The sequence below is a fragment of the Euleptes europaea genome, chromosome 2, assembly GCF_029931775.1.
Source record: "Euleptes europaea isolate rEulEur1 chromosome 2, rEulEur1.hap1, whole genome shotgun sequence".
Taxonomy (NCBI): domain Eukaryota; kingdom Metazoa; phylum Chordata; class Lepidosauria; order Squamata; family Sphaerodactylidae; genus Euleptes; species Euleptes europaea.
Genome location: NC_079313.1, coordinates 47,686,662 through 47,758,750, shown reverse-complemented (window position 1 = coordinate 47,758,750; position 72,089 = coordinate 47,686,662). Strand labels below are relative to the sequence as shown.

The 72,089-nt window shown below is 42.2% G+C and overlaps 2 protein-coding genes across 2 annotated transcripts; one reads left to right on the top strand and one right to left on the bottom strand.

Moving 5' to 3' along the window:
- The first annotated feature begins 15,273 nt into the window (after nt 1-15,273).
- Nucleotides 15,274-34,274, top strand: FRRS1 (ferric chelate reductase 1). Its single transcript, XM_056845095.1, has 15 exons — nt 15,274-15,469; nt 17,702-17,838; nt 20,538-20,632; nt 21,691-21,829; nt 23,138-23,317; nt 23,731-23,832; nt 26,881-27,028; nt 28,049-28,165; nt 28,669-28,784; nt 29,012-29,098; nt 30,116-30,213; nt 30,908-30,966; nt 31,574-31,717; nt 33,267-33,328; nt 34,145-34,274. Exons 1-15 carry the CDS (start codon nt 15,274-15,276, stop codon nt 34,235-34,237), a joined length of 1,773 nt encoding a protein of 590 aa, XP_056701073.1. The 3' UTR covers nt 34,238-34,274.
- A 3,924-nt stretch (nt 34,275-38,198) lies between these two features.
- Nucleotides 38,199-67,606, bottom strand: PALMD (palmdelphin). Its single transcript, XM_056844600.1, is given in 9 exon segments — nt 38,199-38,287; nt 41,492-42,574; nt 48,105-48,218; nt 48,306-48,339; nt 54,129-54,243; nt 58,435-58,565; nt 59,655-59,735; nt 67,298-67,363; nt 67,365-67,606. Coding segments are annotated over 9 exon segments (1,710 nt in total). The 5' UTR covers nt 67,407-67,606; the 3' UTR covers nt 38,199-38,243.
- Nucleotides 67,607-72,089: the final 4,483 nt, after the last annotated feature.

Genomic DNA, 72,089 nt, shown 5'->3' with positions numbered 1-72,089 from the left:
CCTCTCACAGACTGACAGCTGTTGGTCGGCGAGAGGAGGGGGAGGGACGCTTCCCCCAAGGCTGCCCTCTATAGCCGCAGCATGCAGGAGCACCCGGGCACACTGTAAGCCCCTCTCGCTGCCTGTCGGCTGTTGAGCATCAAGGGGGGGGGGGGAAAGAGGCCTGCGGCTCCTGGCGGCAGAGCATGCGTGCAGGAACCGATCGGGCTTCGGGGGGCCTTTTGTGGACTCTGTGGGGGAAGGGCATGGATCCTGGGGCCAGGTCGCATGGGGCCGGCGGGTGTGTGTGTGTGGGGGAAGGCTTTTCTCTTTCTGTCTCTTTCTTTGTCTCTCTCCGTCCTTTTCTTTCTCTCCCTCTTTCCATTTCTTTCTCCCTCTCTCCCTTTTCCTCTTTCTCTGTTTTCCTTCCTTCCTCCCTTGCTGATCGACCGCGGGCTGCACCCCCCTGGTGCTTCGTTTGCTCGGGCCCACAGCTGGCTGCCCTCCCGCCCAGGAGGGGGGAGGACTGGGGGAGCGGGGGCGCCCTCCAGGCCTTCTCTGTGTGGCCTCCCCTGGGGTTGCCAACCTCCAGGTGGTGGCTGGAGACCTGGCAACCCTAGCCTCTCCTCCCCCACCGGGAGATCTATACCTGGTATGGCCCCCGAATGATGTTATAAATGTGCAAATGGCCCTTGGCAGGAAAAAGGTTCCCCACCCCTGGGCTACAGTTTGCCTATAGATTGTCATTGTCAATATTTTTTTTAAGTTCTTGCTGCGTTGTTCATTGTATGTATTTTACTGTTTTTTTAATTGGATTGTTCTCCTCTTTACTAATCTACCGTAGTGCATTCTCTAAATCTGTAATACAGTTTTATTGCATTGTTTGTTTTATGTATTATTTTTTCCTGAAAACTGGAATTTGCCTTGAGTCTCAGCAAGAAAGGCAGACTATAAATGAAGTAAATAAATAAGAGAAGAGCACATTGTCTTAGTGACTACATTGCATTGTACCAACTGTTCTGTCATTGTCTGGAGCTATACTTTTGTATATCCAACCAACAATAACATAAGAAGTGTAAGAACTTATACTACATTATGTTTTTGTAGAAGTCATTTGATAAATAGGATCTTAGTCCCGATGGAAGTTTCATAACTGATCTGAGTTCCATATTAGGAACCAGATGTGGTTTGTAGGATGGCCAACAGGACTGGAGAAAAATTTCCTTTGACAAAATCTTAATGCATGCAAATGGACAGCTGAAGCTTTTCATGGCGTAGAGGTAAATAATATCACCTCGTAAATAGCATCCTATTAAGCCTTCTCCAGGAAGCTGGCAACCCTAGCTGTTTGATATTACGGTATAGATGTCTAATTCCTACAGAATGAAACAGGTTATTACAAAGAATAATTACTGTTCTTTGTGCTGCTTAAGTCTTGAGCTTCTGGTTGATTTAATCATAACAAACAGGATTAAAATGAAATTCAATGGTATCAACTCTGCTTTATTATAATAGGCACCCTCCAACTTTCCTGCTTGGTAATTGTGATCCAGCAGCAATTAAGTCACTCCCAAGTGATGATGGTTAGTTCAATGTCATGCCCAAATAGCATCCAAACCCAGAAATGTTAGAGCAGGTGTTTAACTTTAATATTTTGGTCAGTCCCACTGCATTTAAGGCAAGAATAGAATGAAACCAACCAAAGCCTGTCTTGAAAAAAGATGGTCACTCTTGGTTTGCCTCCCCTGCTCTCAGTAATCATTGTGCTTTACACAAATGTAGGGAGAAATGTGACCCCACAAGTGGTGCTTTCCAGTCTGTATGAAAAATTTGTCTTGCACAGGGACAGAACTCCTATTACTCAGTTTGCTGGATGTAAAAGGTGGCTGATATGTAAGCAACTGGGCTCAGCAGAGTTTGATCAATATGCTTGTGCGCTAGAGCACAACTGAATTATTTTTAAATTGTACCAAATGTTTAATGGTTCCAATGCAGTGCACAGCAGCAGCACAATAACAAGCAGAAAATGAAATTTGACTATAAAGTGGCCACAGGGATGGTATCTAAAGGGAGTGGCGGCTACCCAGCAAAGAATGAAAGAGCCTCAGTCTGAAAGGTTTGCACACCGAGTCTTCAAGCCTCTGCTAGCAGCCACTAGAAGTGTTCAGCCAGCTGTGGAGAGCTACACCCGTGTATTAGAGTCCCACTTGACAAACAGCTATCTATATTATGGCCAGTATATGGGACTCACATGCCAAAGAAAGATCATTTCCAGCCATAACCCTATGATGACTGTCATGTTTTAACCCAATATAAGGATCGATGTACAGTCAGAAAAATGTTTACATATATAATTGTTGTGAGTTGAGTAAAGAAAAGTATTTCTAGATTTTGGCAGGGCGTGGTGCCCAATATGTGAGGCCAATTTCCCCTCTTTCTTTCCCCCTCGTTTTCTTTTTCTGTACCCCAATATATAAAAATAAAGATTATTTTTTAAAAATCATAACAAAACAAATCACTTAGCTGGCTGTTACCATGTATCTATAATAATAAAAGAATCTCCATGTCTATCCGTCTGTCCATTTGCAGCAGGCATAACGTATCAGAAAATAAAACCAGGAATCTCAAAAATCGCCACCAGCTTCAAGACAACAAAAGTTTAAATTTGGGTTTTTTTTGCTATAGCACACTAATAGGGCTGCCCCTTTACAAGATCTGGCTATGCAGGCAAAACTATGGAGCCGGGTGTAACTAAAGAGGGAAACCATAGACTGCTGGAGATAACAACTTTGTTAAGAGACTACATCCTGGAAATGACTGTAGCTTGTCCTGCCTTGCTCCAATGCTGGCTCGGCTGATGGGTGTAGCAGGATCTGAAAAGCAAGTGTTTTCCCCAGCCTCCTAGTAAATGTGCAGAAAGGCCCAGCTGACCTAGAGTCAGAGCAACTGCTGTTCAATGTGCTCTACCTTCCCTGCACCTCTAGTGGCTGCAGTGCAGAACTGCATCAAAACTGAAAAAATGCATGCCATTAATGCAGTACGACGCTGGCTACAGGGGCCCTCCAGTTGACTTAGGCTCCAGGATTTCCCTCCCAGTCCCCCCTCTCGGCAGGCCTGACTTTAAGAGCCAGAACAATTTTTAATTATGGCCAAAATCACAGGTGCATTTCAAAGTGTTTTAGTTATTGTGGGGTGGGGGTGGGGAGTTACCTCCCCAAGTATATGACCAATTTTACCTTACCTTCCCCCCAGTTTGCATATCCCCACACTCCTTACAGCTAGTACAGAAGACATCCACATCTGCCATCTGTGATGCTGCCCCATCTAGGTAAAGGTCCCCTGTGCAAGCACCGGGTCATTCTTGACCCATGGGGTGACGTCACATCCCGACGTTTACTAGGCAGGTGGTTTGCCAGTGCCTTCCCCAGTCATCTTCCCTTTCCCCCCAGCAAGCTGGGTCCTCATTTCACCGACCTCGGAAGGATGGAAGGCTGAGTCAACCTTGAGCCGGCTACCTGAAACCGACTTCCCCATACTGTCCTGGAAAACAGATTCAATACTTTTTCTAAAAAAAATCTAGAATAATGGAAGAGAGACTCAAAAGTGCCCTGCTCCCTATAAACAGCATGAAAGTAATCTATGAGTCTTGAACTGGAGAGAAAGAAAGGGCTTTTCTAAGAGCTCAAACGTCATCTGGGCTAAAGTGTACCCAAGGAATATTTGCTGAAGTAATGCCGATGCAAGGTGAGGGAGCATTTAGGAGGAGAAACAGAAGATATGCAGAAGTTATTCCCCTGTAGCCCCTGGGCAATTTTTACTGCATTTTAGCTTAATTGCTGGTCTTAAAGCAAAGCTGTGGGAAGGATTGCAGGGAGAGGGTGTGGCCACGCCTACCAGTTTTGCCCTGCAAACCCCCATCCCTGCATTAGTGTAACAAGGCAGATATAGGATTGGAATCTCCATGTTTACCTCAATGTGTGTAGTTTGACCCTTCAGGTGCCAAGAGAACAGACTATTTGGAAAACCTTGCGATTTGTAGTTTTATGTTATTTGCAGATTGGTAATTCTCCTTGCACTGGCTGCTTCCCTGTTCACCTTGCATTTTTGAAAATCAACAGATATTACAAGAAGTATTAGCATTTCTTCAGTCTCTTTCTCATCTACAAGGCAACTAAAGTCTGTTGTCCTAGTCCAAGAATGTTTTTCAACATGGAGAAACAAGGAATTGTAAAAGTGTCATTCTAATGTTGCAATTCCAAATGCATTCCAATCTGTAGATACTGTTAAATAAAATATGCTACATTAATATTAATAAAATTAATAATGTATTAGCATTAAAGATTATGTCTGAGTGCCTTGCAGCATTGTAAGGTCTACCTGTTCAGTCTGGTCTTGAGACTGAGGATTACCACTGCTTGGAGGGAAAAAAGTCCTGTCCCTTTAATAGAGGGTTAACAGGCTGTTATTTACCAGAAGCTATTATTTACCTCCATCCTGTGAAAAGCTTCAGCTGGCCATTTCTACACATTCAGCCTTCATTAAAGTCCCTCCCCTCCCCAAACCCCGCCCTCCTCAAACTCCGCCCCCAAAACCTCCCAACCCTTTTTACATCAGCAGCTGATGTGGAACTTCTTGTATGTTGGCAATTTATGGAGCAGTCCTAAGCAAGTCTACCCAGAAATCTCATCTTATTCAATGGGGCTCACCTCCAAGAAAGTACCCTTCAGATGGCACAGTTAATTTGCTGGAGGTTCTTCTGCTTTCATTACCCTCCCTAAGCGTGGGTAGTGGTACAAATCCACATAAATAATTTGCTTAGCATAAAGGCAGCCCACTTTTTTTTGGCCCCAGCAAGATGGTTGCTGATGTGGTGCAACTTAGGCAGAATCCTAAAGGTTAACAAAGTTATTGTGGGGTAAGCTTTCCCAATAAACCCCTTTGATTCCGGGTTTTTGTTTGGGTGCTGTAACTGACCGATATGGCTGCTCTTCAGAAAACATGCTCTTCCAACAGCAGAAAGCCAGTTCAGTTATAAAGTTGCAATAGTACACAAGGCATAAAGGGCTCCAGCTGCTCCCTTCAACACTAGTGTGGCACTGCCACTAATCATAGTGCCCCATCCAGTAGTGCGATTTAGTCAGCGCTGGACTACGAATCAGGAGACCTGTTTAAGTCCCCATCCTGCTCCAAAGCTTGCTGGGTGATCCTGGCTAGTCACCGAGCTGGAGAAGGGAGACCCATGTATTCTAATAAGAACATAAGAAAGGCCCTGCTGGATCAGACCAAGGCCCATCAAGTCCAGCAGTCTGTTCACACAGTGGCCAACTAGGAAGCCCACGACTGCAGCAGCACCATCCAGCCTGTGTTCCACAGCACCCAAGATAATAGGAATGCTCCTCTGATACTAGAGAGAATAGGTATGCAGCATGACCAGTATCCATTCTAACTAATAGCCATTAATACCCCTCTCCTCCATGAATATGTCCACTCCCCTCTTATAAAGCCTTCCAAGTTGGCAGCCATCACCACATCCTGGGGCAGGGAGTTCCACAATTTAACTATGCTTTGTGTGAAAAAATACTTCCTTTCTTCTGTTTTGAATCTCTCACCCTCCAGCTGTCCTGAGCTCCTTGAAGAAACAGTGAGATTTTAAAAATGCACTAAACAGACTGAGACAATGACACTGCAATGGCATGTTATATCATGGGCCAACCAGGTGACAGTGCTAACATGCCATCAACCATCTAGTTAGCCAGCAATCGGTGGCTATCGTAGCTTAATTGTCGAGCCAAGGGGAAATCATGTGGCAAACAGTATAACTATCTACCCACTAGATCTCTCTAGTCCAGTCATGTGGTTAATTTGCATACTATCTAACACTATCCATAAGAAAGATGCAATATCAAGACTCTGCTATCCCTAGACCTTTGTCTTATACAACACTGGCTAATAGTGCCATGTTTAGCTTGTCTGGGGACTCCAAAATGATTGTGGAATGGGCTAAATTGAAGAATCTAGTTAAGGTGATCAAGCTGGTTGACATAACCCTGGTACTGTAAGTCCTTACCAGCATGCTGCGAATGCAGCCTGCAAAGAGTAGTTAACAAGGTGAGCTTAAAGAATGGGTTGCATAAATGTTGGCCATATCATTAAATGCTTTGGATTTTCTTCCTTGAATATTGGACTGGATCTTAATGTGAATCAGTCTCAGTTCTTCTGTTTGTATATAAATTGGCCTGATGGATGTACACCACATGCATCTGATGAAGAGACTTCTGACTTTAGAAAGTTTACACTGGAATAAATCTTGTTAATCTTAAGTGCCAGCTAACTCCTATCTCATTCTGCTGCCACAGACTAACGAGGTTACCCATCTAGAAATATATTCCTTGAAGAATTTTTTTGGGGGAGGGGGGCTGGGTAAGGAATAAACCAGATGGTCTAACAAAGGAATTTAGTGGTATAATTGCCTTTAGAGTGGTTTAGCTGTATGCTTGTACAGGATTATCCCTTTACAACCCAAAAGTAAACAGCTGAAGCGATATTATAACAAGACTGGTCATCCAGTTGTTTTGGGTAAAAATGCATGGTATCTGGAAGTTAGCAGGCGCTACAGCACAATGTCATTCATATTTACTCAGAAATAAATCCCACCGGGCTCAATGGATTTTCCTATGGAGCAGGCGGAGCCAGCATTCATCCGTGTAGCCAGATCTTATGCATGGTTACTCGGACGTAAGTGCCAATGTGTTGAACCGAAGATTGCCTACGTGTACTTATAAAGTAACTGAGCAGGGGGGTTATACTGTTAGCAAAAGTATATACAATTTAACTATGGACAGACGAGAGTGAAGGGGAAGTCAATTATGTTTTATGTCGATACTTAACAATATAAAGTTGAATCTATAAAAATCTCTAAATTTTTACAGATTCAACTTTATATCGTTAAGTATCAATGGAAAATGATTTATGATGTATAAAATGAGAAAACAATAAAAACTTAATTAAAAAAAAGAAGTACGTGTAACCCGAGCCGGTACAGATTTACTCTAAAGGAAGCACCACCGAGTTCAGGAGCGTTACCTCCCGGGTCTGTTGGACTGCAGTCGAAAAGGATGCTATCTTAACCATGTCGCTGGGGAGTAAGTCCCCTTAGTTGTACTTACTTTACAGTGAGCGTGGACGTGATCCAAGCTCCTTTTAAAGAGGGGGGGGGTCGCTCCATCCACCGCTAGTTTCTCGCACTAACTCTCTCTCCCCCCCCCCCCCAAGGGCGTGTTTGCTTTCTCGGTTGAGTGCGCTTGGCTCCACCCAGATCGGAGATATGGTAGAGAGCTTGTCAGAAAGCAGGAAGTCTCTCCAGAGCCTCCTGCGTGCTCAGCTGCGAGGGGAGAGCGGCTCTGCCTGCGGTGCGGTCCGTGGGCGGCAGCGGGTTCGGAGCGGACTTTGCGGAGACTGCCCAGCGCTTAGCAAAGGGGAAAGCTGAGCCGTCGCAACTGCGTGGCCTAGGCTGCGACGAGACAAGTAAAGATCGGTGTCTTCCAATCCTAGGTGGGTTGGGTATATTTTGCACGGCATCCCCTTCCACGTTTCCCTTTGCCCGCCGTGACGCTTCTTGGATGGAAGGTTTTGTTCTGGCAGGGTTCCCCCAGGCAAAAGGACTTCGGGGTCTCCAGCCTCGTCAAACCTCTGACCTGGCTTCTTAAACCGTGCCTTGTTCGGGACGCCGAGAGCCTGCACGTAGGAGCTCTTTCTAAACTAGCTCCAGAGTTTATAGCAGTGGTTCCCAATCTTTTTTTGACCAGGGACCACTAGGACTTTTTTGGTTCGGTGCAGGGACCCCAAGGTTCAAAATAAAAATTCCGAGAATTTGAAAATAAACTTTAATCAGAACTGTTAGTTAAACATTAAACTTAGAATAATATTGGAATATATATATTTTATAATAGAGAACTTTTAATTGAAAATATTAATTTATTCTGGGTTTATAACTTTGTTTCGCGGACCTTAATTTAGTTCTCGCGGACCCCTGGGGGTCCACGGACCCCTGGTTGGGAACCAGTGGTTTATAGGCTTTGGTGCCATGAGTACTACAGAGGTTCAAAAGAGCGAGAGGGAGTGATCTGCCCTCTGGCTTTGAGGAGAGGTGATCGTGGAAGGCAGGAAACCTTTCCCTTGGCTCAGAACCCCTGGGGGTGTCTTCAAGAAATCCTGGTGCTTGGTTCCTTGCAGAATTGTGGGCAGTGTTCTAGGGTGCTTACTTAGTTTATACCACTGGTTCCCAACCAGGGGTCCAGGGGTCCGCGAGAACTAAATTAAGGTCCGCGAAACAAAGTTATAAACCCATAATAAATTAATATTTTCAATTAAAAGTTCTCTACTATAAAAATATATTCAACTATCATTCTAAGTTTAATGTTTAACTAACAGTTATGATTAAAGTGTATTTTCAAATTCTCTGAATGTTTATTTTGAACCTTGGGGTCCCTGCACCGAACAAAAAAATCCTAGTGGTCCCTGGTCAAAAAAGGTTGGGAACCCCTGGTTTATACAGTGGCTCACGAAAGCTCGTACCCTGCCAGAAAATATTGTTGTTCGTCTTTAAGGTGCTACTGGACTCTTGCCCTTTTCTACTACTGCAGACAGACTAACACGGCGACCCACTGGGAAGTTTATACAGGATACTGGCTGGGCCGTGGGTCTTGTTACAGCTCTCTGTGAGCCAGAAGTGCCCTTTAGGATGCACCCCTGCAATGGGGAGCGATAATGAACAACCGTGTGGTTCAGGGAAGCTTTCACTATCGCTGTCTTTGAGCAATGACAGTTCTGAACGTTCTCTCAACCGTGGTTTGAAAACCCCTCTGTGGGATCAACCTGTAAAGAACATGGTCATATACTTTGAGTTCCTGATGTTGAAAATTGCTCGCTGGGTATATCATGCTTCTGTCACTTTGCATGGTCTGTAAATATGTGATACACTATGGGTAGCTCCTTCAGCTGTTTTACCCTCTTGTTAATCTTAACTACCAAATTTTGCAGTAATGTTGATTCCAAACACGCTGGCAAAAAGTTTTTCTTCTTTGACAAGTCCGCCAAAGTTGAGAGGGAAACTGTAAGAATCTTTATTCTGAGTTAGGATACTTTACATGGGATGGAATGACATATTAAAATCTTCAGGTGACAAGCATAAAATAAGAAGCTTTTCTGCTTCTCTTTTCACTGTCCCAATTCTGGTTTGGTTTCTTATTCATGTTTTCTGATGCTGCCTGCCTGACTCATTGTCCAGGGGGAGGGGAACATGTGTTGGATCCATAACTTGTGTTCAGTTGTTGTGGCTCCCTTCTTGTCTTTTCCAGCCCCTTTCTTGCGAATTTGTGTGTGTGTGTGGGGGGGCACTATAGTGTCATGGATTTAGGAGGAGTCAAAGGTATTATCCAAGTTGATCCTTGTCCCAAGACAAGATGGCTTATATGCACAGCTCATCTGAAAAGAGCCTACTGTGGGGGTACTGGTAGCACATCTGCTTCGCATGCAGAAGGTCCTAGGTTTGAGCTCTGCTACCTCCAGCTGATCAGGTAGTGGATGAAAGCCCCTGGAGGACTGTTGCCGGTCTGCATAGACAGTATTGCCCATAATAGACCAATGATTTGATTCAGAATAAGGCAGCTTCGCGTATACTCCTAATAGTGAGATTTCATATTCTTAAGCTTATAGTCTCTGCTTAGCTCTTCTCACAGACAGGGAGCATATTGGACTGATCCTGTGTGGTGGTCCATAAAAGCCCATCCAACCTAGTGCCGTCTATATAGGAATTCAGCTGCATTTTGGGCACTGGGCTATAGAAATCGTTTCTCCGTTTGTTCTTTCTATGTAGTAATCTGGTGATATTTTTTTCTGAGCAGAATACTTCTAGTGACCAGTAATATGCCTAATTTGTCATTAAAAAAAACTGGTTTGTAACAATTCTATCATCTGCGGAAATTAATTTTTATAAAGTACGTATTGATACGGCATAATTTTGTTTATCTTGAACTTCCAGTATACAAATGTATTTAAAATTAGACTTCACCGCCCCCCCAAAAAATATGCTCAGTTTTTCAAACTGACCCTCTGTTATAAAATAGAACATCAACCCCTCTCTTTTAGTTATTTTGGCTATAACTGTAGAAAGAAAGATGCAGTTCTACCATGCGGTGACTATTTCTGTCCTGGGCTCTGCAGGCCAGCCCACTCAGGTCTCCTCTAGAGAAGGGCCCCCATGTCTAGATAGCAAGGCTTGAGAGCATTATAGATGCTGGCAGCCAGGAGCTGGGACTGAAGGCAAGGAACACAGGCTTCTGCCTCCTGGACCAAATGATCCAGCAAGGCAGCTTTCCCAAGTCTCAGCCTAAAAAGTCTAGGAGGTAATCAGGCATAGCTGCCCTGCTGGCAGGTGTTGAGCTGCTGTGGCTGCACTGTGCCTTGGCCAGGATCCTGCAAATAATTATTGTTCTCACTCTCTAGTTCTGGGATGGGGTGGTGTGCAGTCAGTTGAGCACTTCACTTCCTTTGGGCCATCTCGACCTGGGCCTTCTGCTGTTGCAGTTCCTGCAGATTGAGAGCATCCCTTGGGGGGCTGTGGGCCCAGGTTTGCATCCTACCCAGCGGAGGACAGGTGACTATTTCAGGGGTTGGTGATGGGGCCTCCCTTGCAGGCTCAGGCAGGATATCCTCTGGTGCTGCTGGACCATTGTCAGCAGGAGCCCTCAACAGCACCGGGCCCTACCTGATCCCCATGGGTCCTCCTCAGCCGCTGCCCTTGGCTCTGCAGGCTCCTCCCTTGAAGAGTCTGAATCACTGGACGGGTCCGAGGGGATCATGACGATTTCATATACTTCCAAAAACAGAATCGGAAATGTAGGAAGGTTCTGAACCAGAAGAAAATGGAAAAATGAATCATGACGCTGTGGTCACTGAAACAACCTGCTTCCCAGACTGGAATTCATAACTTGGTCTGACAACTACAGAGACGCCTCCCAGATTATTCAGAGTGCTTGTATGGATGAAGACACAGGGTTAATGTTATACATATGCAAATATGAAGCTTTGTAAAAGGTCACAGAGTTGGGGCTTCTATGAAAATTGCTTTGTGGGCTTATTCATATATTGGAAATAAGAGTGGGTACAGCTAGATTTGGGGTTGCTGTTAAACATTAATTCTGCCTCCCAACTACTGATTGCTACAGGTCCTTTTTGTATGGGAAAGATGGCTACTGGTAGCATCACAGGCAACTATTCGCAGGTGTCTGTGAGCTCAGCAGAAAATGTCGTCTGTCCCTGTGCACTGTTTTCTAAAGTCTGGCGGGTAAAGTGTGTTTTCTCTCCTTTCCATTTTTAACATCAATCCCCTACCTTGCTAGGCTATCCACAGGCAGGCAGCGAAGCTAGCCCCATGCCCTCTTACTCAGTATTTGTAGCAGATGGCTAGGGAAGCACTGGTAGAAGCTTCCCGGGTAGACATGGGAGGGAGCCTTTCATTTGAAAAGGCTACCTGTGCTTTTGATGCAAGAATGTTTGTAACAAAACAGTTCCCTTGGGTCCTGTGAGATACTTACTCATTGCAGTCTTTGTTGCGATGTTAGGTAGATATGTGTATGTAACTGAGGGATGTGACACTTCAACTTTTTTATTTTCAAGGTTCTTTTTTTTCAAGGACCAAAGAACATGCCAGCTAATACTGTCTGTGTGACGTTATGTTACTGTAGCTGGCAACAGCTGGTAAAAGGAATGTGTTAAGGCAAATTCATGCAACTATCTGGACAGTTTTATAGTTGAAATGATGATGACTATAAAGGGTGCTTTCACACATGCTGAATACCGGTAATGCACTTTCAATGCACTGTAATGATTGTTTGCCAGTGGATTTTCCCATTTCACACAGTACAGTGTTTGCAGAATTGCTATGGTTCTGCACATTGCTTATAATTTACCTTGAGTTTTACCATAGTAAGATCAAGCTTGCCCTTCTACTTCCAATTTGCTGATTCTGCAGTACTTCTTGATATCTTTCTCCATTTTCAAGAACTAAGGGAGGGCATTACTTTCCAGCCGCTATTTGACTTTACCAAGCGAAAACACTGGCATAACTGACATATGGGACTATACTTGGGCCACCTTCCGGGTTCAATCCAAATCTTGGAGAGCAGCCCTCCATTTACATTGTTGCATATCAAATGCTACTGCTGGACTGGAGGCAGGACTGGTGAGGGTGGAGACAAGGGTATGTATTGCTTCCATTATTTTGGGGCTCAAATTAAATCTTATCCCTCAAGGACTGCTACCTCTGCTTCTACAGGATAAGTTCCAGCAACATGGCTAAAGATGGTCCTTAATAAAATGGCCTGCCTGGGCCTTTCTCCACTTACCCTGTTAGCCATGGATGTAGATCAAGCATCAAGTTTCTTGAAGCAAAGGGTGGAAGACATTGAACACCAGACAGACCTTGGAAAATCACCATTTTCCCTAGTACCTGATAAGTCTAGATACTTGGTCTCACCTGCAGCTTATTTTTATAATCTTGAGCCTATTAATTATAGGAAGGCCTTTACCCTTGCCAGATGCCAGGCCCTACCATCGGCTGTTTTAGAAGGGAAATATAAGAAGATTCCTAGATCAGAGAGGTTATGTCCGTGTGGAACAGGGGACATTGAAACCATTGAACATGCACTGATATGTTGCCCACTCTATCACAAAGTTAGATCAAAGCTTATTTCCCCCTTGCTTGGTAAATTTCCTGAAGAGTCAGTTAAGCTTTTGGTAAAGAAGCTCCTATTAGGAGAAGATCTTTGGCTTATGCTCCAAACTGCCAAGTTCTGCGCTGTTACTATTAAAATACTCAGAACATTGTTAGAGAATGATTGTTAAAATATTTTACAATTGTTAAATTTTAAGGTGATAATTTTAATCGGGTTGTTTTTATTGATCTTACACCTTTATTTGTCTGTGATTCTGCAGTGCAAAACTATTGAGTCTGGACATTTTGATGTGTTGGCATGTGATTGGTCATTTGACCGTATTAATCAATTTGATTTGATATCTCTCTCCAGACCATTTGTTAATGATCTGTGTTTAAATAGCTTGTTCTCTAGCATGGGAGTTTCCCACAGTTTTCCAAGTCAGTCAGTTTTTCCACTTTAATATTTTATGATAGATCAGTATGTCATGCACTGCTCTTGTAGTAATGACTCCTAAGGCGAGTTACTCAGAACAAGGAAGTATATGTCCATATGGACTCTTTAACAAAAAAGTAAATGTGGAACTAAGCTCGATATTTGGATCTGTAGCTTCATGTGTAGGAGTGGGGAAAGCAACCCGGTTCACCAGATTAGAGTCCTCTGCTCTTAACCACTACACCACACTTGCTGTAGTGCATTACACCCTGCCGAAGTCCCTCTGTTCCCCAAACCCCACCCTCCCCTGGGTCTACCCCTAAATCTCTAGGAGTTTCCCAACCTAGGGTTGGGAATCCTAATAAAGGTTGTTCTGAGAAACGGATCCAAACATAATGAAAGGTCAGCAGCAGTATGAAAGGGATTATTTACTGGAACTGGGCGTTAGTGACTGGAGCAGTGCCCGATCCACCCTCCTTCCTGCCATTACCTGGAAGGGGGCGGCTGCCTCAAAAGGGCTGCTGGGTGGTGCGGGGACAGGATGGCCTAGGGTGGGGGCCCAAACAACTATCGCAGTTGTGCTCGTACTGACACCTGCCTTGGTTGTACTCCCAGCACACTTTCCTATTTGCGTCACCTCTAAAGGCACCCCTGACTGGCCTGCTGGTTTCTACTCTGCCTTTGATCTGGGAGCTGAACCATAAAAGCCAGAGCTTATCATTTATAAGATCTCACCTCGTGTGTTCACTATGTGAAGCCCGTTTCCTAAATGCTTCATCATAGTCCATAGCTGCCATATCACCCTCCAGCTTCCTGGCACTCAGCACATTGCTCAAATGGTTAGTGAGGTGCCACACCCTCTCGGGGTATGCTGCTTGAACTACCCCCATGAATACAGTATAACCCAACATCCAGTTAAAATCAGTGCAGTCTGCAGGATTGGCATTGCCCCTTTTCTTACCAGGGGAAGGTCCACTCTTTCCATCATCTGAGTCAATCTTAAGAACGGTAAAAACATAGACACAGTACCCATCTAATATGGGCTCCCGTACCTTTTGGGCCAGGTGAATGTCAGGAAGATCCTCTGCAGCCGTGTAGGCCGGTGCCGCAGAAGCTGAGGTCGAAGCCTGCCCAGAACCCCTTCTTTGCATGCTAAACAACCCTAAGTGTTTTAACCACTCCTCATAGGGCAGTTGCTCTAGTCCCCTGATCATTTTGGTTGCTCTTTTCTGCACCTTCTCAGGCTCTGCAATAGCCTTTTTTAGGTGTGGGGACCACAACTTTACACTATTCCAAGTGCAGTCTCACCATAGATTTGTACAAGGGCAGTATGATAGCAGCAGTTTTATTCTCTATTCCTTGTCTAATTATGGCCAGCATGGAATCTTCTGAGGAGTTAGGAGATCCTGGGGCAAAAGCAGATAGATATGCGAAAAGCTTGTTGAGATTTGCTACATGCTACAGTTACTGCTGCTTTTGTTTGGTCATTTGTACACATTAAACACAGCTCTTCAAAAAAGTAATCTACAGTTCCATCAAGCAGAGCTTCTTCTTGCATCTGCACTAATCGTACCAACACATGCCAACTATTGGGGTGGGGAGGTGAAGGGAAATTGGGAAGGATAGGTGGGATATGGCAGGAGAGGGTGCTTGTGGGAGCAGCAAAAGGGGTAATAGGGGATAAAGAGAATATTTGATTTTACTGTAATTTTAAAAATGTAAATAAACAGTTTGAATTGTTAATTAAAATGTTAAAGTTGTATTTCAGCTGGCTGAAGATCATTTGTTGAAGCCCCCCTAAATTTCTGGGGAGCCCCTCCCTAAATCCCCTGTAGCCCTGCCTCCATAGATAGTGGCAATGGAGGCCTCTCCCTGTGATGTCACTGGCTCCTCCCTATGATGTCATAGCAATGCCTCTGGCCCAGCCCCAGTCCCCACCCCCGGGAAATTAGGAAGTCTACGCCCCTTGTTTGAATAACTTATTCATTTCTCTCTTCCAGGCTTTTACGAATTGCAGAAGAATGCCCCATGACTTCAGTAAAACATTTTTTTACAATGTTTAGAGAGAAGTGCCACGTTTGCTATCATCGGACAACTGTGTATGGAAAGTGCTTTAACTATTCATGTTCACCTTTTGTTTTAATAGATGGATCCTTGTAGAATAGGTCTTATTGTTTGGCTGCTTGCCTACCTTTCTGGTCCATCAGCTGGTTACCCCAATGGAAAAGTACAAGATGCCTGTAACAGTATGATACCCCTCCATGGCAGTTCTTCGCAGCCGTTTCCAAAGCACATCATTGAAGTGAATGTGACACAATTTAAACCGGGTGATCATGTGAAAGGTACTATCTGTCTCATTTTTGCAGCCACTGATAAAGCATGTTGCTTCCTCTTCACTTCTGTCCCTTGCTAATTGTTGGCTGATGACTTGGTTTGGAGTAACTGTAGATCATTAAGTCCCAATCCTTAGTCTGTGGATTGGTGGCTCTTGTATAGGTCATCATGAAATGATACTGTATCTCTTTCAAGAAAAGTTTTCTAAACTGAGATGTTGGCTACCTTTCAATGTAAGAGTGATCATAGAAGTGAGCAATTACAGTTATCACCACTGTTTTACTAGGGAAAGTTTAGTCTGCTAAACTTCTGTGTGATAGTCTGCTGTTGATGGCATTGGAGCATGGCCAGAAAAAAACGTGGTAGTCTTATGGGCAGTCAGATTTGCAAGTCACAATTGATTGCCACTTTGTGAAAGCCTCTGCCCCAATGTTAAATGATATCCCCCAGGTTTGAGTTTCAAAGGAATGGAAGCAAGATCTGGCTCTAAGACGGGAGGCTGATTACTAGAGGAAAGGAACAGAATCTGATGTGTTATAGACCAGGGAGGGAGCATTTCAAGCTTCCTGGACATTCAATAAATATTCTTAAAGCTTGTAGTTTCGAAGGGAAACTCCAGTGAGAAACTGCTGAGTTGCATTTAATATACAAATTTGGCCATTGTCCAAGGAGCCTTCCAATAAAATGGTGTTTGTGATGCCTTGTAGTCTTTTGTGTCAGCTAGCACAGAAGAGCCAATGGCAGAGGCCCCTAAGGAGAGCTGCTTAAGTTGAAGGATAGTTCCTCAGGCTGGAGGAAGCCTTCAAACACTGCTCAGTGGAGTGGTAGGATGGGGTATGATCCACCCCACCCTTATCAGACTTAGACTCAGTAGGGACTTGAGAAACTATCTCTCTGTAGCAATATGGAAAACATTGATTATTTTGTAGCTCCTGGGAGGAGCCAGGAACAGGCAAGTGTAACACCCTCTTTCTGTTTCTTCTCAGTTAGGGCCTGAGCAGAATGAGAGAAGGCCAAGACTGAGAGAGCTCTGTAAATAACTTATTACCATAAAGTTTAAAGTTTGTTCAAAGCCTGAGAGTGTTTATATGCACTTTGAAACACTCTCTACAAAAAAGTAAATGTTCCCCCTTACAGGCTTCTGATTGCTATTCAGGTTCATCCTACTTTGCTAACTCATCAGCAGTTGAGATGGGGTGTGGAAGGGTTCCCAGACCCCCGCTGGGGCAGGGGATCCCCCCGGCACCATTCAGCCAGCTGGCAGGGGCACTTACCAGCAGCAAACTGAGGCCTAGGCCTCTGTCACTGGTGATGTGTTGATGTCACTTCCGGCACTCACTGGAAGTGATGTCGTCATGTTGCCAATGACATGTGGATGCTCTGGTATTTGGGCAAAAACTCTATGGTAAAAACGGTTTCTACCATATAGTTTTTGCCCAAATACCAGAGCATCCCCATGTCACCAGCAATGTGATGACGCCACTTCCGGTGTGCGCCAAAAGTGATGTCAACACATTATCAGTGAAAGATGCCTAGGCCTCAGTTTGCTGCTGTTAAGTCTCCCCACCACCCCTCTCTGGTTGCCAGGTGGTACCTGGCAACCCTAGTGTGTGGACTACTCTGAATGGGCCACTTTCCCTTTTTACCAGATCCTGCTTCCTACTTTGCTCTGTTATGTTGCATGCCTGGGAAACTAAGCTTCTAATCTCTTTGCAATAATTTCTGTTCCCACCTGTTTCTGTAGCTTTGGATATCCCAACTGGTTGCAACACTTCCTGCCTCTGAAAGCGTTGGCTCTAGATTATGAAATGTTGCATGCCTGGGAAACTAAGCTTCTAATCTCTTTGAAATAATTTCTGTTCCCACCTCTTTCTGTAGCTTTGGATATCCCAACTGGTTGTAACACTTCCTGCCTCTGAAAGAGTCGGCTCTAGATTATGAAAGCTTATCTCATAATAAATTTGCTAGCCTTTGAGGTGCCGTAAGATTCTTTGATTTAGCCGCAGCAGACTGGCACAGCTATGCCAATAGAATGCAATGGAACATTGTGGCATTACAACACTGTGAATTTCCTGAGCTGTCTTCCACATCTGTGATCTATTTAAAATGGCCCCCTGTGGCTTCCCAATTTATAGAGGCCTATATGTAAATTAAAAGATGTTCATATCTTTTGCTGTTTATTGCCAATGTGATTGAAGATATATACTGATCTCTCTCCCCCTCCACCCCCCCGTCTCTAGTGAGCTTGTCAGGGCCTGCATTTGAAGGTTTCTTTCTACAAGCCCGTAGTGCCAAGAACTTAAAGGGTCCTGCCATTGGCTCTTTTGTGCTAGCTGACAGAAGGATATCTCAGCTCCTCACCTGTGGACACGTGAGGGTAAGAAATCCTGCATTTTTCATATGACAATAGGAGCTGTGTTTGCCCGTTCAATAATGTTGTAGCAGAAGAAGACCAACTAGCTGGCATTTCTCCACCTATTTCTGTGTGCATGTCTTGATTTGGGGGATGGAAGGAATAGTTCATATGATTATGTAAAAATCTAAGTTTCCTGTTTGGATTAATGTAAATAAAATTTGGGTTGGGGGTAAACTAGAAATCAACACTGATGTGACAGTACCAGTGTCTAAATTTATCATTTATAGGAGTTGTTAAAGCATTACAGCTCTATCTGCTGTGCAACCATATGGAGCTTAAATGGACAAATGGCTGTTCATTAACTTCAGATGGAGTTGAATCCTTCCTTTCACCCCACAGATAAATGGAGGGTGGCTGGCTTGCTAGAGCCATCTTCTCCGTGGTCACTCTCCTGTCGTACCCCTTTTTCTTGCTCATGGTGTGTTGTAAGCTGCAGCAGAGTTGGGATAGGTATTCTTTAGTTCTCTCCAAGGCTTGTTTTAAAGCCATTTTTTCTTAAAGCCTTGGAAGAAGCTGAGTATGAATTATGAAATAAATTCACTTGTAATTGAGGTCACTCTGCTAGGCAGTCCAACCAAAATGTAGTTTCAGTGTTCCAGGCATGGGAATGAGAGAGGGGAATCATAGAGTTGGAAGGGACCACCAGGGTCATCTACTCCAACCCCCCCCCCCACAATGCAGGAATTTCACAACTACTTCCCCCACAAACTCCCAGTGACCCCCTACTCCATGTCCAGAAGGTGGCCAAGATGCCCTTCCTCTCATGATCAGCTTAAGGTCATAGAATCAGCATTGCTGACAGGTTGCCATCTAGCCTCTGCTTAAAAACTCCAGGGAAGGAGAGCTTACCACCTCCTAAGGAAGCCTGTTCCACTGAGGAACCACTGTAACTGTTAGAAAATTCTTCCTAATGTCTAGATGGAAAGTCTTTTGATTTAATTTCAACCCATTGGTTCTGGTCCGACTTTCTGGGGCAAAAAGAAAACAACTTGGCACCACCCTCTATATGACAGCCCTTCAAGTACTTGAAGATGGTTATCATGTCCCCTCTCATTCTTCTCCTCTTCAGGCTAAACATACCCATCTCCTTCAACCTTTCCTCATCGGACTCGGTCTCCAGACCCCTCACCATCTTCGTTACCCTCCTCTGGAACCGTTCCAACTTGTCTACATCCTTCTTAAACTGTGGTGCCCAAAACTGAACACAATACTCTAGGTGAGGTCTAACCAGAGTATTGTGTTCAGTTCGGGGCACACAGCTTGGGCTGTTTCCACCATCCTCCTTGTGAATGCTAAAAGACCCATAGGGTCTCATTGTGGTTAACATTGAAGTCAATACTGAATGTAACTGACATTGACTTCAGACCAAGGATGCTAAGATCTCACATGGGTCTCTAGACAAAGGTACTTTACACCAGTGGATGCCAACCAAGACCATATGGAAACAAGCTGCCCAGTTCCATGGGCCCTCTAGATGACCAAGCCCCCGCCTCCGATCATTGGCCTCCTACTGACTAAGGGTCACCTCTTTTAAAAGACTTCAGTGTGCCAAAAAGCATAAAGATACAACAAGGGAAAAGTAATCTTCCTGGGCTGCATATAGCAATCATGTTTGGACAAATGTGCCCTTCCTGATATACTGGTGTCTGCTCTACCACATGCTCTTCAGAGAAGCTTAGTGGTGTGCATGCAGTTGATGTGTTATTTTTTTCTGTTTAGGTGGGGAAGGTGACTGCCCCAAGGTCACCCAGTAAGTGTCATGGCCCAGGTGGGTTTTTGAAACCAGCTCCTTCTGGTCTGATGGCCTTGCCAGATGTGCTCTGGTAGTTCTGTGCTTCATTCCTACCAATTTTTTTTTTTTAAGGCATGCAGAGCCCTTTTTGCTTTAGCACCACAATATTCAGGGAGTGTTTCTTTTAAAGTCTTCTCCTATGCCCTGTTTTTCTAGAGGGCCATGAAAGCACAATGTGCTATTGTTTTTTACAAAGTGGTATGCAAAAGAACCATAAACCTGCCAGCTGAAACATGCTTACTTGAGGCACACCTGGGTGATATCAACAGCCCTCCAGTGATGGTCCAGCGTATGAGGTTCTGGGAAAACCAGGGGCAGATTTTGCTCATCTATGATGCTTGCTTGATGAACTTGGGAGAGTCCTTGTTTGTATCAGCACAGCACTGGAAGTAATTAGTGTTAGGGTAACATCATGGAAGGAGCCCCGTGGCGCAGAGTGTTAAGCTGCAGTACTGCAGTCAAAAGCTCTGCTCACGACCTGAGTTCGATCCCGACGGAAGTCAGTTTCAGGTAGCCGGCTCAAGGTTGACTCAGCCTTCCATCCTTCCGAGGTCAGTAAAATGAGTACCCAGCTTGCTGGGGGTAAAGGGAAGATGACTGGGGAAGGCACTGGCAAACTACCCCGCAAACAAAGTCTGCCTTAGAAATGTCAGGATGTGACATCACCCCATGGGTCAGGAATGACCCGGTGCTTGCGCAGGGGACCTTTACCTTTACCTAACATCATGGAAGGAGTTTCTACGAGTGGTGATGTCAATAAGCAAATAAACTGACTAATCTGTGGCTTTTTGTGGACTTTTCTGGGCACAAACTGAAGGGCAGGTTCAATTCTGGCGTAGAATACTGAACTGATACTTCTGTGTTGCAGAATTCAGCTGTCAGTCATACAAGTAAATCTAAGAAAACCCATATAGATGCCTACTGGATTGCTCCTAGAGATGCACCGGAAACAGTACAGTTTCTGTAAGTATATTCAACCATCTGAATGATTTGTTGGATTCTCTTGGATGTTTTTGTTGTTGCTGAGACCTTCATTTTCTAAATATTAGAAAAGAATTGATTCTACCTCCCCCAAAACTTCAGATCCTTTCTGTTCTGAATCTGTTTTTTTTCAGTTCTAAGATCTGATCACTCTTCTCTTCAAATAAAGGAATGGATTTTACTGTTGTACTTAAAACTTGTGCTTGGCTTCTATTACGTCCGTATTCCTCTGTTCTTTCGATTTTCTTGATACTTGTTTCAGTCCTTGAAACTAACTCCCCTCAAGATTATTTCTGCAGATGTTTTGTGGGGAGTCCGTTGTGTGAAGAGACCAATTAGGATGCTTAATGCTGTTGACTTGGCAAACTGGATGAACAGTGAACACAACAAACTTCATGTTGTGTGATATGTTACTTTTTATACAAAGGGCTTGTTCAGATATTGTTTCAGCCAGAAGTCTCAATGCAGTACATTCTGGATGCTTGAACATGCTTTCCTACCACTGAGGTGAGAAATATCAAAACATGTGCAGCTCTTTATCTCCCAGAACTGCAAATAAAACTCTCCATTCTTTGTAAGTACACTGCTTCCAAATAAACATAGTATCACTTGGGTCAAATGTAGTATTCTCCACTGTGAGAGAGTATGATTATTTAACCTTGTCAAGCCTATAAGAAGGGTATGTATGCCTGCAATGTGTAATGAACTGAAATGGCTATCTGATATGTAACATACTCCCCTTTTTTTGGCTTGGCATACTCCCAGTAACTGTTGCTGGCCCTCCTCTCTGGTTTTGGTGTTATGTGAATTTATATGTTTTATTGAATTGTTTTGTATATACTTTATATAAAATGGTATTGAAACGAACATATTGAAATGTTTTTATATTCTCTGTCTTGGCACCCCTATCTGGGTGGAAAGGCAGCATATGTTTTAGATAAATAACTTTTGTACAAGGTTGTGGAGAGAGATTGCTGTATGAATAAGGTTAGATTACAATTTAGGTTCAGATACTAAATACACATTATTCTTGTTTTCAGTGTCACAGTTGTAGAAAAACTTAGAACTTTCTGGGTAAAAATTCCTGGTCCTGTAATTTCCCAGTCTAAGATGACAACAACAACATTTACTTATGCGTCTATTCCAACATCTCCACCAATTTCCCATTTAACCAAACCAGTAAGTGAAAGGGACAGCTATGTTGTCTTGATTCCAGTGTGGAATTTGTAACCGTATGGTGAGACTGCAATATGAAGAGAATTGGGGCTCAGTCATGTGATGCCAGGTGGTACTGAAAAATGATCACTCTCTGCAGGGATATCCCTATGCATAGGGGATTGGTTTTTAGAACAATATCTCAAATATTTATGTCTCATCTGGATATGGTGGCATGCTAAAAACCAGTAATTTGTATGCTGGGAGTATTGCACTCTTTCACTAAGGAGCTCAGGCCAGTGCACATGTTTCTTCCCTTTTCCCTTTTATCCTTGTAACTCTGTGAAGCATGTTAATTTGGGAGAGACTGCTGGTCCAAGGTCATCTTGTGCTTTATGTCATAATGGAGGTTTGAACCCAGGTGTCCCCATAGTCCAGCACAGTAACCATTAAAATAGGTACATTGACTTGCTCATCACATGTTACCAGGGCTAGAACTTGGTCCAGGTTAAAAAATAGTTTTCTGCTTTCAGCCATGTGTAAGGGGACGGCAGTCATGTAATGAAGATACTTCAAGATTGGCAGCTACAATTTGGGATCTGGGTGATGCAACTCATAACTGACTTCCAGATTGGTGTTCAGATCAAAGTATAGCATCAGTTGTTTGGATATATTTTCTTTTTCCATCTTTTGGATTCCTTTGACTAGTGACTGCAGGCTAGATCTCAAGCTTTCTTGAGCCCTGTTCAGTTTTGTCCAGAGAGCAATCCCCTTGCAGTTTCTAACTTCTAAGTGGATGCTGTTGCCTCAAATATGGAGGGAGGCGGGATCTTGGTTCACCCCCAAATTATTATTAGTTTGGCCTTGGTATGTTTTGGCCTTCTGCAAAACTGAAAATCTAATTTTGTCTTCCACCCATTCTTCGAATCCACAAGGGCCTCCTCTTTAATCATTTAAAGCTTTTATTGGGTTTGTGTAATTTTGTAGACTAGTTTGGGATGGTTCAGAGAGCCTTTAATTATACTCTTGTTAATGTACCTTTTTGAACAATTAGACTAAGTGTCTGACTAAGGCAAGGTTGGGATTGTATAGTGCATCCAAAATTATAGACCTGTAATGTTATGATGTCAAGAATCTGGTTGTGGATTTGAAGCTTGCAGCCTAATAACCACCAGCAAAATGAACTGTAATTGCTAGGTAGCCGTTTATAGATGTGGGAAATGTATTTCCATTAAACCCCTTGACTACACAAGCTGGCACTCAGAAAAAGGAGTATTTCTCAGACAGTGACTTCTGCAGTGATATTGTTAACATTGCTTCCTGCCTCCCTAGTTCAGTGCTTTGGACTGTGGCCATACCAAGTTCTGTGTGAGAAACCCTTCAGACTGTGATCCTCAAGTCAAAGATTGCTTCTTCCTGGCCTTCATGCAAGACCATAGTATGATGCTGGTTGAAATGAGCGGTCCAAGTGAAGGGTATATTGCCTTTGCATTGTCTCATGACCAATGGATGGTTAGTAACCTCTTTTACTCTGTAGTGAAACCTTTTATTACCCTTCTGTAGCCTTCTAGCCCTGAGACTAGTGAATAAGCTTACTCTCAAAATGCTGTGCAGGTGAAGGTACTGGTACAAATCTAGGGTTATACTTCTTGAGTGCTCCCATACAACATGCAATCTCGCATTCTGTTACTACCCAAGATTATAGCCACATTGTGGATTTATACTAATTTAACGTATGCATGATGGCCCAGGAATTACCACACAAGAACTTCAGTGTGTGTTTTATTAAATGGTAAATGCCAAGGCTGGATAAGTTTCTACAACATCCTTTGTCTTTGTTAGGCTGGCCCTTAAGGCCTACACAGTAAACAAAAAGTGAAATGTCCTGCAAATGCAATTTAACAATCTCATAACATTATTTGCAGGGTGGTGGTGATGATGTGTATCTCTGCATTAGTGATGACCATCATGTTGGCATAAATACAGCCTCTCTGACTGGGCGCAGTTATCCAGTATTTGACTCTCAGGTATTACAATTATTTAGAAAATGTATATGCTGCCTCTCCAGAGACCTGCTTGAGGTTGCTAGACCATGATGAGTTCCATCCTGTTTTGCTAACCTCTTTCCTTACTGCTGTAATGAGAACTAGGATTTCCTTAGGGGGAGGGGCCACAGCTGAGTAGTAGGGCACATGGTTTACATGCAAAATGTTCTAGATCCAATCCTTGGCCTCTCCAGTTACAAGTTCCCAAATGTCAGCTCTTTGGAAAGAATACTGGATGGGGTTGGTGGAAGGCAGCTTCATATGTTCACATGTGGATACCAGTAGGGGTGTACATTTGGATATGCTGAACTGAAAAAAGAGGCACCATTTTAACCCAACAAGGCAAACCCGGAAAAAAGCTGATTTCCCCCCCAGATTTTTTGGCTTTTCAGGTCCATTGTTGGTGGGGGGCTCTAATGTAAGGGGCACCTGCCAGCCCTAGGCTCCCTGGCACACCTCGGTGAGGTGAGCAGGACCAGACTGAAGGCACTATAGCAGGGTTCTGCTGTGCCGCCAGAAACAAAATGGAAGTTTGCTGGCACCCATTTGGGGATAGCTCTGGAAGCTGACTGGGCAAGCCCAAGTATGTCTAACTGCTTCCCCCCAGCCTAATGCCAGGTGCACTCCGAAGGACAATGGAAGGATCCTGAATTCATGAACAATTGTTAAAGTCATTTTTCCCTGCAGTTGATAAGCCCCGAAAACTCCCTTATCAGAGCCAGATGTGCAGCTAACCTTTTCATAGTTGCAAATTAGGGACAGCCAAACCCATCTGAGTCACCTTGCTGCTTCCTGGGAAAGATCTCCCAAGTCATCTCTCTTCATCTACTTTTCTATAAGTAACACTTAAGAGTACTAGGGCTCCAGTACCCAGCCATTCATCCAAACTCCGTTTCTTTGTTACCCAAGTATTAATCCAATCAGGAAGCAATCACACCTTTGGTCCACTGGCAATAACGGGCTATTACCAGACATTTCCAGACACACTGAACCATACCTCCCATTCTTCTTTGGGATATAAATATTGCCCCTTTCACAATGGCAAGGTGTGTGTTCAACCCTGTGCGCACCCCCACTTGTTTGTTTGTGAGCTCCTTTCTTTTCCCTTCCTGCAGCTGCCATTTTGGTCCACACCTCTGACCTAGGTAAATATACTTTCCACTGGGAACCTCATATCCTTGTGTCCACCCCTCCTACCTTTTATTTCCTAGTTCTTGAGTGTACCGGATTTTGTGAATGTTTTGCTGTGTATGTGTGTGCTTAAAATGTTATTTTTTAAAAATAAAAACCAATTCTTAAAACAAATCTCTTTATTAAGCGTTTTCCACAGGGATTTGATCTCTGTATAAAAAGGGAAAAGATTCCGGTTACCACTGCCTCTTGCAAAATATAGTCTCCCCAGCTAATTTAGGTAACACTGGTAGGGGTGTTTTTTTGAGGTAGAGCCACGAAATTTCTGTGTAGCTGCAGGTGACTCTCCTTACAGGAACTTCCATGTTTCCTGAAGACTGGGTCAGGGGGCCCAATTTTATGGGCCCCCAAAGAGGTGCCTTATGGAGGAAACAATGGAGGATATTTAGGCGACCCATAAAATTGAACCCCTGACCCAATCTTCACCAATCTTGGTGGTTCTTGTAAGGAGAGGCACCAGTAGCAACACTACAAATGTGGTGCCTCTGTCTTAAAAAAAATAGCCCTCCCTGAGCCCTGCAGTTTCCCCATTAACTAACATAGGAGCTATTCCCTAACTCTGAAAGGGAACTGCTCCATGTTACCCTATGGTGAATTTTTCTGGGGCTCGGGGGGGGGCTGTTTTTAAGGTAGAGGCACCACATTTTCAGCAAACTGCAGGTGCCTCTCCTTACAAGAACAACCATGTTTGGTAGATTGGGTCAGGGGTCCAATTTGAGGGGTCCAATTGAGGAAAGCTGGGTGCCCATAAAATTGGACCCCCTGATCCAAACGTAACCAAACTTGGGGGCTCTTGTAAAGAGAGGCATGTGCAGCTACGCTGGAAATTTGATGCCTCTACCTCAAAAAACAGCTCCCGAGAGCCCGGCAAAGACTCCCCAAAGACTGCAGTTTTTTTCTGCCGTTGCGAGAATAGTGGGAAAATTTGTCTCAGCTTGATTCTCTTGTCTAAAATTGCTTGTTACAGTTAAAAGGATTCTATGTTAGTTAATGGGGAAAATTTTGGGCTCTGGGGAGGGGCTATTTTTTAAGGTAGAGGCACCAAATTTGCAGGATGGCTGCTGGTGACTCTCCTTACAAGAACCCTCACATTTGGTGAAGATTGAGTCAGGGGGCCAATTTTATAGGCCTCCAAATTTTCTTCGATTCTGGAGAGGCATCAGAAGCTATGCTGCAAATTTGGTGGCTCTACCTTAAAAAACTGTCCCCTAGAGCCCCACAAAGTTCCCCCAGAAGGTTTAATGGACCCAGATATTTTTGGATATTTGAAAAAGCCGGAAAAAAACCATATCAGTATGGGGATTTGGCTTTTTTTGGATTTTCTGAAACTTTTCTGGTCTATTAAACCTTAATCCAAAAAATACCCCCCCCCCAAAAAAAATTGGTGCACACCTCTAGATAACTGTAATCAGTTCTGTTGCTACAAAAGCTCTTGATACTTCTAGTGCTTCTTTTGTCCCATTCATAGTACATTTTATACCTGACTAAACTGTATTTCAATAACTACTACACCCATAACGGGAGGCCGATGTGTGCTTATGATAGCTGTGTATGCGGTAGCAGGAAGCTTCTCTGGCTTCTTCTGCATATGTATAGCTTACTTATTTTTAAATACATATTTGCCTCCCATGCATGATCTGGATTTGGCATGTACATACTTAGAATGTCGCCATGGTTCTTCCTTCTCTCTTCATGGCTTTCTTTCTTTCAATTGTTTCTGTAATGTACAATCTTCATTGCGACATTTTGTGATTTTTTCACCACTGAGCTATAGCTCCCATTTAAAGTTCTTTAAATTTGAAGTTATAGGAAGCTAAATTTTCACTGACTGTTTCTCAGGATGCCCTTGAAGAAAGGTCGTGGAGGCTGGCTGATGGTCTTATTCAGTGTTGTTTCCGAAGAAAAATTCATCTTTCTGCTTTTCAAGGAAGGTTTAATTTGGATGCAGACTACTACATATTTCTGGCAGATGGTGAAGTTAGTGAAGGTACGTTTGGAACTGAGCGAGTGTTTAGCCAAATACTTATCCTTAATAAAGTGTCCCTGTACATTGTGGGTTCTTAATAACTGCCTTTTTATTAAAAGTTTAATCGTTTGAACTTTCTTAGTGTAAATGTGGAAACTGTAAAATGCTGATCTAGATGCCCATAAAAGCTACACACTGGAGGTGGCTGTGGGCTTCATTTCAGAAGAGTCTGGTTGGCAATAATTGGAAAAGGAATGCAGGGATAGGTAGACTTTGGTTGTTAGTTAGCAAAACAATCCTTGTAATATTCTTTAAAGGAATGTGTCTCTTGTCCTGGGATCAGCAAGTGTTGACTGGAACTCAGAAGGTAAATTGCTAGTAACTTGTTTATTACTTGAGTAGAGAAAAAGCAAACTCTGTTTCTTTCCTATAGATCCATATTATTTATGGATTGCAACTCAGGACATTCATGTGGATAAAATAATCTGTGATGGTTTTTCCCCCTCCTCCCTCTTCCTAGTAGTCAAGGAATAAAACCTAAAGATGTTCTCTGTGGCCTTCTGCATATGAACAGAGATCATACCAACACTATTCCATTTCTTACTCATGTCACGTGAAACTACAATTTTTTTGTGAGAAGCCAGTTTCCTTAGGCAGCCTTTTAAAATTTCTCCTGCACAAGTTGAATTTATGACCATCTCTGTTGATGTCTTTGTTCCTTATTGCGGGACACGAGCATTGCCTGAGCTGAAATATAAGGGAATGTTTTATACTTTCTTCTTTAAAGGTTTTTTATTAGCATCAACAAAATATGTTTTCATAGATGCATATTGTATAGAAAACAATGCTACTTCTGTCTCGAAATAGGGGTTCTTGCTTTTTCTTTGACTTAAATATTGCCATAAAGAAGCTGGTGGGCATACATAGGAAAGATAGATATTTCCAGTGCCACAGACACAGTTCAGGTAAAGTAATGCAAGCTGATTCTTCCTACCCCTCAGTTGTCAATGCTTATATAATCAGCACTGTATTTTTTAACAGATGGTACCATCCATAAACACAACAGACAGCCTCTGATCACCAACAGGAAATACAATGTTACAGGCCCACCGGAAGATATTGGGGGATCCCGCTCTTCATTCCTCATTAAGGCACATGGTAAGATAACTGCTCTAGTTTTGCATGTGGTAGATCGGATTTGGCTTCTGTTGTCCAGTGATTTGCAGCCTGTTTGGTGATACCATATTCTATAATAGCCAAATTGCCACGGATAAAAGCTTTCTTGCTTTGTACATCTGTGGCATTCTCAGTTTCCTCAGGGGGAAGGTTTTAATTCCTGAACAACTAGAAGAACAAGCAAGTGTTTGAAGAAAGCTTCCAGCAATTCTCCTCCCTCTTTCAAACGCTCCAGGATTTTCCTGCTCTTGTTCTGCATGCCTTCTCTTTTATTTGAAAAGGGGAGACAAGCATGCATTTAACAGAATGTGTAGATTTGGCTTCCAATTGTGTAAATTAGTGAAAGACCTATCTAGCTTGAATGTTCTATCCTCTACTTCTTTTTTCAATATGGGCTTTCAACGGAAGACTTTTATTCTTACTGCAGTGAATCCAAACCTGTACCCTTAAAGCACTTGGATGTATCTTATTTTCTCTCCTTTCAGGTGCATTGATGTTTGTTGCATGGATGACCACAGTTAACATTGGTGTCATTGTTGCCCGATTCTTCAAGCCAGTTTGGTCTCATTCATTGCTTTTTGGAGAAGAGATTTGGTTTCAGGTGGGGAAGAAAAAGTAAAATATGGTCTTAGCAAGCATTGGATTCTAGTGGAAGGCCCCTCCCCCAACTTTACACCCATGCTTAAAATGCTGCTCATAATTAAAAATGGAACATAAACTCTTCCTCTCTAATGAATTCTTTTTGCCATATGCTGCTCATACTAGAATTTCAACAGAAGCTGCAAAATGACTTTCATGTAAAATTCATTTTGAAAATATCTTTAACAGGTCCATCGTATGCTGATGACGACAACAGTGTTGCTTACAAGTGTATCTTTTGTTCTTCCTTTTGTATACCGTGGAGGTTGGAGTCAGGTAAGTAACTTTTGTGAGGTTTGATCTGTGTTTAGGCTGAAACAGGATTGTAGGATATAACAAGTGACATGTAATATCTGCACCTGAATGGTTTTATTAATTGTCCTATGCACTGGCATGGGGTATCTCTTTCATCAATGCATTGTAGGATTGTACAGATGGCATTCTGATTTTGAATGCACAATTGCCAAGTTGAGACCTCTGTTCCATCTTGACAGTCTCTGGATGCCTGGCCTATGTGGGGGGGGGGTGCCACTCACTCTTGCAGTATAAGTTCTCTGAATGTGGTATGCCCACCTCCAGCCAGTATGAAGGTGATGTTTGAAAGCCTATACAGTGAGCTGGAACTTCCTCAATTGTAAATTTCAGCCTGGTCTTAGCAGGCTCAGTTTACTTTGAAGGAAGTTGGAATGGCTTCAGTGGGGCTAACTTCCAAGTAAGTGAGCCTTAAGGTTGTGGTCTAAAGGTAAGAGCAAAGTTGCTGGGAGCTATCGGACTCGGTAGCACAGGATACACTGCTGGTGTCAGCCAACCACAGCTGAGCATTAAAAAGGAGAGTTGGGCTAGAGAGGCTTTTACTATGCTCAGGAGAAGTGAGAATGACTTGCCTGATAAGGAAATCTCTTCTGGTTCTCCAAGCAGTTGATCCTACCAATTTTTAGATGTCACTGAGGAAGGCAGATCTGTGTTCTACCAGCTTGACCAATAAGAAAAAAGTGGGTGGGGTGGAAAGGAGTTTTCCCTGGCTAAGGCAGTGCATTCAGGAAACTCTGTATGCATTTGGTAATCTGCCCTCGATGTTGCCTAACTTCTTCTTACTTAATTAATCTGAAGACTGTTGGAGTAGCCAGCTAACCTAAAGCTGGCATTTGGGAACCGTCTTTGAGCATTCCTAGTAAGCACCTGGGAGTCAGAACACATCAAAATAGCTCCTAGTATGGCTAGCTGTGATATTTGTGAAAGAAAAATGGCTGTATTGTTGAAGGATTTTGAAAATGAAAATGGTCTTTTGCGCAGCAAGCTGGCTTCCATCCCTATCTTGGTTGTACAGTGATGGCTTTGACACTCATCCAGCCCCTTATGGCCGCATTCAGACCACCTCCCCAAGCACCAAGGTATTCAGATTTTTTATAATACAGTACTCTAAATGTGTTTCTTAACAAGCCTGTGAAGATGTTAACTGGCTTCTTTAGATCATTAAAGAACAGCAATCGTGTGAGAGGGGAAGGGCACGCTCTTCCCCTACTCAGGGATTCTGCTTATCTATTAGCCAATGGATTTCTGTGGATTATCCACTTATCTCCCTTTTTACTGCCTTCCTTGCTATTTTAAACATTGGAGAGGCCTGGGATATCCTCATACACATATGTGTGACTAAGTATGTCATTGAAAAGGGGACCAGCCAGAATGTGATGCAAACAATATGAATACAAGTAAGGGTGTTGCCTTGTTTTAAATCCTGCCCTCATTCCCACCAAAGTGGAACCCTCACATTTTTTTTAAAAAAAGTACAGGTAACCTTCAGGTGGGACCTGGAGATTGTCAAAATTTACAATTGATCTAACTACAGAGATCTGTTCCCTTGCAGAAAATAGCTGCTTTGGAGGGTGGACTATATGACATTATATCCTGACCTTCCCAGGCTCTACCCTGAAATCTCCAGGAATTTCCCAATCCAGAGTTGGCAACCCCATGTCAGCACCCCTAATAACATTGGCCTATGATGGTTCTTCCCACCCCTTTAAAAAAAATCATGTCACAGTCTAAAATTATGCACTGACACATTTCCCCCTCTTCTTGTGGAAACAGAAGGCAAATTTTTAACTGGCTACACTGGAGCACTGGTACAACTGCTAGAATATTAGCTGGTGAGTAATCCATTCTAGCCATATCCAAAGTGGCTGTGTTTGCAGTAGATGATTAGGAACCGTAAGTATTAATTGGTTTTGTAAAACAACACAGAAGGCCATATTTTGAATCTTGCGCACAATAGTTGGAAAACAGCTATGCTTAACCAGCATGTAGTTAGCATGCTTCACGACAGATTTTTCCCCCTTGAAATTACACATATTAAGAGTGTAGTTTTTTAATTTGTGGGCCTTAGGGATGTCTTTTTGTGGTTGTCATCTATGATCTTCCCACAGAATTGCTGCACATTGTGTCTATGAGTCAGTGGCTGTGTGCATTAGGGTTGTTAAGTGTGAGCACTGCTGGGTTAAGTGTGGAGCATCTCCCTTCCATAGAATTGAACATGAGTCCCCTGTATATTTTGGAGCTGGGGCTCCCACTACTGTTTCCTTCAGTAGCAGAAATTAAATATCATGATGCTGTATCAAACAGCTGAATGTCATGGTGCAAGCACCCAACTAGTACATAAACTGTTGACCTGTGTTAGTTTATCTGAAGAGAGGATTATATAAGTGTATGCATTTTCACCTTTAATGGTCTTAAAACTGTGGCTTTGTTCTTAAACAGTGGTAACAATGTTCCTGGGGATAGATTTGCAAGCTCTTAATCTTCAAAATCCCTGGGACATCTATACCATGATTGGATTTGTGGCTTGGCATGTCGGCCTTGATGTTCTTCTGGAGATACATAGCTATTGTCTTATTCGCAAAGGTAATGAATAGAACTTACATTTGCATCAAGAACAATGCAGTTACAAGTGGCAGGTCTTTTGAGCTCTTTGTGGCTTCTAATAAGCATGCACAGCTTTATATTGGCTTCCACTATTAAGAGCAATTCACACCTGAATCTTCCTAGCAGCTTTCCACCTGTCTTAGTGTCCCAAGCACACTTTTTGAATGGAGAAACATATTGTGTGACTAAGACTGCATCCACACATGGGGAACTGTTGTGCTATTGCAGCCATGTGTAACTGGATTTTCCTGTGTGGTCAAGACAATTGTGATTGCTATAATGCAACAACAATGCAATATCCAATTATGGTAGAAGTCACTGGTGGATGCATGTATAAAAGTGGCTTGTTATAAAAGTGGCTTGTTAAGTGAAAGCATGTGTTTTCACTTATGAGTGAATAATGAGCATCTGAAACAGATGGTGATATGTCCCCGTCCACATCAAATGCTCATCAACACATTTGTTCCCATAGAAATAATGGGTATTCTTTGACTAAATCTTTGTCAGAATTTTTGAGCTTGGAGTCCTCATATATAACATAACCCCATACATATCTCAAGCATTTCTTGTTTCCAGTGTGTCTCCAAACCTTTGTCTATACCTCAGGAATCTGTGTAATCACAAAAATGGTGCTGTTGAATCTTGGGAAAGGGTATGGCTTTCAAGTCCTTGCAAGAGCTTGGAAGCCAGCCCCTACAAACATGGCATTCTCCTCTTTCTACTGATCCTGTGTAAATGTCCAGTGCTGACAAGGAGCATCAATGTGACCAGCTAGGAGAGCCGGTGCAAAATGTCCCTTGTCATTGGTAGTGCTGGGGGATGGCTGGCTCTGAACTGCAACCCATATAATTGACCATGCAGTCAGTTATAGGCCTGCTGAATAGTAAATGTTGGGCTGAAAGCCAGAATAGACAATACAGGTGACAAACATTGGATTTAAAATGCATTTCCCATCTTCTGTCTGGCCGGGAAACACATGCAATCGGGTCTGAGCCTCTCCATGCTGCTTGTTGTGTGTATTTTGAAGGTACAACTGTGAAAAGTATACAAAGATCTTCCTCATCATGGAAAGTAGCTCTGGAGGACAAAATAACTAATCATTCCCCTTGGAAGTTTAACTTCCTGCTGGCCGGTCTCAATGAAATCTCCTCTTCCCTAGAGGCTCAAGACATTTTGTAACAGGGAGAGTTATGGTAAAATAGCTTTCGGCATGAGGTCTTGTGACATGTAAAGTCACAAAATGGAGGTAGGACAGGTTTGTCTATACAAGGTGCTGAATTTGAACAGTGTGCAAAAATTGAGGAGTGACAAAGGCCCTTCAAGGTTGCTGTGAATTGGTGGACAAAACTGATTGGCCACAATGCTGTGCATATATAGGTGTGCTTAAACTTATGTGTTTAAGGGCCCCTTAACATTGGATTGTGACCATTGGTTCTTTTTTTCTTTTAAAAAAAGCTGAACTGGTATTCAGCAGTGATGGTGTATGTCCTTGTGAGTACAGCACTAATGGCATTTTATTCTGTTGCAGTTGAAGTATTAGAAGACGATAGGATACAAATTTTGCAGTCTGTTACCTCAGCAGAGGCAGAGGTAAATTTAATGTGTGAATAAAATTATGTTCAGAAAAAGTACGTGGGATATACTTCCAAGGAGAGCACCACTTCAGTGCATGCGGGTGGGGGTGGGGAACTGCCTCTTTGAATGCATCTTCCACTTAAAAACAGTCCATCCCTACATGTAGAATGTGTATGTCTCAGGCATGTGGGTAGCCTGGTACTCTTCCCCTTGAAGTACTAGCTTTTCATGAGTAGGGAGATTTATTTTTATATGGCACAGCATTTAAACATGCTGTCCTATGGTTCTTGTGGGTTATCCGGGCTGTGTAACCGTGGTCTTGGTATTTTATTTCCTGACGTTTCGCCAGCAACATTAACAGATCACTTCAGGATACAATGGTTCCATATTAACATACCACACCCTCATTAGCACATTAGCTTGATACTTACAGGACAATGATTAGCACATTACCTTTGATACTTTTTGCAGGACAATGATTCAGCTCAAACCCAACCCCTTTCTGACTATATATTACTCTTCCTACACACTTGACACTGAGAGACCCTGTCCTTCAGCGTGACTCCTCTGAAGATGCCTGCCACAGCTGCTGGCGAAACGTCAGGAAAGAAAATACCAAGACCACGGTTACACAGCCCGGATAACCCACAAGAACCAATGAACTCTGACCGTGAAAGCCTTCGACAATATGCTGTCCTATCCTTCCTCCCCTGAATCTTGAAGTGGTACGCTACCAACTGTTAGCCATTGTTTTTCTGAGTATTCTATATCTTCTTGGACTACTTTTCCCCTCACAAACAGGTACTCTCAAACTTTTTCTCTTCTTTCTAGGGCCATACATTTAAAAAGACGGTGTTAATCATTTACATTTGTGGCAACATAGCGTTTCTCATCACCTTCCTGGCACGGATTGGACAAGTATGACGGCAAAGCTGACTAGAGTTTGTGAAAGAATTATCCAATGGAGGACTGCCTCACTGAACTTGCACACAAAACTTTCACATTTCAGTTCCGGATTTAAGCAATCATATATGTGAATATAGCCCTCTTTCCCACACAGTGGTCTAAGGGTAAAACTAGAATTTCTCTACAAAAGTGTGGTTTTTCAACCCTGATTAGGTTCTGCCTGAAATTTCATTGCACACTCTGTGGCCTCATCTGATAGCAGAGGGTTCCAGAAGGAGGATCTTCACTTGTGACCAGTTGTGTGTTCTTTGTTTCCGAGCAACTTACACAATGAACTAAACTGCCTGGAATCCACCTCTTGGTCTTGCAGATTTCAATCTTGATAAATTTAACCTGCATTTCCCCCATCAAAAATCCACATTCTGATCATAAGTGTCTCTTCATCTGCAGCTATCTCTATGATAGTGTTGAAGGACATGGGGTGCATTCTTACTTTGGTCTGTACTTTAGAAATTGATTTATGGTCCATACATTCCCCTCCCTCCCCCCGGGCACCTATTCTGTCACGAAGCTAGACTTAAAAAATAGAAGCGTTCATGAGAAGTTCCTTTTCACTGCAACTCCAAGGGGTTCAGGAGTTCAAGACACTTGCTATAAGGATTCCTTCGATCATTGGGGATTGCAGGAATCATTACATTTGGAACAAATGGCTGTGAACTTTACAGAAGTGTGAGAATAACAAAGATAGAAACCTTGCAGGTGCCCAATAACAATTATAACAGTCTCTCTTTCTCATTATGTATAGAGGAGACCCAATGTTTTGTGTAGAAATAATTATATTGTTCAGCTTTCTTAATAATTTGCAGACTAAAGGGACCAAAGGATGATGAGGGACTTGGAATTCTAAGTGTAATGGAAACTGAACACACATTCAGTTTCCTGAAATGTCTACCATGATTGTGATGCTATTTCAGTCTTCACCCTGAGTGTTTTCTCAAAAGATAACTGGTGCTACAGTGGAAATTGCTCCTGCATTGACTTGTAGTCTCTACCACACCTAGACTGACTGGATTTCTTCATCTTCTCTTGGGAAGAAGAACTCGTATTGTATTTATGTGAGCCTGACTTGCTTTCAACATTCACCCCATTTTATATAGCCCAAGTACAAGAACTGATTTTATGGCTATGTTGGATTCCAGTGCTTCAAATTTTTTTAAAGTCATATTATAATAGTGTAAGTTGTCTGAATTAAAAATTTATATACAGCATGGAGTTTCTGATTAATACAGGAACAGAATGACTTGGAAAACTTGATTGGCCAAAGGGGTGTACTTGCCTAATGGAAGCTGGCCATGTAAATAGGTGGCTGGAAGAATAGATGTATATTTGAATGTCTGCTACTAGTATTGGTATGTGATCTTGAATCCAGATGCCAGAAGAGTTAATTTTGGCAAAAATCATAAAATCTTAAACATTACTGGTAAAATAGCATGAGTATTCAAGCTGCCATGGCTTAATGTAGGTATAAAACTACTGGATCAGGGTACCCAGAGTCAACTATTGTCACTGTCTCCTCTAATCTTGGAGTAACAGTAGCAACAGTGAAGGTGTATAAAAGTAAGTAGATCTGATGGTGCAAGGTAGCTGGAGAAGAAAGTAACACTCTGGTGGATCATCTTGACCAAATCATATCCCTGCTGACTGTTGCAAGGACGCTTTTTAGGAACTATTGAAGGTATTTGTGTTAACTTTCCTTATGGAGACTATCCTCCAATAGTGGATACAAACAAAGCTAGCATCATTGAACAGATTTTAGCTGCTGTGACCATCTTGGGATGGCAAGGCAGGTATCAAGGGGGGCATGGCTCATTGGCAAAGTATCTGATTTGCATGTAGAAAACCTCAAGTTAAATTCCTGGTCTCTCTAGTTGAAAGTATTAAATAGGTGACATGTCAGACCTCTGCTTGAGAGCTGCTGCCAGTCAGAGTAGAGAATGCTGACCTTGATGAACCAATGGCCTGCTTCAATATAAGACAGCGTCATCTGTTCATCAACCTGGTTGCCTAAGCTGCATACTCTTTGTAGGCCTGTGACATGGCAGAGAGGCAAGAGCCATTTGAAAGCTGCACTTTGAGTGTTACCCGGTGTATGCTATGGAGGATTTAGTTGGCCAGTTCATACTATTGGCAGAAACTAGTGATAAAACTCTTCCCTAGCTTGTGTCTGTTCAGGCTGCAGGTAGATGTTGCATAATTCTCTCTCTCACTGCCTCCTGTTGTCAATGATGTACTTCCAGGGAAGAATGTAATGAGTATTTTCAGATAAACCTCTTGGGTGTGCAGCTGAGCTCAGGGAATGTCATTTCTATTGTTGAGTCGCTATGTGGCGCTCTTGCTCAGACTTAATAACAGTTACATCAGACAATTGCCAGCTCTAAATACAGCAGCATGCACTTGAAAATCAGACAGAAACTGGGGCTTTTAAAGTGAAGCCCATTTGCAAGCTAAAAAGCCTAGTTAAATTTATCTCCTTTGCCCCATACTTATATTGGCATTTTGTATACCTGCTTCTTTCATGAACACGCAATGGGCCAACAGTTCTCAAGTTTAGCAACATTTGCTTGTAATTTTATTTTTTTATCCTAGAAAGGGATGTGACGACACAGAGTTCACCCTCCAAAGCTGCCATTTTCTCCAGGGGAACTGATTTCTGTAGTCTGATCAGTTGTAATTATGGGAAAACTCCAGGCCTCACTTGGATTTTGGCAACCCTGTCAACTGTGCTTTAAAAGAAAGGTTTCAAATCAGCAGGACCCTGGCTGCTGCGGAGGAGGAATGGGCTTGTGAATAGGTATGACTTTCAGAGCTGAGGATGGATCCAGCATCAATACACAAGTAGATACCTACAACTTAATAGCCCTATTCCAGCAAATCCCAGCACACAGCCTCTTATGGAGCCTATATCTTCCCACCTCTTTTCATACTCATTAATGACAGTGAAGGAGAAAAAAGAGGGGGGGGTTGTGTGTAATTTCATGTGTAGCACATCTATGAATGGGTGGTGACTGGAAAATCCAAAGGGAAGATGTTTTTAATAGTGGTATATTTGGGGAGTGCTCATCTACTTGGCATGCAGAAGGTCCCAGCTTCAATCCTTGACAGCTCAAAGGGTCTGGTAGTAGGTGATGTGAAAGACCTCTACTTGAAACCCTGGAGAGCCAATGCCAGTCTCAGTAGACAATATTGACTTTAATGGACCAATGGTCTGATTCGGTATAAGGCAGCTTCATGTGTCAGTGTGTGACTATAGCTCAGCCTAGTCTGGGGTTGCCTCGTATTAGTATACACTTCACCTACTGGTAGGAAAATGCTTTTATGCCCTTTTGGATCACAGAGGAAACCAAAGAGCTAAAGGAGCACATGTAGTCAACTTTAAAGAAAAGGGAAGTGGTGAGCATGTTGGGGTCAGAATCCTTCTTCATCCACAGTGCCTTGGTCCTCAACCTTGCTATACTTGAGCAGAGCTTCCAATTCCAGGCTAGGTAACTGGCTTTGGGAGAGTTATCACCTCCAGGGCCCTGACCCAGATTGGCCTGTTAAGAATACACAAGCCTTGTTGGCATACTCTTATTGTGGTGTGGTTAGTTTTTAAGCAGTGTTCCATGCTGGCACACACATGCTTTCATTTAGTAACATTCTGCGGCATGGCTGTAGTCCTGTCGAAGATAATGGCTCTTACAACCTAACCTGTGATAGCTTCCTCCCCTCCCCCAGTGTTACTCTATCAGGATTTATTAAAGGGACTACAAAACCTAAATATTTTTTAGAAATATGTTTGTATGGACAAGGCCTGTTGCTGTTTCTCACTGGTGGTTCATTTCCCCTAAAGTGCTGCTACTCCTATGTATATACATTTTTAGAAGCAAAAGCTTTGAGGTTCAATGAGGATAGAAAATTCTTCTTGGTTTCTTGGTTTCCTTCTGTTGCTCACTTCCATACATATAGTGAGAAGCTGCTGAGGATGTTAAATTACCTTTTTCCCGAGCTTTGCCATTCTCAGTCTTAGTGCTGCAGAAAAAAGCAATAAACAAGACAATGAATATCACTAACATAGTTCCACTTCTGTTTCTAAGTCTAACGTTGGAGAGGATAATTTTTTTTTACTTCCAATGACTAGGCCCCAGAGACAAAACATTCTTGTAGAAGTATTAAAAATGCAAAAATGTATTGCTGAAACTGTACCACTCAGAAAACACACAGGTATTGAATGAACATTTTAAATTGGGGTGGTGGTGGTATTGGGGGGAAAAAATCGATGATGCACATTCCTCAGGTCATTGGCAGACAGTACAATCCTATCTGTGGAAGTAAGCCCCATAGACCTCAATGAGACTTACTCTCAAGTAAGTGTGCATAGGATTGCAACCAGAATTAAAGTCCCCAATCCAAAGCTCTATCCACTCCATCATATTGCCTCTTATGCAGAAGATTTGCAAATAAATGGGGCACTGACTATATTGCTAAATGGTATCATAAAGACGCTTCTATTCTGAGTCTGGCCTGTTGTGCCTCTCCATATTTGTAATGTCATTGGATTGGAAGTACCCCTGGTTCCCTGGACTCCCCCACCCTCCTTTAATTCTTTAGACTTCTCTTTAGTGCAAAGTTATGGGAAGGCTTCATACACTTGTACGTTCTCCATGGTAATTTTGGTGATTTGAAATGAAGACATTTTCAAGGGGTCAATGAAAACAAGCCTAGTCGTCTTACAAACAACACTGTGTTGGCATTGTTACCTTGGCTGTGGTAAGTCTTCCTGGCTTTGTTTCCTATATAGTGCTAGCATGATCATTATGAGTGTTTGGGAAAATTACTCATTTCCTAGCATTCTCTGAAGCACAGTTAACAATGCAAGGGAGAGGCTGTGTGTGAGGGGTGGGCATAGCTTACATACTTGCTAGCCCGGAAAAGTCCAATATATAACACAGATCTGGAAAAACAGAGGAACAACTCTGACTGGAAATGTCCCCCTCTGTTCCAGAAGGCTAGTCTCCAATTTCTGATCAGCTTTGACTACTTGACAACAAAGGAAATGTGCTCTGCATTTTCCTAGGCACACCTTCCTTTAGAGTTGCTTTTGGTGTTTCAGGGTTAATCTTTCTCATTGAAAAGAGATGCTAGGGATGTGCCAAGACAAAAATTAAACCTCTTTTTTAGTACACTTGTATCCTGTCCTTCCTCCAAGAAACTCAGAGTGGCATGCATCATTCTCTTCTCCTTGTGGTACAGTAGTTAGTGGTGGATTAGGATCTGGGAGACTCAGGTTCAAATCCCTGGAAGCTTGCTGGGTGACCTTGGGCCTGTCATTCTCTCAGGGCCAAACTGGACATTACAGCAGCCATGAGGGGGTCTGCCCATGGCTGCCAATGCCATTTTAGAGACAAATTTGGCAGTTTAAAAATACTGTGAGGAAGTGCTCCTTTGGCCCTACGTTACAGCAGGAACAGGAGATCTTACCCCCCACACACACCTTTTCAAGTACTGAAACAGCTCCCCGCATAGCATTCTTAAAATGGCTGCATTTGTCTGTAAAATGGCATTGGCAGCTGTGGGTAGGATCCATGGCTGCCATAATGTTTAATTGGGCCCTCAGCCTAACTTACCTCACAGGGTTCTTCTGAGGAGAAGATGGAGGAGAGGCAAATGATATAAGCTATATTGGTTCCCCCCATCCGGAAGAAAGGTGAGATATAAATGAAGTAAATAGAATTTAGCTTTGCAACAACCCTGTGAGGTAGGTGAGACGGAGAGAGTGTGAGACTGGCCCAGTCCTACTCTGGTTTGGAGTGGTGTCTCTGGATCAGGGCATTTTTAGAAATTAAGATTTGCTTCTTTCCCTATAACTGGGATTCTTACTCAGGATGAATGCTCAGTTAAGAATCCTAATCACTGGGAAAAAAGCAACTCAGTGTGTTGTCAGACATCATGCCAACTGGAGTTAGCTAAAGCCTTAATTCTTGGTATGTTGTGTGAGGTGAGGCAGGAAGGAGTGACCAAGTTCAGCAATTAACCAACAGTTCTGATTTGTTTGTTCAGAATGAGTTGGGCCCTAAGCATCCATCTTACATTTACCCAACAAAGAAATTGCACCAAGATATAGTATAAATATATTAAGCCGTTTGGAATGAAGGCATTGTTCTCCAGAGTGTTCTCAAAAGAACTTAAAAGAAACATGACATTTGCTGTGAGAAGCAAAATGTAAAAAAAAAAAAATCATGAAAAACAGATAAGAAAATGAAAGACGTTTTAATTCAAGGTATATAGACAGAAGGCCTGAGATTAGTGGACAGACAAAAGAATAGTTATATAAAATTTTAAAACATTCAAAAAATACCAAACTCACAGACATTTCAGGTAACATGGACAACATTACGATAAATCAAGATCAATGCAAAGCAAATTTAAACAATTTGACTACTTTGTACTATGTAATGTACCTTGCACCTTAATCTTGAACTACAAGTTCAAGATTAAGGTGCAAGGTACATTACATAGTACAAAGTCAGGAGAACAGAGAGGCTCGAACTCCAAAAAAGGAGATACATATAAGAGACAGTAGAACTATTATTTACCTCCCAAATGCAACTGGGATCCATTTTTCTCATGCCAGAGAAGCAAAGATGTAATATTTTAATCAGTGTTTTCAAATATGCTAGAAGCAAGAAGATCCAGATTGAGGTTTGTGTACATAGGGCTTTCCCACATTCTCATTTTCTTCGCTTGTAACTTAATTTCCTGTTTCTCTGGGGCTTTTTCCTCTTCTGCATGTATTTTTCTCCTTCTAGTGGTCAATTCAATATCACATAGGATTATGTCCAGCATAACTTTCTGCAGATTTAAACTGCAAGTTTTTTTTGCAGAATATAAAGCTATGTGATATTGAATCGACCACTAGAGGGAGCAAAACACATGCAAAACAGGAACCCCCCCCCCCCAAGAAACAGGAATTTACAAGCAAGGAAAATGAGAATGCACAAAAGCCAATACTTGATAATTCTATGGCTTCTAATGCATCATTAGTGGTAAAATAAAAGCATTAGGACATAAAAAGCAAAAAAGGAATTGACCAGAAATTATGTATTAGTCTGCCAGAGGGAAAGTAACAAGAATTGTTAATAAGAAATTGTTAATAGGAAAGAAGAGGTGTGATAAAAATAATTAAGTCTGTTACATGACAGCATAGCAGTGATGTGACTTTCCTGGGTTTTTTACCTGTTAAGGAAGGATCTTCGGTTCCATCTCCTGGCAACTGTCCATCCAGTTGAGCACTATATGTAGAACCGCTCAAACTTTCTTCTTGTTCCTTGAGCGATATGGAATTTTTGTAAGGTGATTTGTCCATGTTGCCACCACCAGTTTTGCTGGGGTTTCTTTGTGGAATTACAGCTGTTTGGTTGGGTGGTTGATACACTTGGCTGGAAGGGCCCACTGGGTGATACAAAGGCTTCTCGGGTTTACTGTCTTCTTCTTCCCCATCATCATCTATGATTACAAGTTCAGCATGGATAATCCCATCATATCCACAGACAGTTTTATTCAGCTCTTCATCCTCCACATGCTGGTAACCCATGAAAATCATAGTAACAGGTTCACTATCATCCACATAGCATGGCATAGCGTGGACCACACTATAGCTAGAATCTTCATTACTTTCTGTTGCAGGAAAAGATCTTTCATTAATGTGTATGGAGTTTCTGAATGGTACATCATGTTGATTCTTGCTTGTTTTCTGAACCGGTTCCAAAGCATCTTTTATAACTTCTCTTGGGATATTAGACACTATCTTGTTTGGGGGGCTAATTTGTACAAGTCTTTCTGTTTGTTGAGGGACTGAAGAATAAGAATTTTCCTGGCAGCCCTTTGAAAGACTGTTGTCTTCTATTTTTTCCCCTTTGTCTTTATTATAGAAAGGCTCACTGTGATAGTCAAGTCTATTAGTCTTATTTTGACTAGCATCTTTGCTATTTGGTCCCTGGAATAACTTCTCCTGCTGGGGAGTTGTTGGTCTGCAAAACTGGTTTGCATACACAGGTTCATGATACTCAGTGGGAGACTTTGATTGTCTTTCAGTGGCTTGCCTTAAGAGGTCCTCCACTTCAACAGGTGCCAGATCATCTACTTCATTGTTCATTATGCCTCCATTGGTGCACACTGCATAGACTGACTTTCTGCCATCGTCATACACTTTCACTCCTGCACCTGTGAATTCTTCTGAAGGAAGAGGAATTGTAGACAAAACTGTGCTTTCCCCTGTCTTCATGTCTTTTTCGACTTTAATTTCCATTGCAAACAGAGCTGTTGGAGGAAACAGATGGGGTTACCGCACTTGTATTCCCAGTGATATATTAAGAGTTTGAAAATGTTATAAAAAATACTGTTCGCACTTTCTATGTATTCCCACCGATGTATTAAGAGTGAAAACTTTATAAAAAATACTGTTCGCACTTTGTTTGGCCCCTTTAGCTGTGAAGACGTCTTCCAACCATTTATAAGCCGTGGTATCCAAAAACCCTTTTAAAGCGATATTTTTTATAACATTTTCAAACTCTTGATACATCACTGGGAATACATAGTGTAGCAACAGCCATGGCTCTTAAAAATGGTTAAAGAAAGAGCTAAAGTTATGTGTTGGTCTTAAGAGCTAGTTACATCAGGCAGTCCGTAACTCTACCTGTGTGGGTCACCAGTGGTGGACTGTAACATTAGTGGCCCAGGAGCAAGCTGAGCAACACTTGAGGGACTGCTACTGTCTCTGGAATGCTCAGCTGAGATTCAGTTGGCACAAGCTCCAATTTCAAAATAAAAAATATATATTCACAACCAATGTTCAATATATATTTTGTATTTTGAAATTGGAGCTTGTGCTGTTCTTCTTGTTTGTACTTGCTATTTTACAGCACTATTTGTAACTTGTTGTTGAGATTCAGTTGGTAGCATTCTGGGAGGCTGTGAGGGGCAAGCTGGCAGCGTCCAACCTGAGAAGCCCTTTGACACTGCTGGGGCTCAGTCTGCTTGCTTCTGGCTGCCAGTAGTCCTCCGAGACAGCCAATGCACCCTTGCTGATGAATTCATATATTTGGGTGATTTGAAATGGTGGTGGGAGGGGTACCAATTGAACTCTCCCTTTGCCTCCTGCTTTTTACTGTTTTTACATCGGAAGTGCAGGCAGATAAGGGGAAAGCTTCAACACAGCTCCCATCTGCCTCTTCACTACCCCACTCAGCTTCACATGCAGGCATGGACTGGGAAGTCAAAATGGCCCTGGTGTAAGCCAGGCTGAGTGGCCCATGCAGTGCTAAGCACAGCTACATGGGCTTGGCTCTGTTTGCTGCTGGCTGCCAGTGGCCCTTCAGGAGTGGTCCACCATGAGCGGTCCACCAGGAACTTTTGCTGTAAGTTAAACAGCCAGACCACCCCTTTCCATTTGAATTGGGCACAGTCTGCATTCTGGCAGTAGCATTGTAGTAAGTCTTTATTTTACTTAGGATCCTACATTTGAGAAATTGTTCCAACTGTAGCCGCGTTAGACATATATAGCCTTAAAATATATAAATGCTTGCAATGTATGTTAATTAAAGTTGATCTTCTGCCGGGAGACTGGCAAGGATATTGATGCAAAGTTTTGGTTTCACTGCAGGCTAGAAAGACGGAAGCATAATGATTCTAGGCGCTCAACCAAGGCGGCCTTCCCTAAACATAAACATAGATTAGAACATAAAATTTCTCATCTCTTTGAATCCTGAAGTGGGAGTAAAAAGGATTCATGGAAATTCATTATTCTATGTACATCAGCATCCTTTATGTGACTTTCTCACCATATATAATTAATTAGCTTGACATCTGATTATCTATGTATATCTATATCAGTCAACCTTGCTTAAAAACTCTGCTGATAGATTTGAAGGATAAATTTTGTTTTGAGATAGTTTCAGATCCTTGAAGAGATGTAATGTAAAGATTGTAATAGATAATCACAGATTAGGGTTCCCATGGAGAAAAAGTATATAGGGGGCTGGAAATTGTAAGACGTTGGAGGTCATTATCAGACTTCCCGGACAGTACGTTGGTATGTATAGTAACTTTGTTCTGTGAGAATATTATGATCTGTGAACTCTCTGCAAATTTTGTAAACTAGCTTGTTGGGGCTTTGCCTATATTCTGTTATATTCTGTTATTCTCTTCTTATACTTTGATACTTGATACTTGGATATTTCTGAAGTTAGCAATAAAAAGAATCTCTAAGATTCAATAAGATTGCCTCATTACTTTGGGTAGCTAATTCTAATAAGGAAACATACCTTCTAGTGAGGTATAAATCCTATACATTTAGTCACTGATAACAGTAACTCAGCTTCTTCACAACCATCTATTATGTTGTAAAAGCACACTGGCACTCATGTGCCATTAGAAGACTTCAGCTGAGTAAGAATCAGGGTGGAAACAAGGGAGCCTTTCCTATTCACAGGCCTGTCATCCCCTTGCTACTCCAGCCGCCTGTCCCCAGCCCCTTAGACCCAGAATGGGGAGGACTTCGATGGCCTTGAGTATGTTGCTCTGCGGGGGCCGTCCCCTTGCTATGCAGCAGCAGCTGTCTCTCTCTTCCCTCCTGCTTTTTAAAGCCAGGAGCTGGATAAAAGTATGTATGTACAGCTGCTGTAGTACTGGCTTACCATTTCCCTAGCTTTAAAAGGCCAAAAGAGGAATATCTGGAAAAGAATGTGTGTGTGTGTGTGTCTGTCTGTGTGTTTGGGGAAGAGGGAAGAAAAACCATTTTACAAAAACATTCTGGCTTCTCATTGCCTGGGTTCATTTTTACCTGCCATTTGAAGTGGCTATTTACAAGGCTGAGGTAAGGAGTGGTAGCTAGAGGCAGGAGTCCATGACAAATGGCCCACACTAGAGATCAGAATAACATTCAGACCAGGGAAGCCGACTTATCACACACAATACTGCAAAAGTGTCAGACAGAACTAACTGGATCTCAGATTCTTTGGTATCTTTGCAAAGTTACAGGAAACTAGGATTAAGGAAATGCCATTCAAATTGTAGCTTGGCTCTCACTGAAATCCATTTGCTGAGCTCAGGTTTCCACACTGGTATAATGTTAGGAGGGACCTGACCTGGATGGCCCAGGCTAGCCTGATCTCGTCAGATCTCAGAAGCTAAGCAGGGTCAGCCCTGGTTAGTATTTGGATGGGAGACCACCAAGGAACACCAGGGTTGCTGTGCAGAGGAAGGCACTGGCAAACCACCTCTGTTAGTCTCTTGCCATGAAAACCCCAAAAGGGGTCACCATAAGTCGGCTGCGACTTGACAGCACTTTACACACACACATAATGTTAGGAAGGAACTGGTTTCCAGTGCCCAAGTACAAAGCTTTGGGCATATTAAAGTGTTCGTTTATTTCAATCCTTTCCTATTCTTCTCTTGTCTCCATTTTGAGCTGACTTGCAAAGATAACAGAACCTAAATAGCCTCAAATCTTGGATGCCAAAAGTGGTGAGCATCATCAGATGAATATTCTACTTCTATGTAGAGCAGGGGTAGGGAACCTTTTTTCTGCCAAGGGCCATTTGGATATTTATAACATCATTCGCAGGCCATGCAAAATTATCAACTTAAAAATTAGCCAACCAAGCCCCAAGCAGGCAGCTGCCCCAGATGACCCCCCCACACGGACAAGCAGGCAGACATCCAACCAGTGGTGTACTCGCCTACCTGGTGGCACAGGATGAACTCCCCGCCTCCTGCGCGCATTCTGGCCCTGCCTCCTTTAACCCCTCCATTGTTGCCACTTCTGCCCCCAGCCCTCTTGTAGTACAGAGGGAATACGTTTCTCCATGGCCCGGGTAGGAAAGGGTCAACACAGTTTCTTGGGTGGTCCTAGCAGCTCCATAGCTAATGACTCTTCTGCAAGGGGAAAAAAGTTCCTTTTCTCGGCAAAACAAACTCACATCTTCCTTGAATAGTGGCTATTCCTGTCCGTGGGAGTGGGCGGATCACCAGTCTTAGATCCTTCTGAGCTAGAGATCTGCCAGGACCCACGAAGGGCCAGACCAAATGATTTCGCGGGCCTTAAACGGCCCCTGGGCCTGACGTTCTCCACCCTTGATGTAGAGTTTGTAAGAAGTGCTTATGGGTGTAGTCCATGGAATGGAGGTACTGAGCAGTGCTCTGCATATAGAAGGGAAATGCTAGCAATGAAAAGAATTTCTTAAAAGTTCTTTACAATAATGTAAGCACAGATCCCAGATCACAGCTGCTCATGCATAAAAAGTCATTGTATATCGCTAATACTCCATGCACAGACTTTAGGTATGGATACTCATTCACATCCATCTTGAGAAAGCGGACAAGAAATGCACCTTGTTAGAAGGCATCTGTGTCTCACTCCATAATTTGCAGCAATGAACGTAGAGTCCAAGAAGAAGAAGAGTTGGTTTTTATATGCCGACTTTCTCTACCTTTTTAAGGAGAATCAAACCGACTTACCATCTCCTTCCCTTTCTCTCCCCACAACAGACACCTTGTGAGGTAGGTGAGGCTGAGAGAGTTCAGAAAACTGTGACTAGCCCAAGATCACCCAGCTGGCTTTATGTGGAGGAGTGGGGAAACCAACCCGGTTCACTAAATTAGAGTTGGCCACTCATGTGGAGGATTGGGGAATCAAACCCAGTTCTCTAGATCAGAGTCCATCACTCTTAACCACTAAACCACACTGGCTCTCAATCCAGTTCCAGTGGATCCAGTTTCACGAAGACCACTTTTTTTCTCATTTAACCCAGCCAAGGTTCCATGTTTTATCTTTCTCCCTTCCTTCCAGAGCACATTGCCGTGTGGGTTTATGTAATTATCAGCCCTGATTCAATCGTGTGTAGCAAATACCATATGCACAGAGTTTAAATACGGATACACATTCATAACATGTCTAGGGAAAATGGACAGGAAAGGTGTACCCCCCTGCATCTTGTTAGAAGATACCTCTGCGCACAGTTCCCAAGGCCGCATGCGCACTGCCCTATTAGAAAAGCTGCAGTTACCCCAATCAGCTGTTTAGCAGGGAGTGGGAGAATATGAACCCACTCCCTACTCATGTTCTTGAATAGCTGATCACGCCTTTTCCCAGCCTTCTTGGAAGACAGCTCTGGCAGCTGAATCAAGGCAGCATCCACATGTATTAGGGTTGCCAACCTCCAGGTACTAGCTGGAGATCTCCTGGTATTACAACTGATCTCCAGCCGATATAGATCAGTTCCCCTGGAGAAAATGGCCGCTTTGGCAATTGGACTCTATGGCATTGAAGTCCCTCCCCTCCCCAAACCCCACCCTCCTCAGGCTCTACCCCAAAAACCTCCCGCCGGTTGCGAAGAAGGACCAGGCAGCCATAACATACATAGCACCTATGTGTGGCTCCTCATCCATCTGTTTTCAGGTGAGTAGCCAGGTTGGTCTGTAGCAGCAAGATTTGAGTTCAGTGACACCATAAAGACCAACAAGATTTCGAGGGTATAAGCTTTTTGAGAGTATCTGATGAAAGGAGCTTTGACTCTCGAGAGCTTACATCCTGGAAATCTTGTTGGTCTTTAAGGTGCTCCTGGACTCCAGTCTTGCTCAATCAGCTGTTGACACTCTATGCAAATGTGTCTACCTAGGTGGATCAGGGCAACTAGCTTTGGGAGAGCTACTCCTGGGTGAACTGGCTTCCCACAAGAAAAAGTGAATATTCACATCAAACACGGAATTAATTTGCAAGACTTCAGACCATCATTTATTCATAGTATTTTACAAGTTTATGTGTGTCTTAAATTTCATTGTTGAACTGTACCTTTTCGACTTTCTTCATCATCCTCTGTTTTTAGATGTCCTGTTCTTTTAAGTGCAGAAGGTCTAAAAGATTTTGGGAGGTTGGGTATGTTGGTATATATATAGTCAGCTGATTCTGTGAAAAGAGGCAGTTATTAATTCATACCTTTGCCCTCTGGTGACATGTATAAATTTTTAAATTTCATGTTTTGGTCCAACATACCTTCTCTAGCCTCTACTTTTTCCACCTTCACAGACTAAAAAAGCAGCCAAAAAAGAAAAAAAGATTTGTATAGTTTTAAGAAATTGATACAGAAAACTGACTACTGGTACGGTATCTTTTCAAAGTTGGGCATACAATAATTAATAGCCATGAAGCTCAATGCTTTGTACAGTTACTTGGAAATAAATCCTGCAGTATTCACTGGTGTTTACTTCTAAGTAAGAGTGATAAGCTTAAAAATACTTGGGCCAAAATGTATTAAAACTAATGACATATCTAAAGTATAGAATGATAACACCCAAATTATGAACATAGGCTAAACTCCGCCCAATTCTGACTTTTCTTCTATTGGTGCAAGCCAATCCTAATATGTACAATTTGTACTATTTCAGAAAGATGCTTAAACTCAGGCTGAATCTCTAGAAGAAAGTTGTCACATAAATAGTCATTTAATTGTGGAACAGTCACTATGTAACCTTTTGAGTTGTTCAATGCTCAGGTTTAGCTCTCTCTCTGTGTAAAGTGCCATTAATTCACAGCTATGGAGACCCCGTATGGCAGGGGTGTCAAATTCAATTGTTACAAAGGCCAAATATAACATAAATGCCACTTGGTTGGGCTGGGCCATGCCTCGGCAGCCCAAATCGAGAGTGTGTGTATGTGGGGATGGGGGTGACTGTCTTGGCTGGCTTGTGGGCCAGATAACAGCTCTCAAGAGGCCGGATCCGGCCTGCAGGCCTTATGTTTGACACCCCTGCCCTACGGTTTTCAAGGCAAGAGGTGAACAGAGGTGGTTTGCCATTGTCTGCCTCTGTGCAGCAACCCTGTGCTTCCTTGGTGGACTCCAATCCAAATACTATGTAGGGCTGACCCTGATTAGCTTCTAAGATTTGATGAGATCTGGGTCAGGTTCAGCTTTAGTCATGGTTTATTTGAATGTAATGACTTAGTCCCAGAAAATGTATTAAGATATTATGTATCAAATATTTAAATAATAAAAATCTTATTGGAGACCTCCTGCAAATAGGTTTTTAGAGGTTTTTTTTTTTTTTTTTGGTAGGTGCTTAGACTTCAGCTTAGTGGGATCTGAAATGAAACTGGCAACAACGCCATTCAGGAGCTTGAGTGAGTCAGTGGGAATTCCTTGCTGCTGATGGCTGGGTGATGGTTTCATCTTGCCCTGCCGCCAGATTGCCAGCCTAGTTATTGTTCTGACTGGGAGAGTGAGGGACAGCAGGAGGAAAGGAGTTAATGAGCTACATATTGATTATGTCTGCAGGTTAAGCAGGACAATAACAGCAGATCCCTGGGCTGAAGTCAATGGTCCACTAAATGCAGCTCAGGGCAAATCCACAGTGCAGTCCTAAACAGAGTTGTACCATGAATTTAGTGAGGATTAATCTTTTTAGGATTGCATTGGCACTTTCCTGAAATTACTGCTGGTCTTGGCATTACATTTTCACTGATCAGCATCACTACCTGGGAAAGTGGGGTGGGGGGGGAGACCATTTAAAACACTGCAATATAGCACTATTTATCAGTACTTATATGGCCCCCTCCATATATGAAGGCCAGGACTATTTCCCCATTGTCTTCCCTTTCAAAAAGGGTCTACCATTTATTTCAACACGAATGGCAGCAGACTGGCAACCCCACCATAAGATTCCTGGGTGATTAACATGTAGGGGGTACAAAATGCCACCACTGCTTTATAGAATGGCTACAGAATAGGTGATGGCAAAGGAAACAGATGCACCCTACTCTCCCTGTCTACCTTTTCCTTCCTATTTGACCAGCTAATAGGGTTGCCAACACTTGACTCCCGAGTAGACTCATCTCCTCCTACCCATTTCTTGCTACAGCTGTTAGACTTATTGTTTGAATATAACTTTTTTAGGTTTGAGTCTGAATTCTTTTTGCAAATTAAAGGCGTAGCCATGGGCGCCGCCTTCGCCCCGGCAATAGCCAACTTATTTATGATCCAGTTTGAGACCTTACATATTTTGCAAAATAATCCATTTCTTCCGCATATGCTTTTGTTCAAACAGTTTGTGAATGATTTATTTTTCATTTTTGACTCAGCCCGAACCTTTGGTGAATTTGCGGCATGGCTTAATACCATTAATGAACATCTGACGTTCACTGGGTCTTGTGATCCTGAGCGTATAACTTTTCTTGATTTAGAAATTTATGTGCAATCTACCGGTAACCTGGCAGTAAAACCTTACTGAAAAAATATGGCTAAGGACTCAGGTCTACATTATCGTTCCAACCATCCCACTTTTTTGAAAAATAATTTGCCGTTCAGCCATTTCCTCAGACTTAAATGAAATGCAACCTGTAATGCCGAGTTTGAAGCTGCCTCAGATAAAATGACTGTTGCTTTAACCAAAAGGGACTATCCAATAGAAGTCATACAGGAGGCTCGCTTGAGAGCTAGAAACAGAGACCGTGCCACATTATTTGGTAGCCTTACCAAAGATAAATCAAGCAACAATAGAAAGATCTTCTGTTCCCTAACATATAGTAAACATTCGCAAGAAATACAGTGAGTGATCAAAAAACATTGGCATGTCATTCAACACATACCAGGTTGTGAGTTACCACCAACATTTGGCATGAGTAGAACCAGCTCCCTTCGTGATCGACTTGTTCACTCAGATATACACAGACCTATACAACACTCCTCAGCAGTCGGCCATTTTAAATGTGGACGGTGTTCTGTCTGTCCCTTAAGCCTCCCTGTAAAGGAGTTTAGTTCTACCACCTCAAACTTTAGGTTCAAATTACAGCATTTTTCCAATTGTTCTACGAGCCGCGTTATTTACGCGGTCACATGCAAATGTGCAAAACTTTATATCGGAAGTACCGTTCGCCAAATAAGATTACGCATAGGTGAACATAGGTCCAGAATACGGGCAGGTAATTTAGATGCCCCACTCACCAGCCATTTCCTCGAGCAAAAACACTCAGAAAATGACTTAAGATTCTTTGTATTATGGGTGTATAAAGACCATCCCCATGACACTAAGGATATGCAGAAGATCCTTCTTCAACACAAAATGAAATTCATCCATTTGTTCAATTCTCTTAATACCATATGGATTAAATGATGAAATTGACTTATCCTGTTTCCTGTAATCTTCCCCCCTCCCTTTCCTTTCTGATCTGACTCGAAATGGACTCTGTCTCCTTTAAGAGATACGTGCAACGCACCCCTCTTAGACATGTGATTGATCCTAGGAAGTATATGTGCTGAACGCTGAATCTTCTATACAAACTTGAGCAGCCTACTCCATGTGGGAGCCTTAAAATCAATTATAAATAAAACTAAAAGAAAAATAAACATACTTTACTTGAAGAAAACTCTCAGAAAGTTAAAACTGTGGGCTTTTATCCTCTACAACTAAGGTAAGGAGACAATTATTTTAAAATTATTTTGAAATTGTTCAGTTCCGTTCGGTTGACTCTAGTTGCATAGATACAGTATTTATATTTTATAACATTTTCAGGCTGATGAAGCCAAGCGTATGGTGAAAGCGCTAAAAGAATATCCGGAATAGCGTTTCCTTCTTCACTCGTCCTCGAGTTTATACGGAGAAGCGAATCTGACTCTTCAGACGCTGGCTTAAAAGAACTTTGGACTTTTTCTTTGACGACGTTGGATATAGCCATTGTGCTGCTTATACTGTTGTTGGTCAAATTTGACTACCTGTGTATATATGTATATATTTATAAATATTAGATATGTGTTAGCACTAGTTGTTCTTTGCACTGTTATAGCTTGTTGACTCTTTGCATGGTTCTTATAGTTTGAATAGATTTTTTGATATAGTTGCCTGCACTGTTTCTTTATAACCTCCAGGTGGTGGCTGAAGACCTCCTGCTAATACAACTGATCTCCAGGTGACAGAGATCAGTTCCCCTGTAGAAAATGGCCACTCTGGTAATTGGACTCTATGGCATTGAAGTCCCTCCCTTCTCCAAACCCTGCCCTCCTCAGGTTCCACCCCCAAAATCTCCAAGTATTTCCCAACCTGGAGCTGGCAACTCTACTGTCTATGTTAATGTGACATACGTTAATGGGTGCTGCTTAGGGTTGGAGAGAGAGGCTACATGCTCACACATATCCCTCTGGGAACAAAAAATGCACATTTAGCCGCAAGGTGATTTACCAGCACCATACAGTGCAAAATGCCATGGAATGCTCAAAAAACATTCTGAAAAGAGCTGACGAAGCCACCGTGAAACGTGAAGTGACTGGTCTCACGTCGTGAAACGTGAAGTGACTGGTCTCACGTCCTACAACTTTTTGAGGCTTTTGCCCATGGACTTGAGTTGCACTGGTACTTTATTGCTAGTTTTGTTACCATTTGATACTCCATTGTTATGAATGTAATACTTTGGTTGTTCTTTTGGTTTCAATAGGGCATGAATTCAATGCTCAGTAAACATTGTTGAATGTTTGTAAATAATTCAGTGCTTGTGTAATTTTTGCACTGTGTTCTTTGTGGAGCCTTTGTGCTGCCAATTTCCTAAGGTTACCTATTACAGGACAGGTTGTTTGTGTTGCTTAGTTAACCTCCAGGTAGTAGCTGGAGATCTCCTGCTATTATAACTGATCTCCAGCTGATAAAGATCAGTTCCCCTGGAGAAAATGGCCGCTTTGGCAATTGGATTCTATGGCATTAAAATCCCTTCCCTCCTCATACCCCACCCTCCTCAGGCTCCGCCACCAAAACCTCCCACTGCTGGCAAAGGGGGACCTGGCAACCCTAATGCTGCTGGGGCTGCATCGGCTTTGCATATAGAAGGCCTCAGCTTTGATCCCTGCATCCTCAGTTGAAAAAGGTTAGGTGATGTGAAAGATCTCTATCTGAGCCGCTGGAGATCCACTGCCTGTCAGAGTAGACAATAGTAACCTTGACAGACTAGTGGTCTGACTAGGTATTATGGTTCAAAAGATCTGTAATTCCAGATTGTAAAAAAAATGGCTTGTATCCTATGGTTGATTTCAGCTGATAGGAACTGAAGGAAAGGGATTTTTTTTGCCATTTACTTATTTCATTTGCACCCCCATGCTGTTTGTGAAGGTTCCCCAGGATTGGATCCGCTAAGAGCAGGATTTCACAGGCTCATTGCATTGCAGCGAGAATGCAGGAAAGTCCTGTCTGGTGAGTTTCACACTGCTTGTGGTTTGTTGGATAAAAGTCAGCATTCTTAAGCTAGGTCTTTGTCTGTGGTTTTCCCTGCCTTGCCATATCTCCCCTCTCCTTATGAAAAATCAATGAGGCTGCTCAGAGCGCTAAGTACATTGCGGTGTTCTCCACTACAGCAATTGCATAATGCTCCTACAGTCTTGTTTGACTTTCAGTGAATATGTTTGTTCAGGCTTTCACTGAAGGGTGAATAAAATGTACAGAATATTTTTTTTAGTTCAGGGAGGCAGGACACAGAGGTTTGTTTTTTTAATGAATTTTATATTCTGCCTGTGTAGGCAAAGATGATGGCTAATATTGATTACCATATTTTATGCTAGAATAATATTGCAGTTCACAACACTAATGTGCAAAATATAAATACAGTATATGAAACATTTGCTGGCATGGAATCACTAGTAGTTATAATATCCTTGATCTTGAGATATTATTTATGTGGTTCTGACTGGCTTGACTAAATTGAGGTTTAATCACTGTATGTGCCAAGTTGGGGTCTTATCCCAATTCCTAGCCTAATCCTCGCTTTCTCTTCAAGAGATCATTTTTACGAAGTGACATAAATGACATCCAGAACAGGGTTTGAAAAAAAGGGTTTGAATCTGACCTTTATGATATCTTCTGCTGTCCTTTCAACCAATTTAAGCTTCTTTAGTATGGCCTTTTCTTTAGCTAAGATTGTCAGCTCTTCTTTTTCAAGGTCCTCTATTTCTTTCTCAAGTCTGCAAATGTACGATATTCGAAGGAAGAATGTTTAATAGTCCCGGCCAGCAATGAACAGCATGCAGAAGAGGTCTTGGATACATCCCCCAGAGTGCAATAGCGGGTTTGATTCTTTTAAAATATATATATATTATTATAGCTGTTCAGTATATAGAGATTAAAAACACTAAAATGGGTTCTTACAGTCGACACACACATAATAAAAAGTATAGTAAATGAAAAGGCAAAAAAACCCCTGTTTATACTACTGTGGCAGTTTTGAACTTACTTTTAAAGCAAATCTGCATTTCACTGTCCTTCCTAACTATAGCAGAACCTCGTTGCCGCCTTTAAAAGCCAATTTAAAAAGCTCAAAGGCTCACACCACATAAGGTGTTTTTGGAACATAACTATGTGTAAAGGCTGAAACAAAAGTTTTAGATGTTGCAATTAATTCCATACATGAAACAACTAACTATGAGTAGCTTAATAAAAATATACAAATATGTTACTATCACATTTGTTTGCAGGCTAAGCATATTTGTTAAAACATTCGAGGAATTTTTGGAGCGGAGTAAATTGGGCTCACTGGTAAATTATGGGGAAAAGATAATCCAGTGATTGTTTCGGCCAGAGGTTTCGGCCCATGCACACAACATATTGTATAACATAATACTGGGAATCCCTTTTCCCTCGAGCCACACCAACACATCCTTTCTTCTCAAAATACTAGCAAGTTACTCTATACTATACACCCTCTCACTGCACAATCTGGCCACAGAATTGATATAGTACAAAACACCCTACAAGGCAATAGGTTCCTAAGGTGAAAAAATGCTATATACAATAAAGAAAAACTATACAGGCATCAGGCACTTGTCTAGCAAGAGACAAACCACCAACATCTTCTATTCTTAGCACAATTTTCTGAAGCTAGTTTTTATGCCCAGAATTCTCAGGTTAATCCACTATGAAATACTTACATGCTTTCTGTCAAAAACAACATTTAACCAGAGATAGGGTTGACCAAAGCTTAATCCAATCTAGACTGGCCTAACTACTCATACAGTACAAATGACCTTACCAGGCTGTGAGTAACCATTTTACATACAGTTAAAATTTCACCAAGTCAACATAGATTGAATTATAGTATTACTCCTGAGATAGTGGACCTTTCCCCAACAAAGTCTGATTACCCAGGCAACTATCCAAGGGTTGATCATTGTTCTAATACAGTATTCTTATACAGTTTCTGATACCACACTTGCTTCTAGTATGTTGGACTTAAAGTTGAGCTGAAAACCATTGATAAGGTCCAACAACTTCTGGATCTGCTCTGATACCATCTTCATCTCCTCCTCACTAAACTCTTCAGGACTCTTCCATGTGATTCAGTTCCCTTTCATTTGGCTCCTCATGTAAAGCCTCAAGTTGCGTATGAGGACTTTACAGAGATTATCTGCCACAACTGGGCTATCATCAGGTCAATTCAGATTGATCGTCCCATCTAAGTCAGCATAAGTTTTGGCGCTGCATTTCGTTTGAAGCTTGGAGTTGCACTTATTTGTCTGCTTCACTATAAGAGCTGGATTTCTTGGACTTATCACAGAAGGCGGACTCCGAAGAGAGTTTTCCAGTTTATCCAAGTATGAAATGACAGTCCCTTGCTCCCCTCTTAACTTCAGTTTATGTTGAACTGGTTTAGCTAACTTCACCTTGTTAGTTCCACCTGCAGAATTTGTTGCCCTAAAATTTGAGGATTGAGAGGAGTCAAAAACTGCCAAGGTGTGTTTTGAGGAAAGTGGGGAAACCATTTCATCTTTAAAAACTCTGCATATATGAATTTCATAAGAGGAAAGCAATTTCTGCATTTTTGTTAAAATCAGAGGAATTGTTGAGCAGCCAAAGGTCAAAAGAAGTCTTGTTTGTGAATAGTGACTGGGGAGGTCAACAAAAAGCTTTTCTGTATGTAAAATTTGGCTTAAGGAGTAAAGGATGGCTCTCCTATTTACCCATCTACTTCAATTTAGATAGAGAAAACACACAACACAATTTGGTTTTTTTTTGGAGAAGTAAATTGGAGCCATCCTTTCCCCCTTCTGTCTGAAGAGTTGAATAAAGTTACAGGCTTCTTAAAATTTAGATTTAAATTAGTAGTCATGAGAGATGACTCACAGAGGTTTGGACCTTCCCTCCCCTGTGCAAGGTTACAAAGTATTCCCTCTAAAGCACTGAACTTATCATTTAGGAGGTCAAGTTTGTTAACAATGTTGTTGAGCTTTTCATAAATGGCTATTATTGTCTCTTTTGTTGATAAGCATTGGTCTCTTATGAATTTCAGCAAGAAGTCTTTCTGCAGAAAAAAATCTGCCTTCTCACTCTCATGAGGGGTTTCTTCCCTTTGAGGTGGGGCTGGCTGAACATCAGTCCTCTCCATTGTAATTGGGGATTTACCTCTGTTAGGTGAAGAGTATATTGTTGGAGATGGCAACTGTATAACCTCTTCAGTTTGCAACATGTTGAACTTATTTGGGGAGAAATAATCAGAGATATTACTTACTGACTCCTTCGGAAAAAGATAATCAAAACGCAGCTGCTTAACCGCTTTCAGGAGTGAGTAAGAATCCGAATGCCTTCTTGGTCATTTTTTTCTCCCCAGACTGAGAATAGTAGTTCTCAATATGTAGGAGTTGAATTACTCACTGAGCTCAGCTGCCAAATTCTTTAAATTCTTTAAACCAGGAGAAGGCCAGCTAAGATTAAAAGTACAGAAATATCCATGGCCAGTCTTTAATCAGATTCAGCCAGGCAAGGCCAGATAAGATATTTTAATTTCGTAGATAAGGTTAAATTAACAGAGCATCTTTTCGGTCCTGCCGCCATCTTCTCAGGCTCCGTCACTCTCATCAACAGCGGGTCTGATTCAAACCCCATTTGGTTAGATTTAAGCCCTGTCCTTCCCAGGCTCCACCCCCAAATTTCCAGGAATTTTCCAACCTGAATCTGCCAACCTTACCCAACATTCCCCGCCACAGGCCAGAGGGACCTGGCAACCCTAGGTAGGTTAGACAGTGAGGTCTAATCGGCCAAGGTCATCCATTCAATTTCACTGCTGCTTAAAGGTCTGAACTAGTTTACTAAATGCTTATATCACTCTGAGCCAGGCAATTCCATTTATATTTTGCACAGTGTTTTCTATCACAGTTGCACTATGTAAAAGCTTAACGTTAAGAACAATATTCCTTCCAGCAGCGTGCCCTCTTGGAATTCAATCCTTTTCGCTAACTTGGGCATGAAAACAAGTTTTTGGAATAGATCATTTAAAATAGTTACTTTTAAACTGCAGCAACAAAGTGATTCACAGCATTGCTTGTGGCAAAGGTGCCTACTGTTGAATTCACACTACTTCATACAGACTTATTGTAAAGGTGCTAGCAGAGTACTGGGCCTTTAATATCAATTCTGAGTAAAATGCATTTGATGATCACATCTCCCTGAGCATCTGCTACATGTATGTCATTTGATGATCTCTCTCTAGGACTGAACCTCTCTCTATTTGCACGGCAGCTAACCTTCCTGATTTTATATTGAGGGCTTTTGCTGAGATCTATTGACATTCGTTCCTGTAAAAATTGGGATATATTTTGGGAAATGCATAAAAACTGAGTTTTTGGATGGGACAATGATTTGAAGGAGGCCTGTAAGTGAAAAATCAAAGAGATTGCAGGGAAATGAAGCTAAGTAGCCTATCTGCATTTCAAGTAATCCTACAAATGTCAGTTAAAAGACAATAGTGTGATATTTGGCTAACATAACATCTGTTTAAAATACTGGCCTTCATAAATAATTATAGAGGAGATCAGTAGTACGTTCCAACACTTCAGGAAATGTTACTTCCTTGATGTTATCATTGTCACCTAAATGTCAGAGTTTTAAAAAACCTCAGTATCTGACCATTTAAAGCATTTTAAATGTCAAAATGCTTCACTTTCTACCATTTGGATTTAGAAAGCATGATGAAATCCCAGCCAGAACTTGATCTTAATTCCATTTAAAAAAGCAATCAAACCCACAACTGATCTGTACTTATTCGAACAGCAGAATACTACAGCTAGTTTAGAGGCATTAATCTCCCTGTTCAGAATAGAAAATTTGATCTACACACAAAGCTTTTAATGGTAGAGAGGTAAAATCAAGAATGTTATCAGTACCTGAGGATATTTTGTTCCAGCTCATTCATCCGTTGCTGATCCTCTCGATTCTGGTTTTGCATTTCTTCTTGTTCTTTTGCGGTGAGAGTGTTTAATCCATCCCAGAGCCATTTCTCACGCAGGGCTTTTTTCTATATATAAATATTTCAAATATTTCAAATTCAAATATTTTCAAAAATGTCCCATTAGGAATTTGATTTATCTGCCATACATCTGGCATAATTCCCTATATTAGATCTCTAATGGCTATACCCTAATCTACAACCAACCTGCCAGCTCTAGATACTGAAGCATTTCTTTCTTACATATCTTATGGTTTGTAAATAGTCCAGGTTAGTATTTGATCTGCTATAGTTTTACCCCACACAGGGATATCTACATAGCAGGGAGTACCAAGATAAAAAGGAAGTTAACATTGTAATTTCCCATAATATGAAATACTAATATTGCTTGAGAAGTGGTTTATGAACTGTTTGGGGACTGATATGTTCTTAACGCTGTAAGGATAAGGAACCAGAAATACCTACCTCAAGAGAACAGATATCAGGATTGCAAAATGCCATGTTCAGCCACAAATATCACCACAATTGGGCTGATGGTTATAGGGAATTATGGGGATTTAAATTCATAATGCCGTCTCCCAGCACTTGCTTGGACTGTGTCTGCCCCACTCTCTTTTGCAGCTGCCTTGACAGAGAGTGAGAGGATGTTTGCTTTTTCCCAGATTTGCTTTTTCCCAGATGGGAGTTAGAGAGGCAGTCAGCTTGTGGGGGGAGGGGGGTAAGGTGGTGCAGGCAAAGCAGCTCCCCAAATTTTATTCTGCGCTCACATACTCCCCTCCTCTCTTCATGCCCTGAGCGCTGACTGGAATCTTCCTTGTATAGGAAGTCTTCATTTTAATTCCAGTTGGTTGTTATGTCAAAATACAGGCAATTTAACAGAACTGGGATTTGTTTCTCTGTAAAAAAGAAATAATCCCCCAATTTGTTAAGGTTGCTGAATTGACAACAGTTAGATGAAACTATCAAGTCCTCCATTGTGGCTTTTTGCACAAGGCAGGGGAAGGGAAGGAGGGAATTGTGTGTGCAGTCTTGAGGGGCTGAGGCTGGTTCACATCACAAACAAATTATGGTTCGTTTGTGAAATCTGAATTAAGTCTCAGATCATTCATTAAATCATTCAAGCTAATTTGATTAGCTGCATCATGTCTCGTGTGTTACCTTCAAGTGCTGATGTTTTAGTTTTTCTTCTTCTACTTTAAGGCGTTTCTTAGTGATTTCTTCTTGCAGTTTCCTCTTGTCCTGTAAATTACAAAAAATATTTTTTATTACAAAAATGAAAGTTTTTTTTTAATCTATCCACAGAATACTTTTTGAAAATGGCCTTAGAATTATTATAGACATCATTCCTATGCCCTTAAAATCAGTAGGAGTTTGGACTTTGGCAAAATTAAGATTATGGAGCAAGTGTCTCTATGTTGAAATCTGGGACAATCTCTAATGTCTGCAGGGGTTATATGAAATCAGGCTCTATCACCTGCTGCTGTAGATACAAACACAGCACTACTCAGCATGTGTCTCTAGCTTCAAGTCAGCTAGAGGCCATATAGTTGAACCAAGAGAACCAAGAAGCAACACGAGCTCATTCACATTTATGCTCTGGTTTTTAATGCTGGATTTAATTAACAGATTTAATTAACAGCTTTAATGTTTTGTGTTCTTATTGCTTTATTTTGTAAGTTGCCTCAGGCAGATTCAGTTGACGGAGGGCCATCGTGCTCTTGGGCAATGCTGCCTAGATCAAAGCATTCCATATGATAGATATATGGGTAGGGTTGCCAACTTACCTGTTATGGTGGGCAATCTCCCTTTGCCACCTCCTAGCCTTCTCCACACCTCAAATGAGTAGCAGGGGTAGGGGAATGGGAAAAAAGAAGTGTTACTTCTGGCTAAAACCTGGAAGGGATGGTACTGATCCTGTAGAACAGGGGTCCCCAACATGGTGCCTGTGGGCTCCATGGTTTATGCCAACTCTAACACTGATTGCTCAGTTGCCTGACAGTTGCAGAGGGAATAGATATTCACTTCTGATTGCCAAGGGCTGAGATACTTTGGTCTTGTGGGTTGCAGGTTTTACTGGCTGATTCTGAGAGTCACTTTCTCACATTGGCTGAAATCCACTAATCCTACCAAAAGGAAGCAAGGACCAGGAAAGAAAAGCTGCTTCTGAGATCATGGTCCTGAAGAATGAGATGCATACAAAGCCAACAGAAGGAACTGAAGGGGGAAAGGAAGAAAAGAGAAAGGAGGAAGAGGTGACCTGGGACCAGGAGCTGCAGAGGTGAGAAAGGCTGAAGTTTATACAGTATTTGGAAATAACTAGTGAAAACTTTGGCCACAGGCCTCTAGTTTCCTATAAAAGTTTAAGCATCACTCTCAGTTGCTAGAATCAGTCTGTTTATTCTACTATAATCTTATCTCATTTAAGGACCAGCAAACCTAATTGCCCTGCTTACTGGTAGGCATTTTCCCCTAGAGGCAACTGCATCCGTTTCTCTTCCCACACTTTGCTCATGGCAAACCATTTGTCTGTCTCCTTCGCTGTAAGCAGTAGCTATAAATTTGCATTTGGTACAATGTGGGTTATGTGGGAGAGTGCAAAATTTCAGCCTCTGCTTGTGGCCAGTGAGTCAGATGGCCCAAGGAGCAGGCACCAAGGACAGAAATAAACAAGGTCAGGTTGTCACGTGCCCTGGCTGTGAGCTTGCAATGAAAATGTTGCATGGAACAGAAGAGGGAACAAAAGTGTGAGTAAATACCATTCACAGTATTTCAGAAAGGTATGAATCACACACTTCAGATCCACTGCCTCTTTGTCATCAAAGGAGGTATAGACATTTGTCTTGGAAGTGAATGCTCATGGAAAAAACAACAATAACCTGCTCTCCAATTTCCTGCTGCACTTGTGGAAATGGAAAGCAATGCCATAGAGAAACTGCCTAACGTCTAGCAATATTCAAGTTAGTATGTACCTGTTGACAGGATAACTAAAATAAAGCTATTTGTTGCATCCGCTCTCTCTCTAATCTCACATTCCTGTGATTCAGAACCTAATCAAGGCATTACAAGCTTTTTGAATAGCAATGAGTATTAGAGAGAGCTGCTTGCCTTTGCCTGCATTCAGCTCCTGCAAAAAGCAACATACCTGTCCCAGAGTTGAAAAAACAAACCAAAGCAGAAGAAAGTGTTTGGGCATATGTATACTCAAAACTGATGGCTATTGTTTACATTGGAATGATTCCATAGTATTATCAGTGGAGTTCCACTAACAGCACAGAACTGCTACAAGCATGGAATTTCTGAATGATTCTGTCCTACGGGCTTGGCCTAAAGGGCCCTCGGGGGAACTGGAGCCTATGGCGCAAATAAGTAAATGGGAATGTTTCTGGATGTCTGTGGCTTTCCCTTCAAGGGGCCTTAAGTGTTAGGCAGTGACAAAGTCCAAGCGCTCATCAGGGCCTCCCCCCTTGGCTGAAGCCAATCCAAACTAATTTGATGCGATTTTAAAAAGCAGTTATCCTCCAAGTTCTCATAGGCCATTTATGCTTTGTGATTAGCTGTGCCATACCCGCGGGCCTCCTCCGTGGCTAATTTTTACTTATTAATGATTTTCCCACCTCTCAGCAGTTGCTTCGCATCCATCGCACCCTTGCCTCGCATTTCTTGGGACCTGTGTTATCGCGATTTTAACATTTGCCTCAAACTCAAAGCTCAGGCAAAATCGTGAAGAGACCTTACCTCGGTCTTTTTTCTTTCCCGCCTCTCTCACCCCCATTCTCGTCCTTCCTTCCCACTCCTCCTCCCGCTCCCCTCCAACTTCCCCTCTCGTACCCACTGTACGCTTTTTTTTTAAGTTTCCCTGTTGCATTTTAGCCCACAGGCGAGAATTGATATAGACCTTTTATTTTATTTTTTTGTTTAAAATATTGAAATAGTGATTAAATGATAATAAAAAAACAACCAAATGAATTTGTGTCTCAGTCCTATCATATTTGCAAAGCTGCAAAAATAGGGTTTTTTGGGGTGGTGGTGGTTGGAAATGAGTGCTTGGACTGTCCGTGGAAAGAGTTAATTAACTATCCCTGTTCTGCGTTCATTCCTTGAGGATGCTTTCACCTCCCACCACAAGCTACTGTTAAAAAAAAAGGGGGGGGGAGTTACAACATGGCAGTCTAAGTCAATGTATTTTGAGCCTTCCCGCTCACCCTTGCAACGCAACCCTCTTGTGTGTTGCTCTTCTTTGATGCTCTGCTCATTACAGAGTTAGCTTTACAGCAGGCTCAGGGCGGCCATGAGAGGACGGCCACCCCCTCCGCGTAGTGTGGCTCAGTTATGGCTGGTTGGGGGTGGACCTGGCCCCGCTCAATTCAGTATTTTAATTTTAAACGCCCACCCCCATGGTGGGGTTCAGCCCATGCTGTTGATGTGGTTCCCCCCCAAAAAAAAGCCACAAGAAAAACCGACCAATGAAACACCAGGGTTTCTGTGGGGGAGGGACACCACAGATCTGCATTTTGCCCATCCTTTTGCCAAGTGACTCCTTCGTAGCAGGAACGTATTCTAGGGGAAAAAATTAAGTACTGTGGGGCTAAACCCCCCCCCCCATGAATAAGGATTTGAAAACTCGGATTACTAAACTGTGCACCAAGAGAGTGGCAAACCAGGCGCTAAATTTTCCTGCATAAATGACCAAAGACATTTCAATTTCCTTTATGTGAATAACAGTCTCACACACTGCCCTGAACTGGATAGCAGCAGGCTAGCCTGATCTCATCAGATCTCAGAAGCTAAGCAGGGTCGACCCTGGAAAGTATTTGGATGGGCAACCTCCAAGGAATGCCAGGGTCATGACACAGAGGCAGGCAATGCCAAACCACCTCTGAACATCTCTTGCATTGAACACCCCACCAGGGGTCGCCATCAGTCAGTTGTGACTTTATGGCACACAAAAAAAGTCTCTCACTGTGAAACAAGGAGTAAGTTAATGAGGTTAAATCAGTAGGAGGTAATTTCAATTACAGAGGATTTAACAAGTAGACAGAGTTGTTTTTTAAATTCCTGTTGCTATTTAAATATTTTGAGGAATGTTCATTTTAGACTGGGCTCCTTAGAACACACTAGCATTTCTGGCATGCATCTCAAAAGTCAAATTTAAGCTACACAGAGGACAAAAATAACATGTTAGTCTGCATAATGTCTCCCTGTCATAGGTATACCCGTTCCAGTATCTCTTGTGTCCCCTAACTTAGTAAACCCAACAGCTGACATCTTTGTGAGAAGAATGTTAGCTGGTGTTGTTCTTCAGAGAGTTCTATTTTTAAAGGTTGTTTGCAAGGTATCCCACCGTAGCAGTTTGTAGTGGTTCACTTAATCCTGATTTCAGGAACATGCTGCTGCCAGTTTCCGAACGTCACCTCTTTCTTCCTGATGTCATTGAACAAATAGCCTTGAAATAATCCAATCATCAGTTTAGGTCATCAAACAAGTCTGTATTTCAAACAGGGCGGAGCCAAATGTTTGACAGTGAACAGCTTTATTGGAAATGGGGGCTTTTTTTTTTTGAGGAAGGGGAACAAAATGTTCTCCTCCACCCAGTGTTTACCCCTTTCACTTTTACTTGCCTAAGTTTGCAGTCCCGATTGGCAGGTGCCATGACCCATTTTGCTTCTTTTTAAAATTGTTCCTTCTTTTGCTACTATTCATGAAGGTATCAGATCCAATGGGCTTTAAGATTTAGCTATGTGCTGCCATCACATAGAACCAAGGAAGTTAATGCAAAGTGTGTGTGTGTGTTAAGTGCCGTCAAGTCGCTTCCGACTCATGGCGACCCTATGAATGAAAGTCCTCCAAAATGTCCTATCTTTGACAGCCTTGCTCAGATCTTGCAAATTGAAGGCTGTGGCTTCCTTTATTGAGTCAATCCATCTCTAATGCAAAGTAGGCAATTCTTTTTTGCTTTGCTTTTGTATGTTCTCAGCAATAGCAGGATGTAGCGAAATCTCGTTAATTATATGGCAGTTCCACAGGCAGCAGCAACATATGAGAAGGATTTCAGAAACAAATGGCACCACTGCAGCGGCTGATTAGGGCTGCAAAGTGGCTTTATTTTAGATTGAGAAGAACCTTAGGGGAGGGAGTTTACTGGTGTTGCTCTCCAGAAGGTTCAGAGGTTGGGGCAAGTTTTCTTTTTGGAGGGGAGGACTGATGCCGTGCAGTGACGCTGTCTAACTGTGTGAATGTACACAAACATTTTCACTGCCTTTCAAGAGCCCCCTCCTCTCCTACATGATCACAGGAAATAGCAGGCACAATTAGAATGGCATGAAGTATTTTCGTGAAATGTAAATTGCATGGTGGAGGTTCATACCAGAATACATTAAATAGCAAGATTTGTGCGATGGGGATTGTTTTTTCTTTTCTTTTTTAAGAGCTAGAAGATATCAGAACTAGTACTATATTCTTTTCACGCAGGTTGTTGGAATGGCCCTCGCATCATTTAAGTAAGTGCTGCTTTGCTGAGATTCATAATAGTACTTCATGACTCTGAAGCCAGTTTTGGATGTAATTTCACCCCAAACGTTACAAAATTTTGTAGCATTAGCTAATGCAGTTTTCTATAGGACCAGGCAACCCTATAACCCTAGAGACACTTATTTGAAGACAGTTTCATGAAACCAATCTGCTTAGGAGGTATAAAACAATTACTCACATATCTCTTTAGTTGCTGGCCAAACTCAGGGACATTGACTCACAGGAAAAGTGGGAAGGAAAACAACATCAGCAACAAAACCAGCCCGTTTTAAAGAGCTGTCCAAGCACCAAACACAATATTGTAAAGAACTTTGCTTTTAATAATATCTAAATATCTAAAAGTTTTTTACCTTGCAAGAAGAAAAAATCAGTTTTGTAAGGATGAAACAATTATTGTATAGCTGTCATTTCCACTAAAGCATAAGGCTTTATCATCACAACTCTTTTCAATTTGTCAGCTGCACACATTTTAAAACTGCATTTCTTAGCAATTTATTTTGCTTTGCTTGGAGCTAAGATGTTCACATCTAGTTAGAAGATGCTCATATCTAGTAACACAGGTCACATTTCCTATGGGAAAAGCTTTTTTCTCTTTAGGACACTTCTGTATTGGAAAGTTCTGATATGAAGAAGATATTTTATGTGAGCATAATATTTCTTATCACTAAAGAACCATCCAAGAAGAAATCTCTCAGAATGAGCACTTGTGAATCCAAAACACCCAACTGAGCCTCTCAAAACACAGTATTTAATAATAAATTTAATAATAAGTTTTGATAATAGTCTGTCAAAATCAACAGGCAGCCTTCTCATCCCCAGTACCACACAGCCCAAGACACATGAACAATACTCTAAGAAATATTCACAATGTTTTCTGAGGTGCTTGATTTTTCTCTCTCCAACCTTAACATTTCCTTCATGTGCTACTTTTAGTAGCTTGTCTACAATTATCCTGTTGCTATTGGTCCAAAACATGCATTGTGAAGAAATACTGTCCTCTAAGGAAAAATGTTTTCTCCACCTCCTTGCTATGGTTACAATAGCCCTTTGTTACTCATGGGCCAACGTTTGTGGGAATACAGTACCTTTGCAAATAAGTCTACAAAAGCGACTAGTCTCCCTGGCCATACATATGTGAATCATCTGTAGCATGACAGTAGCCTGAAAAGGAAAGCAGAAAAAGTCTCCACTTTTTAGTTTAAGCTTTCCTGTTTCGAGACTTGATGGTGATCTCTATTTTCCAGCCTGGCTATGGAATCTGGACTGGGTGTAATCTCCATTTAGCACTTGCAAAAGATGGCCAAACTAGGGGATAGGCCTGGTGTGATGGACAGGATTGGAAACTCCTTACGTTTATGTAGTACCCTGTTTCTGTCCTGTGGCTGTATGTGCCTGAGATGTAACTGAAAGTGCTAAGAAATAAATTAATCAGAAAGACCAGTTTATATGAATGGGGTTATGTCAAGCCCAGTGGGTTCTCTTGGTTAATAACCATTACTACCTCATTATAGCAGCAGGTCTGTTGATTAAAAAAACTGGCAAGATCTTCTCTCAAAGGTCTTCTGGCTTGAGCAGAGCCAAACCTTGCCATGAGTTGACAGCACTCCTGCTTGTGGGTTACCTCAGGCCAGTAGAAAGCTGAAAGCTTATTGTTACTACACAGGCTTCCCTCCTCCCTGACGTGTGCTTCTCCTGCTGAAGAAAAGTACTTGGCATTCATTATGTTGTTTAGGAGCAAAATGCTACCATGTGAACTGTTGGAATGGCACCTTCTAGTCTCTTTTCTTTATTATGTGGCCTTCATGTGAACTGGTACCTCATAGAATCATAGAGTTGGAAGGGACCATACAGGCCATCTAGTCCAACCCCCTGCTCAATGCAGGATCAGCCTAGAGCATCCCTGACAAGTGCTTGTCCAGCCTCTGCTTAAAGGCTGCCAGTGAGGGGGAGCTCACTGATGCTTGCATGCATATTATTCAGCAAGTGATGCTTAATGACCACACTGTGGATGTCTAATATAAAGTATGGCACCATCTTTTCTGAGTGCTGTAACCACAGCCCAGGACTGTCAAATGACAAGCATGTTTGTGAAAGCACTTCCTGCAAAGAATTATATCATACCCGCCCCCCTAAGTGTGGAGCTGACAAAACCGAAGAAAATAATAGTTTCTTTAAATAACAGCAAAGGATAGGCTTCTGTTCCTATATGGCTGCCTCTAAGTAGCTTATTTTTTAAAAAACAAAAACAAAACGTAATCATGATAAGCACTTACTGTTATGGCCTGAAATCTTTCCTTCAACAGTTCAGCTTCTTCCATTCTAGAAATTAAAAAAAAAAAGGCCACGCACGCAGGTTGTGAAAGCTGTAAAGCGATCCCTCATAGGCAAGCAGGCGCCCTGTGAGGAGGAGGAGGAGGAGGGCTATGGAACAGACGCTTCCGAAGAGTTACAATCTAATTCCACAGAGGACTGGAGAGGAGGAAGAATTCGTGACTTCTTCAGAGCGTCTCTGAACAGATGAGCAGACAGACACATGTAATGAGGGTGTGCTGGAAGAGGCAGACGGCCAGAATACTGGCATGCATTGATGGACAAGTTTGAACGGCAGGGAGCACAAGCCTTTTTCCTTCTCCTGCTGCCAACTTCTTGCTGTAATATGCACATTTGGCATGCCACAGATTAACCTTTAAGTGCCCAAATAATAGTTTCCCTCTCCAGCCAGGAGAATGCCCTTTGTGTGTCTTACTGAATGCAGTAACGCTTTCTTTAAAAAAATATACATACAGGTGAAACATAAAACACAAAACATTTTAAACCTTTGCTGTCCTTTAATGTTCACTGAGATAAGATCATAATAATAATTTAGCATTTAGCACATTTCAAAGTGCCTCATAAACATTGGTAATCCTCACGACAGACCTATAAGGTAGAGCTATATAAATGTGCTTATTTTTGAAGGGAAAGTTGAACTGGTTCACAGCTCACAATTACAGTTACTATATCACACCTGATGTAAACATTCATGCAACATTTAAAAACTTATTCTTTATTATTTTACAACACAGAGAGAACATTATACTTATTTATAGGCTATTTATTAAAACATTTTGATATCTGCCTCTGACGAAGGGAGTTTTGACTCTCAAAAGCTTATACCAGGGGTCCCCAACCTTTTTGAGCCTGCAGAGGCACCTTTGGCATTCTGACACGGCATGGTGGGGGCTGCAGGAGGTGAAGCCAGCCACAAAATGATTGCCATAGCTTAACTTCAGTCACACAGTTAAGAAGATTCTTGTGCAGTGGTGGCAGCTACTGCCAATGCAACATTTAAAAAAATCTGCACAGCCAATCAAATCTCCAATAGCCATTCAAACCAGAAAAGTTGCCGGCAGGAATCATGGTGTCCATGGGCACCACGCTGGGGCCCCTGGCTTATACCCTGAAAAAAAAATTTGGTCTCTAAGGTGCTATTGGACTCAAATCTAGCCTCCATTAAGTAACTGTAAGTCAGAAGCTAGTTGATAGCACATAGAACATGCATACAAGGAAAAAGAATTCACTCTGAGGACATAGAGAAGGACGAGCATCAACAGCAATCCCCTCTCTCTCAATACATGCAATAACTACACCACACTCTGCATTTTTTAACCAAACCTGAGTGGACTGTAACTAACAAACAGGTGCAGAGTGACAGCCGCCAGGTTCAGCTGCGTGATGGGGAACGCACAGGGACTTGAGGGGGGCACATCCCTTTCTCCTGTATCCCCCTCCTCACACTATTTCCTTTTTCCCTCCTCCTGGCAGCCTCCATTTCCTTACATTGGCTACCAAAAATGTTTTATTTCAGAATTGTTAAGGATGCGATCCTTAATGTAAATAGAAAATTATATTTTTTCCATTGAAAGTTGTGTTTTTCTACTCTGAAAGCAAGAGTATCCATTGCCCTACAACCTTATTACAAAGTTGAAAGTGATTTTACATTGCTAACATTGAGCAATTTTTTGTCTATCTGGTTAAAAGGGCAAACTCTAAAATACATACAAAACTTGCAAAACAGGTAGACCTGCCAAAAATAACATATGCTTGTGGAACAATGACTGACATCTTTCTGAAAAAGTTTAATCTGAGTAGCATTAAGAACTTGGAGTTGTTTCTCACCATCAACACCATGTAAATAATGACTGCAAGTATGTATTTTATGTATATGTGATACAACATCCTGTTTTCATTGTGAAAAAATTTGTAGAGATTCTAGAAGCAACTTCGTTTTGTTGAACAGACCTGTTACATTTATATCTTGCCTTTCCCCCTTGAGGCTCAAAGAAATGTTCTTAAGAGTTCCTGAATGGTTTGGTGTGCCTTCAAGGCACTGATCATACTTAGCACTTCTTAACTTCAATAGGATTCAGCATGGTGTAGTGGTTAAGAGCAGTGGTTTGAAGCGGTGGACTCTGATCTGGAGAACCGGGTTTGATTTCCCACTTCTCCACATGAGCGGCGGAGGCTAATCTGGTGAAACAGATTTGTTTCCTCACTCCTACACACGAAGCCAGCTGGGTGACCTTGGGCCAGTCACATTATCTCAGCCTCACCTACCCCACAGGATGTCTGTTGTGAGGAGGGGAAGGGAAGGTGATTGTAGGCCAGTTTGAGTCTCCCTTAAGCAGTAGAGAAAGTCGGCAAATAAAAACCAACTCCAACTCCTCCTCTTCCTCTTCTAAAACATGTACATTTAGACCATGCCTTGGCAGTAAAAAATGTAAAGGAGCCAGTGTGGTGTAGTGGTTAAGAGCAGTGGTTTGGAGCAGTGGACGCTGATCTGGAGAACCAGGTTTGATTCCCCACTCCTCCACGTGAGTGGCGGAGGCTAATCTGGTGAACGATTTGTTTCTCCACTTCTACACTCGAAGTCAGGTGGGTGACCTTGGGCAAGTCACAGCTCTGTTAGAGCTCTCTCAGCCCCCACCTACCTCATAGGGTGTCTGTTGTGGGGAGGGGAAGGGGAGGGGATTGTAAACTGGTTTGAGTCTCCCTTAAGTGGTAGAGAAAGTCGGCATATAAAAACCAACCCTTCTTCTTCACCACCACCACCACCACCACCGCCATGCCTTGGCAGTAAAGAATGTACCGTATATACTCGGGTATAAGCCGACCCGAGTGTAAGCCGACCCCCCCAAATTTGAGGCCAGAAAAGGGAATTTCTTATTGACCCACGTATAAGCCGAGGGTCAATAAGAAATTCCCTTTACTGGTAATGCTGCGCTCTAAAATGGCGGCTGCCATTTTAGAGCGCAGGGATGATCTCACCCCTGCCCCAGATGTAATAGTAGGAGATCTCCAGCCACCACCTGGAGGTTGGCAACCTTAGTTTGGACCCAACATGGCATTGAGTAGGATTCTAAGTAGACCTGCTTAGGATCGATCTTTAGTTAATTATCTTTTTAGACATACTAGTATTTAAGTGGTGAAGAGTTGATTACATGTTGAAACCAAGTTATGGCTAACACTACTAGTCAGCTGTTAAAAAGCAGCTTTTTAAAAGTAGAACTATTTGATCATTATGTTCATTTTAAAGAATGTGGTTTCTTAACAATCCATTACCTCAGTTAAAGTCCTGTTGCAGTCACTCACAATGAATTTCCCAATAATTGGCCACACTTGTCTTCTCTGTAATGTGATGCCCAGGCCTTTGGCCTATCCATCATTGGCCATCCTGAACAGCTGGTGTTTAATCTGCAAAAGAACTTTTAAAGCATTTGAGGACTCCTGCTTTATCCTCCCTCAGGCTGAGCATAAACTAAATTTCAGATTCAGAGACCTTTAAACAAACCCCAAACAACTATTAACCTCCCCCAATCAATATGGTTCGATTTTGCCTCTCTGGGAAGGGAGTGATTGGATTATTTATTTGAATAGGTACTTCCAATTGCTACATATAGTTTATAAAGTTCCTGCTTTGACTCCACAGTTGATTATATAGCCAATGAATTGCATAGCATTCTAGATCACAATCAGATCACCTGCTTGATCTTTCCCTTGGAGAATAATAAATCCCTGGCCAACAAAGCTAACATCTTTTCTTGTCTTTTCTATGTTATTTTTATGACATCTTGCTTGTAGCTTTGGCCAATTATTATTCAAGTGAGACTGATGCAAAGGATGACTATACTTGACAGATTCTGTTGCATCTGTGACCACCTCAAATGATACTAATCAATGACAGAACTTGACTGTGGATTTCAGGACTGTAGTCAGCATTAGATGAGGTGTGATGGCTCACTTGAAGTGCCATCCTAAGTACAGTTGCACCATTCTAACCCTATTAACTTCAGTAGACTAAGAAAGGTGACTCTGCTGAGGATTCCAGTGTCAGATAAACAAATCACCACTTGGTGCTAGTCAATGGCTAATAAACACGAATGGATGAACTAACTCTTAATATTAGGAACTTAACAGCAGAAGGAACAAAACATTAACTACAAAGTAGAATATTTTAGGGGCAGAATGGAGTAAATGGGGGCAAGCAGTCTGCTGATTTTTATTGCCTGGGCCATTGCCAAGGAAGCAAACAGTATATCTATTGTTTGCCATCACAGCTGACTTATGGTGACCCCGTAGGGATTTCAAGGCAAGAAATTTTCAGAGGTGGTTTGCCATTGCCTGCCTCGTGTTACAACATTGGTATTCCTTGGAGGTCGCCCATCCAAATACTTGCTAGGGTGGTGGTTGAGAGTATGTGTCTGGCCCAAGGTCACCCAACAAATTTCCATGGCAGAGTGAGGATTCGAACCCAGGTCTCCCAAATCTCAGTCCGACACCTTAACCACCACACCACGCTGGCTACAGTCTATTTATTCTGAGTGAATTAACTTAGACTAATTGCCAAAGGCAAATAATAATTCCAGTCCTCATCCATCTAAGTGGACTTTCAAAACCCCATCCGCTTTTGGGATTTTGAAAGTTTAGAGTAGTATTGAGGTAGCCTGGGCTTTGTGAAATTCTCCCAAGGAAATACATATTTCCCATGACATTTCCTGCAAAACTGTTGGTTTGGTCCCCTACAAT

Bases quoted from the DNA above. Each gene is read 5' to 3' on its own strand.
- FRRS1 (XM_056845095.1), top strand. From the start codon at position 15,274: ATGGATCCTTGTAGAATAGGTCTTATTGTTTGGCTGCTTGCCTACCTT. The intron at 21,830-23,137 runs GTAAGTGAAAGG...CTGCCTCCCTAG, and splicing joins TTTCCCATTTAACCAAACCA to TTCAGTGCTTTGGACTGTGG. The intron at 28,166-28,668 runs GTAAGATAACTG...CTCTCCTTTCAG, and splicing joins ATTCCTCATTAAGGCACATG to GTGCATTGATGTTTGTTGCA.